Source organism: Castanea sativa, chromosome 4, assembly GCF_040712315.1.
Source record: "Castanea sativa cultivar Marrone di Chiusa Pesio chromosome 4, ASM4071231v1".
Taxonomy (NCBI): Eukaryota; Viridiplantae; Streptophyta; class Magnoliopsida; order Fagales; family Fagaceae; genus Castanea; species Castanea sativa.
This window is the reverse complement of record NC_134016.1, coordinates 34,427,310-34,493,285: the sequence shown is the minus strand read 5'-3', so window position 1 is coordinate 34,493,285 and position 65,976 is coordinate 34,427,310. Positions and strand designations below refer to the sequence as shown.

General features: G+C 33.9%; 4 protein-coding genes and 1 long non-coding RNA gene across 5 annotated transcripts in view; 2 read left to right on the top strand and 3 right to left on the bottom strand.

The window, feature by feature from the left end:
• Positions 1-16,419: 16,419 nt before the first annotated feature.
• LOC142630779 (homeobox-leucine zipper protein ATHB-40) lies at positions 16,420-18,674 on the bottom strand. Its single transcript, XM_075804830.1, has 3 exons — positions 18,437-18,674; positions 17,736-18,043; positions 16,420-16,827 (listed from the first exon to the last, which is right to left on the bottom strand). The coding sequence occupies exons 1-3, from the start codon at positions 18,510-18,512 to the stop codon at positions 16,603-16,605; spliced, it is 609 nt and encodes a 202-aa protein (XP_075660945.1). The 5' UTR covers positions 18,513-18,674; the 3' UTR covers positions 16,420-16,602.
• Positions 18,675-30,129: 11,455 nt separating this feature from the next.
• On the bottom strand, positions 30,130-34,956 carry LOC142632290 (uncharacterized). The gene is made up of 3 exons (XR_012843777.1): positions 34,828-34,956; positions 32,896-33,007; positions 30,130-30,193 (listed from the first exon to the last, which is right to left on the bottom strand). It is a non-coding gene; the product is annotated as an uncharacterized LOC142632290 (long non-coding RNA).
• Positions 34,957-36,363: 1,407 nt separating this feature from the next.
• On the top strand, positions 36,364-38,614 carry LOC142632771 (uncharacterized). The gene is made up of 2 exons (XM_075807115.1): positions 36,364-36,474; positions 37,251-38,614. The coding sequence occupies exon 2, from the start codon at positions 37,322-37,324 to the stop codon at positions 38,612-38,614; it is 1,293 nt and encodes a 430-aa protein (XP_075663230.1). The 5' UTR covers positions 36,364-36,474; positions 37,251-37,321.
• Positions 38,615-56,129: 17,515 nt separating this feature from the next.
• Positions 56,130-60,121, top strand: LOC142630666 (replication protein A 70 kDa DNA-binding subunit B). The gene is made up of 12 exons (XM_075804697.1): positions 56,130-56,382; positions 57,050-57,196; positions 57,304-57,522; positions 57,630-57,807; positions 57,902-58,172; positions 58,258-58,360; positions 58,445-58,569; positions 58,672-58,750; positions 58,831-58,975; positions 59,288-59,448; positions 59,551-59,671; positions 59,774-60,121. The coding sequence occupies exons 1-12, from the start codon at positions 56,246-56,248 to the stop codon at positions 59,972-59,974; spliced, it is 1,887 nt and encodes a 628-aa protein (XP_075660812.1). The 5' UTR covers positions 56,130-56,245; the 3' UTR covers positions 59,975-60,121.
• Positions 60,122-61,279: 1,158 nt separating this feature from the next.
• LOC142632090 (glycerophosphodiester phosphodiesterase GDPD6) overlaps positions 61,280-65,976 on the bottom strand; it is a 9,392-nt gene continuing 4,695 nt past the window's right edge. The window contains exons 5-8 of the mRNA XM_075806508.1: positions 65,338-65,447; positions 64,528-64,746; positions 62,726-62,881; positions 61,280-61,656 (exon numbers count right to left, since the gene is read on the bottom strand). Coding sequence (XP_075662623.1) covers positions 61,414-61,656; positions 62,726-62,881; positions 64,528-64,746; positions 65,338-65,447 — 728 coding nt within the window. The 3' untranslated portion in view covers positions 61,280-61,413. The remainder of the gene's footprint in view (positions 61,657-62,725; positions 62,882-64,527; positions 64,747-65,337; positions 65,448-65,976) is intronic.

Sequence of the window (65,976 nt, the reverse complement as noted above, 5' to 3'; positions counted from 1 at the left end):
CTTGCTCGACCCTAAGCACCTAAGTGTGCTATGTTGCTTTGTAATACTTTGTTTTCATTTTTTCCCTCTGGAACTTGACGTACTGACAGTTACTTACCATATACATACTTTGTATTACGTTGGGCTTCAGTCCTTTTACTTTAATATATTTCTATCTTCATAGTAAAAAAAAAAAAAAACCATGAATTGGCCAAAATAAATATAACAGGAATTCGTGGCCAATTTGGAATTATTATTCATGGCTCAAAAAAAAAAAGTCATGGCCAATTCATGGAACTTAACAGGAATTTGAATTTGAAATTCATTGCAAATTCATGGCTTCTTCCTCTGTAAATGGAATATGCGGTTAGGGAATATTCAGTTTAATTTCAGACATGTACATGAATTCAATTCAATTTCAAATTTTTTTTTTTTATATAAAAAAATGGAATATGCTGTTAGGGAATATGCTATTCATCTCCAATTCATGTTTTACTACCCAATACTATGTGAGAAAGCATGAATTGAGCTGTGAATTTGAGTGGGATTTTCAGTTTTTTTACTAAAAAAAAAAACCTGAATTGGATTGACGCAGAAGTTGGAATTCAAGATTATTTTGTTTTAATTTATTGAATAGAAGTGGAATTCAATCGATGCAAGAATTCTAAAAGGAGTGTAATTATTTGTTGACTGACTGAACATTGAATGAACTTTTCGTCAAAATATGAATTATTACGAGTAAAAAAATATTGAATTCAGTGATATATTGTTCAAAATAAATTCCTTTTTGACTTACAATTCAACTAATTCTATTTTAATAGTTTCTCAAAAAAAAAAAAAAAAAAAAACGTCGAGCTAGCAGCTCATTACCTAATGATCCTAGTTGACTATATAAAATAAGTAAGACCTTGTCCAAATCATTATGAATAATTTTTTTTTAATCCACCTCCTAACCTCTAATTATAATTTAAGAAATAGGGGGAATGAGGTATAGGAAAGTAGGCACTTGTGACTTGACTATCATCCATTTTCCTCCTTTACTGAAGGTTTCCTTTCGCTATCCAGGATTAGATCACGGAGATCATAAGCATGAAGTCCAAATTCAGTTCAAAATAGTAATATGCATCTTAAGGTAAATACATTTTTTTGGGGGGTGTTAAGTTAAAAAAGGGTATGAACTATGGAGTCATGGACTACAAACACATAAAATTTGAAAATCATCATTTCCTCCCTTTATACCTCTCTGATTCTACTTAATAGTATCTACCATTTTTTCCGTTTGGTTGGAGGGGTGAAAAAGTGGGAGGAAAGAAAATAGAGAAGGAATAGAAAAGTGGGAGGATAGAAAAAAATTTCATTTGTGTTTGGTTAGAGGTGAAAAAGTGGAGGGATGGAAAAAAATGAGTTTGTATAAATTTACTCATATGCTATTGTTAAAAGACAATGTCCACTTAAAACAAAAAAGTGGCAAACAAAAAAAATAAACAAAAAGTCAATTACCTAAATTTATTAAAAAGGAAAAATCATGCCTAGAAAAAAGAAGTACAAAAAAAGAAGAAGAAGAGCAAAACTAGTATCAGGCCAAGGAAAGAGGAAAAAGAAGAAGAAGAGGAACCAGCAACCCAGGCAAGAGGGGAAAAAAGAGAGGAACCAGCAGGTCCACGCCCATGAAAGCAAAATAATAAAAGAGGGGTAGTTTAGTCATTGACAGTAGGCTATAGCTATTTTTCTCCCCTTTTTTTTCTCTCCAAATTGGGAGAAATTATAATTTCTCCCAATTTGGAGAGATAGAATTTTGAATTTGGCTTACCTCCAGTACTTTTTAACAGGACATATTCCTTTATTTTAAATATACAATGGTAAGTGATGGTGAGTTTTAATCTTCACATTTTATTTAGTTAATGGATGATGTGGCCAGTGACGGAGCCATTTGAAGATCGAGGGGCCTTGGCTCTCCAAAATTTTTGAAAAAAATTAAAAAAATATTTTGTGAAACTATCCTAAATAATTTGAAAATTCTTAAATATCCTTATCATTTTGGTCCCTATACCTGAAAAAAAAAAATATATATATATATATATATATATATATATACATATTTTAAGAAAGTCTAAAAATAAACTCAATTTTAATTTTGGGGTAATTACACATAACCCACCTGTGGTTTGGGCGAAAATCACTTTGTCTACCTGTGGTTTGAAAAGTATCACTTAACCCACCTGTGGTATGTTCTGTTTGTTTTCCGTAATCCACCTCCGTTAAAATCAGGAGTAAATAGGTATTTTTGCTCAAATTTTATGTTTCTCTCCTCCCAAAACAAAAAATAGAGCAAAAATGCAAGAAAAACAAGATCAAAAAGCGGTATTTGTCTCTCTCTCCATTCACACCAATTTTGAATATGAAGATGGTTTTATTAGTTGCAGGTCTCCAGTTTTTGTATATAAGCAACAGAACTTCCATTTCTATTTCCCAAGACACAACTTCCAAGTTTTAGGCCAAACAAGTACTCACAAGAATAAGTTTACAATCCATAACTAGCCAATTGCAATAAATTCATTACTCTTAATGCAAAATTGCGATACAAAAAAACAACAACACAAAGTTATAATTGTTGTTGAACATCCACGCCGACAAAGGCCTGAACAAATCTTGAGCGTCGCCGCCGCACCAGTCCTGGATTGTCGACACGAATTGATTCGCCTTCTTATCATCGAGATCTAAGCCCCGAAGGGAAGCGAAGTCGAGAGTTGAGGGGTAGCCATAGAAGCCTTCGATTGGGCTCTGATTGTGTGAGGTGGACACAGACCAACTCCCGTGAGCGTCCAAATCACACTCCTGGCAAAGCACGAGGTTATCCATGGAGCACCGAACTGAAACCGATTCAGATCTATAGTTATCGCAGATCTGTGACCGGAGATGCTTCTGCAAAAGAAGATTCACCGAGTGAATGTGCTGGTCACAGAACAAGCAGAGCTTGGCTGAGTCGGCTCTACAATAGAGAACTGCGATTTGCTCACTGTAGAAATTGCAGGGCACGGTCTCTCTGATTCGTGGTGGGAAAATGAGGGCTATAAAAGAAGAGAAAAATGGGTATTTGGAGGGATGGGGTTTTTAGATTGTTTTGCAATGTGGGACATTGGGACTTTGAGAGCTGAAACTTAAGGAGGAGTGTAATTTGTTTTTTTTTTTGGTGTGTGGTTTGGTTTATTTAAGGCGTAAATGCACTTTTAGTCCCTATATTTTGACGTTTTTCTATTTTAGTCCCTACATTTTATTTTTACCACTTTTAATCCCTAAACTAATTTACGCGTGTTATTTTCGTCATTTCCGTCAGTCAGCCGACGGAAATTGCTGAGGTGGCAGCCGGAGGCAATAAAATATTATTAAAAATGCCACGTCAGCATCTTTTAAAAAAAATTTGTCAATTTTAATTAAATAAAAACAGAAATAAAATAAAAAAATCACGAAAATTAAGATTAAAAAAAAAAACTCTCTCTGGCATGTTCTCTTCCATTTCATTTTCTTAAAATAGTTTTTCTTCTCTCTCATCTGTGTCTCAAATTTTCTCATTCTCTTCTCTCTCTCTCTCTCTCCCTCTCATTTGTGTTTCTCACTCATGGTAACTGGTGGTGCAGTGGCTCATGGTGGCTGTGGTGGGTTGAGATCGGGGTGGGGTTGATGGGTTGAGATCGGGGTAGGGTGGCTGGGGTTGGGCTCGAGGTGGGATGAGTTGAGACCGATTGGGGTGGCTGGGGTTGAGGTTGGGTTGGGGTGGGTAGAAATCAGGGTGGCTGGGGTTGAGATCGAGTTGGGTTTGGTTGTGGCGATTGGGATGGTGGGTTGTGGCGGCTGTAATGGTTTCTGGGTATGTGTTTGTGTTTGGTCTCTGTTTCTTTTTTCTTTTTTTCTTTTTTCGTTTGTGTTGTTGTGTTCTGGGTATGTGTTTGTGCTTGGGTTGAGATCTGGGTTTCGTTTGCATTTGATCTCTATTTGTGATCTGGGTATGTGTTTGTGTTTGGTCTCTGTTTCTTTTTTCTTTTTCTTTTTTTTCGTTTGTGTTGTTGTGATCTGGGTATGTGTTTGTGCTTGGGTTGAGATCTAGGTTTCGTTTATGTTTGATCTCTATTTGTGATTTGGGTATGTGATTGTGTTTGGTCTCTGTTTCTTTTTTCTCTTTTTTTCGTTTGTGTTGTTGCGATCTAGGTTTGAGTTTTTGGTTGCTGGATTTGTGTTCTTGGTTGCTGGGTTTGATTTGGGATAAACACGAAGAACAGAAGAACAGGTTGTAATGTTCTTATGAAAAATAATAATGATAAGTAATAATGTTCTTTTGCTGGGTTTTGATTCTTTTGTTTGTTTGTTTTTTTTTAAATTAAAATTGAGTAATTAATTTTTTTAAAATTTTGGTATTTAAAAAATGCTAAATAATTTTTTTAATAATATTTTATTGCCTCTGGCTGCCACCTCAGCAATTTTCGTCGGCTGACTGACGGAAAGGACGAAAATAACACGCCTAAATTAGTTTAGGGACTGAAAGTGGTAAAAATAAAATGTAGGGACTAAAATGGAAAAGCGTCAAAATGTAGGAACTAAAAGTGCATTTACGCCTTTATTTAATTGCTGAGAAATGAAAAGAGTATGAAAATTAGTTTGTGAATTATTTGGATTCTGAGAAAATGGGAGTGAGAGAAGAACATAAATTAGAGATTAATTGGGGGAAGGTGTTTTTTAGATTGTCTTGCAATGTGGGACATTGGACTTTTAGAGCTAAAACTTAAGCTGGAAATTATTGGTCTATTAAGATTTGTATTGGTTCTTTTTCATTTTCTGTTTGTGATGGAGTTAGCCAAAGGGTTGAGAGAAGCAATGGGGCTTAGGCTTTTTATTTTTTTTGGGTATGTTCTTCATGTTCAAAATTTGTATGAATGGAGAAAGAGAGAGAGACAAATACCATTTTTTCATATTGTTTCTCTTGCATTTTTGCTCTATTTTTTGTTTTGAGAGGAGAGAGACATAAAATTTGAGCAAAAATATCTATTTACCCTTAATTTTAACAGAGGTGGGTTACGGAAAACAAACTAAACATACCACAGGTGAGTTAAGTGATACTTTTCAAACCATGGGTAGGCAAAGTGATTTTCACTTAAACCACAAGTGGGTTATGTGTAATTACCCCTTTAATTTAAATAAAATACAATCCACAAATACATGTCAACAAATTAAAATAATTACACATTTAACATCTTTAAAATGATCACATGGGTATTTTAACAATTACCTTAACAAATAAAAGGGAGAAAAAATTATAATTTTCATCCCAACACATTTAGGGCTTACTTGTACACAGTAAAAAAATTGAAAAGTTTGAAACTTCATCTCTCCCACACGGCCACACGGTTGCAATCTTGCAGAAACAATCTTTCTTACAAAGGTGACTCTCTCTCTCTCTCTCTCTCTCTCTCCCCGTTAAGGACTTGGCCTTTGCGTTCTTCTTCTTTTTCTTCTTTCAGACTTCAGTTCTTTCTCTTTGCCTTCTTCTCGCCACTGCCTTTGCCTTCTTCTTCTTCTTCTTCTTTTTTTAATCTTTTCAAATTTTAGTTCTTTTCTTTTGATACGTTTGTTTAAAAGTAAAAGTTTTGCCGTAGTGTATATGGGTTCAATTTAGACAAGAAAAGTGATTCAATTTTGTCCCTTTGTCTCTGTCATTGTCATTGTCATTGTTAGTGACTTACTACTGTAGGACCCTCAATTTGTAAAGCTTCCATGCTTGTGCTTGTGCTTGTGCTTGTGCTTGTGCTTGTGCAGTGTGCAGTGCTCTTTTTATGCCCCTAAGATCGGCTGATCCATAAGTTTTTAAAACTTTTCAGGTATTTGTATTTTCTTTGTTTTGTTTTTTTAAATTCCTTATAATATATTATTTATTATTGTAATAATCAATATATTATAAACAATATATACACATGTATTTAGTTGTTGTTTATTTTTTTTTTTTTATGTATTGATATTTGAATGATTGTTTAAGTTTAATTAAATATACTTTTGTTTATACATGTTTGATTATGGAGTAATGTATGTTACTACTTTACATTTCATACACACACATAAAAAAAAAAAAAAAAAATTATATATGGCCCCCCAAATATAAATTCCTAGCTCTGCCACTAGACATGACAATCTCTCATTTAAATAAAAAGAGATTCCAATTAAAAAAGTAGTAGAGGTAAACCACACCCTAGAATTTTGGTGGGTTAAGGAAGAAAACATATGAGCCCTACTAAATTTTCATCTTCCCCTTCTCTCCAACCAAATACCCATAAAATCAAATTTCTCTCCACTTTTCTCTTCCCTATTTTCTATTCTCCCTGTTTCACCCTAATTAAACAGACATGTCTTTACTCTTTCCGATCCCCCACCCCCATTCTTAAGTCTGTCTATTCAAACTTTATGACATTTCTTATTACGTTTGAGAGTAAAAACTTTGGATATTCATAAGCTTTTCCATTTTGCTATCATCGGCTATCTAGACAGTGCAAAAACAAGACGTACTTAGCATGTTATTAGATTGTGTGAAGATTTCTAGATTTCCACCAAATCCAGTAAAGATCTTGAGATCTCCATTTGATCACGATGACACTATTCATATTGACAATTTGGTCATGATGCTACCTAGATTTTCAAAATATCAAGACTACTTGCATGTTTGACCAATCTATTCCTCGATTTAAACTTAGGGTGCGTTTGGATACCACTTATTTTGCTGAAAATTAAAAAAAAAATTTCGATTACTGTTCATTTGCCTATTTGCACTGTTCATGTCCTATGAACAGTGCACCAGGCGCTGGTCCAAAAAAAAACTAAAACACAAAACGCGTGGACATGAACGTGATCCAAACGATCACTTACTGCATTGGTCAACAACTTGGATTTTCATAGTCAATAGCGGTTTGAAATTCTTCAAGCTTAAGTGATTGGATTAGTTAGCATGTTGACTCTAAATCTAAGCCCAACCAACCTTGATCACCCTTCATTTTATTCAATTCTATATCGACTTTTACTTGATTTTAAGTCTATTGACGGATTCCAACAGTTTTTTGGAGTAATATTATTCGGAAATTACCTGCTTCTATAGAGTTATCTATTTTTTCAAAAGCTCCTATCCAAGAGTGTGCTTGGGTCAGATTGGAGGGGGTTTTTTCTATCTCAACCCAACTCTGTCGAGTTAATAAATTCTCATCTCAACCCAACCAATCACATGTGTAAAAACCAACCAAACCCAACTCACATGGGTTGGACTGAAATATCTCCCCTTCATTTTATGTTGATTGCAACCCAAGGCTGGCCTTTTGGGATGATCATTCCCACAGCAAACCTGGATGTATTTGTTATACAGAATGCCAGCTACACTCAATATGAGGGATTTTTATTGAATTAGATCTTTTTCTTTGAGAAAAGCAAACTAGTGGGTTTGTTCCACATCGTTCATGTGCGTGTCTCCTAATAGGTTTAAAGCCTTCACACAGCAGTCAAGAGTTACCGGCTTTTGTATGTTGTGAGTTGTGTAATATTAAACTTGGATTCCTACTCCCTGTATGTGTGTGTGTTCAGTCCATGTCTTTCTCAAAAAAAAAAAAAAAGAAGATCTTTCGCTTTGACATCACATCTTATAAAAAATTAGGCTTTCATCAACTATTTAATCCCCCATTTTTTCAATTAATTATTACAAAACCATATCGTACCAAAATATATTTTAAAATTTCAAATTCATCAAAATTAATTTTAAAATATCAAAATTATTATAAAAAAAAAAAAAAAAACTTGAACCCGATCCAATCCAACCCAACCCAGGTCTCAAATAAATAAATAAATAAAATCACGATATCATTCATCTACATTGGTTCTATCTTCTATGACTATTTCAGCACCTCAAAGAGAAGAATCATAAGTTTATTATTTAGATTCCTTCAGCACAATAGTCAAGGGGTTCAAGTGAAAGAGACGCCCCCAGACAAGATCATTGAGCTGTCTTTTTTGATTAAGAAGCTCATTGTTCCATCATTATCAACCCAAAAAAAAAACTATAAATTGATTACTTCCAACTTCTCAAAAGACTTAATATAATGATTTTGACTTTGGATTACACAAATCATTAAAAGCCAGATTTTAAGTTTTCCTGTCAATCTTAACTAAATGCTTTTGTTTCTGAAAAGAAGCATAGATATTGACTGGCTAAATAATTCATATGCTCAGTAGTTGATATATCCTATAATTAAAAGAAAAAAAAATATTGTTATTCCATTTTTTATTTATTTATATTCAGCCAATATTATTCAGGGTTTTTTTTTTTTTTTTTGGTAAAAATATTGTTCAGGGTTTGAGATGTATGAGAGGACTATATTATATAGTACTCAGACATCTGAACAGAGATGAATGAATACTTTGGGCCCAAGGCTCTAGCCTAAGAGTATCTGAGAAAATCTTGGATGGGCCATGACAAATAAATGGCCCAATCACAATAACTTGTGTTGGCCTGTTGTTGTTTGTTTGTTTTTTTGGGTTTGTTTGATGAACGTGCTGGCCTGTTGTTATTAGAGTTACTCCTTGGCAAAGTAATAGCTTTGCGGCTTCTCAAATCTCAACAACAATGAGGATTGAAGTCCATGCTTTACACCAAAAATTGATTAGCGTTTTGATTTATCAGGAGCAGACGCTATAAATTAAAACTCTATAAAAAATTAAAAAAAAAAGATTCATGCTTAAAGTTTCCATAACAAGCTGCAAGCCCATGTTTTATCTTATCCATAATAGCAGTTCCACTCTCGCTAGAAGTATAACGGCTTAAAATCCTCTAGAATTCTTAAAAACTTGATTGCGTAATTTTTTTAATCTTGACTTTCCATTTTAAAATAAATTATTTAAATTATACTATGTTATTAATTCACTAACTGAAAAAAGTTAAAAACCTTAAAATACTAACTCAACCCGTTTATCAGGTATTCATTTTAGGCTTGTGATTGAATCACTATGAATCATATTTTATTTACTTGTGTTTCAAGCTATATGTTCTTTTCTTAGGAAAATTTTAACCATTATGCAGAATTGTTGGTGCTATTTTCTTAGGCTTCTTTAGATAGCCAGATTCGTCTAGCAAAATCTTAATTGGTTAATAGAAGATAGAATCAAGTATTGGTAATTGGGCAGGAATTTCTATTCACTAGCATTTCAGGAAAATTATAAAATTTAGCATTTCAGGAATTTCTCTTATATGAATAGAAGGTTTCATCATATATATAATTAGTGGATCCCAATATTACGAGAGAGGAAAGAATATACATTTATTAAACTCCTGAAATATTTTATAACTGCCATTTGGTTGCATTAGTAGATTTTATTCAAAGACAAAAATTTTCAACCAAGTTTATGATGTACATTCAAGACAACCAATTACAAAAAAATTATTTTATACAATAATTGTACTCCCGAAATAATCTATAATTGGCCTCATGTTGCATTAGTAGCTTTTATAAAACATAGAGATTAAATTTCAACCAATCACGGATTGCTTCATACCACTAAGTTTACGTAGTACATTTAAAACAATCAATTAGGAATAGTCACATGCTTCGTAGCAAGTCTTGTGGTTAATATTTAAATACCAATGAACATTTGCCAAACATCACATAATAAAAATAATAAAGAATACTCAATAACCAATCATAATTGTAGTGACCCAAAAGAGAAGTCTGCAATCCATGAATCTCACATCACTTGGGTGTGGTAAAGGAGAAGGCATTGTATATGGATTGAATATCCAAAATATTAACAACTTATTTTTTCCTAATCTGTACTTTGAAAGAACAAAGTCATGAGGGGTATGAGGCTCAAAGCAGACAATATTGTTGACATGAGGATTGAGGTGTTACATATGGCAATAACCAATCATACGTTGCTTTCACAACCTTCCAACATGAAGAATGTTATGGGTTGTTGCCATTGTTGAAAAAATGTTATGGGATGTTACATGTGGGGTTGCCATTGTTGAAAGAATGTCATGGAGTGTTACATATAGCAATTACCAATCATAAGAATGTTATGGGGTGTTACATATGACAATAACCAATCATACGTTGCTTTCACAACCTTCCAACACTGTTGGAAGAAGATTACGACATTTTACTTTAAAGTTTGTACAAATACAACCGTTAAGTTTATGGTCTTTTAAATTACGATTAAATCAAAGGGAATATTCTATTTTGAAAAAAGATTCTTACCCAAATTAGGAATGAAATGACATACCAATCCCTTAGGGTTTGTGAACAATACGGATGAAATGTTATGTCAATGGACTGTAACACTATTGTTCGTAAACAAGCTGAAGCACAGAAACTCAGAGAGTGGATATTAATGTCGCAGTCGATGTGCTAGATCAGCAACGAAAGAAACATTTTAAAGGGAGTGAACGGGACTTAACAGGAGTTGCATAAGTCATGTCAAAATGGTAGATAAATTGCCAGATTCAAAGAAAAAAAAAAGTCACTACATGCTATACAAGCAAAATAGAGACAAGTAGACAATAGACATTAGAAGGACTTGCCTGAAGAAGGTTTGAATTTGCATGTTCACACTTTTTTTTTTTTTTTACATAGATTAAATTACTAATTTGGTCCACTAATTATTGAGCAAAGTTTAATTTGGTTCTTCAACTATTAATTATGTAAATTTTAATTACTTAAATTTCAAAATCAAGTCAGTATCATTCTTGTGGGTTCTAGTTAACTTAAATGATAACGTTTCTTGTCATCGAATAAGATATCTGAAACTCATTCTCGTTTATACCAAAAAACTAATTAGTGTCTTAATCTGATGATAAAAAAACAATCATCATAAGTAAATATTATAAGTTGAAACTATCTCTTAAAAAAAAAAAAAAAGTCAATGTCATCCTTGAATTTCTTAAAATTAAATTAATATTCAAAATTCAATTGGTATTAATTTTTTTACACATTCCATAATGATCTTTTTTTTTTATATATATAGATACAATAAAATTTCAAACAATAACGTCTCCATAATGATTGCTCTTAGCGTCAAGCTAAGACGAAAAATTCTTAGGTACTCCCGGAGTATAGTGAAATAGTGTTCATTCCTCTCACATTTATGGTAGACCCCACTACGAATTTGATGAGTGGACCCACCATGAATGTGAGAGGAGGGATTACCATTTTTCGCACTCCGGGAGCACCTAAGAATTACTCAGCTAAGACATCAATCAGTTTTTAATATAAATGGAATTCAAATCCCTAATCTTTTATTCAATGACAATATACTTTATCAGTTGAGTTAACTGAAATCTACTTCCATAATGAGAAATTATTGTGTACTACCGAAGTATCATAAATGTGTACTCTCTCTTCTCACATGAATAGTGGGTCTCACTTATTAAATTCATGGTAGGACCTACTATTCATATGAAATGGGGGACTATGCATTTATGGTACTCCTGAAATACCTAATAATTATCCTTCCATAATAATCTTTTAAAATATTCTTCATTTACCACTTGAGTTAATTTTGATAAATTTAAATGAATATGATCTTCAAAAATAAAATTGACTCGATTTTAAAAGTTGAAGAATTGAACCAATATAATTAAAACAATTGTTACAATTAATGGTTGATGGATCAAATTCAACTGCATTCAATAATTGAAGCACCAAATTAGTAAAACTGGCTTGTATCTTATGCGATGCATGATATTATAAATGAAAATTTAGAATGCTAAATGATCGAATTAATTCGTTCTCTATCTTATTTCGTACAATAAGATCGAATTATGCTTGTTGTTATTTGTGTAACCAATGCAATGAATGAGCACTGTGATAGGTAGGGCACATTTTTTAAATTATCTACTAAATATTTAATTGATCATTTATATGAATTTTTGCACTAACATTTCAAAATGTTCCATCTCAAAAACATATTGTAAGGGCAGGTTTTGAATCCTAGGCCCAAAAAGCGATAGGACTAGGGCCTAGAGAGCCCAACATAATAAATTTGTAGAGAGTGGGCTTATAGGCTGTGCTTCAATGGAAAGACCAACACGCACAGTGGATTAAGGATAGTAGGAAAGTAAAGAAAATTAAGCTAGCGCAAAGAAAATCACTCCTCGGCCAAAATCCGAGGAGAGTAGTTCTTAAATATATGTTAGGTTCTAAGAAATTAGGAACTAATATATTAGAACTTCAATATATATGTTGATAAACCATGATCAAAACGTTTAGTCTAGATTTAGGTTGCTCAAAGTATGTGTTTATGTAAAGTTGGAATCGATTAATTGTAGGAAATTACTATTCAATTTCTGCAAGGCTCGATCGATCGAAAATTGTGCAGATTGTTTTTCTGCAGAATTTTCCAACTCAGCCCAAGTCCGTTTGACGTGTAGGGTTTTATGTTTTGCGTCTCATATAAATAGAAAAACCCTAACCATGTTTTAAAGGTTGTTGATATACTGTGTGTGTGAATCTCTTGTGAGATCTAGAGATATTTACCTTCATACATACTTAGGGTTATCAAGATCAAGATTGATGTCGAGAGCTTGGTGATCGCTTCAGTTGCTGTTTCAAGAGTTTAAAGAAAAACGCAAGTGGGTGTACTTGTGGATGCTGTGGATCTGAGAAAGAAATAGTCCGTAGACTCGGAGCTGTCACCTGGTCGTGGTAGTAAGTTTTTTACTCGTGGTAGTAAGTTTTTTACTCGAGGTAGCAAGTTTTCTACTCGAGGTAGCAATAGGATATTAGTGGTCTAAGTCGCTATTGTAAAATTTCAATTCTTTCATAGTGGATCTTGTTTTACCTTGAGGATAGCTATGTTAAATCTTCCCCAGGTTTTTTACCGGTTTGGTTTTCCTGGGTTATCATATCGTTGTGTTCTTTATTTTTCGCATTGTTTACTTGATATGATTTACTTGTGTTAACATAGATTTGAATAATTTACTTAAGTAATTAATTGGCTGAATAACTAGGTTAAACATCTGTTTTTTAAGGAGTCTAAAAATGTACAAGTGGTATCAGAGCGGGTTAGCTTTAGCGTTTAGATCTTTTGATTTAAGAGTTGATCCTTACCCCTGTTGTCATGGAACACGGTCACTCTCTTGTAATCTCACCGTCCCTTCACTCATGTTAGGGCTAACCCTTTCCTCAAAACTCTTTCTCTATAGTATGACCTTCTCTGGTAACGTGCCATTGACGTGTCCTCACCGCCCGAGGGTGTGACCTTCTCGGCTTGATAATGGCCCTCCTCAACCGTGGGCATGATATGTGGCGCAATTACCCTTTTTTAAATTCTTGTATCCCACATATATAATATAAATAAATAGACTCTTGCTTATCCACAACATATCTAATAGATATTGAGAAAAAAAAAATATTTAGACATTAAAATTGAGGACGTAGAGAGATTAAAACAAATGGTAAACAACGAAAACACAATTATTATTTTTTTGGCTGAATCAACACTTAAAACTCTAATAGATTAAACAAAAAATAATAATATAAGTAGAGAGCAGAATAACATTTAGAAAACAAAGCATATCTTTTTCTTTTTTTTTTTTATGAAAAAGCATATCCTTAATTATTTGGTCGTGAAGAAAATAGTGTAACAATTAAATAATAAAAACAAAAAATTTAAGTCAAATAAGTTAATAACCCCAATGCAAAAACCTAACATTCAAAATAGTCAAAACTTTAATTAATTTTCTTTGCTAATCAACCACAGCATGGAAAAAGAAAACTTAAAAAACCTAATTAAGTTTGTTTGCTTCTTCCAAACCTTTCTCAGCAACCAAACACAACCTAAACATTAATCATTTAAAAAAAATTGCTGAAAAATATGACTAAAAATAAAAGCATAGTATCAGAAACATGTAGGAAAACATTCTTGACCCTAGGAATAGAACTAATATACAGATTCCAGCCCAAATCAATCAAAAAAGAATAATAAAAATTTGAACTCACTTTATTTTGAATAAAGGAAGGAGGAGGTTTTTTTTTTTTTTTTTCTTTAATTATTTGAGAAACACACACACACACACACACATAAGGGAAGGGAGATGAAATAAGTGAATACACTCACACGCCAACGCCAAAACTGCATGCGGCAGTTAGTGTCGCAAAGCAAGTGATAAACTCATTCTCAATATCACACCTTACCGATATGGGATGATTCAACTATTTTTTTTTTTTTGAGAAACACACACACACACACACACACACACATATAAGGGAAGGGGGATGGGATAAAGGAATACACTCACACGCCAACACCAAAACTGCATGCGGCAGTTAGTGTCGCGGAGCAAATGATAAACTCTTTTTCAATATCACACCTTACTGATGTAGGATGACTCAATGACACTGATGCGTTATTCTTATTAATATAATTTCTTTTACAAAGACTTCTCATAAATATGAGAGAGAGAGAGAGAGAGAGAGAGAGAGAGGGGAAAGAAAAATAGGAATATCTATTATAAAGAGAGAAATTGTGTGTGTGTTTAAGAATAGTTTATTGGGAGAATAGTTTGAGTAATAAGTATTATTAAAACTATAAAGGTGATGATGAGGTGCTCTTAAGACTCTTAACAACAAAATTAAGAAAAATAAAATAAACACTTGAAATTAAGGCTACAGTTAAAAACTAATTTGGATTCTAATTATGCTTCTATTTTAATTTGTTATATATGATTTTTCTCAAGATGGTTGTGGAAATGGAGAGGAATTGCTTAGAATATTGATGCTAAATGTTGTGTGTGTAACGACATCAATAGTGTAATTTTTTTATCTTCCACTATGTATAATTTTAGAGTTTGAGAAATGATGTCAACTCATTTGCAACATGTCTCTTTGAGATCTCATCTTCTCAAGAGGCTCACCTTCATGTCATCTCATTAGGACATGCCTCTCTCTAAAATATCATCTTTTTGAGCAGCTCACCTCGAACAAAACACGTGCTCTAAGTGTTTAAATAGCACTCAATGGACATTTCACCAACAAAATAGTTCAATTCAAAATTTTAAATTTGAGGGGTTGTAAAATAAAAATGAACTCAAACTTTAATGGTGAAATTTCAAAATTTACAAATATATATATATATCGTTTGGTATTAAAATTTTATATTCCAAACTACTGTCAACGTGTGTCAAAATTGAACTGCTTTTGTAGTTTGCTAAAAACCCATGTAATTTATTACGTTGAGTCTGTGGTTGTTCTAATTAATGGCCTATAATTGGTAAACAATTTGAAAATTAAAATAAAGTAAAAATGGTTATAGTTTTAAATTAGGGATCATCTTCATTGTGATATGCGATGGTTTTCAAACTCTTTGTGTTGGGATTCATATATGAATAATGAATTCTAGACAAAGTGATACTGATTGAGATAGCATCTGAATTTAAAACCAGTTCATAAACTTTGACCTTGACCCCGCTTATAAGTGAGAGGAAGAGAGGTGAATGAGAAGTTTGTCAATGCTTCCGTTAATTGCGCTTGAGCTGGAGTTCAGTTAGTCATTTTAATTGATGTGATTTGTTGATCACGATTATTCTTCGATACTATAATAAATTACCGAATCTTAATAAATTATCAATTTTCTCAAAAAATTAAGAGGTTAAGAAACAGTAAAATTAATGATTTAATCTAATAATTAGGCCAGTTACGTGAAATTTGGAAACCATAGACTTTTGTGGCAGGTCATGATAAGTTAGCCACTGACCTATTTCATGTAGCCTTTTGCCGCAAATCAAAAAAATCTCAGCTCTTCAAAATGCAAAATGATCCTTTTTCTTTAGGATATTCTCACTGCACTTGCCAATTTGATTCCCATAACTCCGCTGGATTGGATGCGCCATAAAGAACTAGGCATTGTTTCAAGAAATTCTAAGTAACTGAGTCACTGACATCCACTAGTGGCCCACGATGATGCTTCTTCAATATCATCATTCTGCTCTTTGTCACCATCAACATCAAGAAGTCCAAGTGCATTGCATGCATCTAAACTAGGTTAAGTGATGTCCTTGTCACCAGTGCCCTTAGGTCCTTAAGTAGGGTCCCTTCAACAACATTAAGCAGCTTTTTCAGAAAAATCCTTAGCTTAAGGGGTGGCTATAATGTATCTTGTAGATTTTCTTGACTGACTCAGTTTCCATTAATTAACTTTTTTATGCCATACTTACAGTCATTTGAGTAGGCAGCATATGTACTCAACAGTATAACATATCCTCACATAGTTGATTAGTCTTCAACCACTACTCATTGAAAATTTATTAGTAGCATCAAACTCTCTCTACGCGTGTTAGAGATCATTTCACAGATTTGCTGACTCATGGGGCATGCAATGCACACATTTCTTTCATTCTCTATTCACATAACATTAAAGAAAGCACCATGGATGTGACAAACTCAACTAGTTTTCTAGTCAACCAAGCAAAGCTATATAATAATTAAGTTAATAACATTCCCAAACTCTAGTCAGATAATACACTGAAACACTAGAAAAGTTGAAAAAAAGATAACCCTATCCACATTAGAGAGATTGTCATTATCTACAAAACACTACTAAATTAATTGCATCAGCTTATATATATTGATTGAACCAATCCATGGCATGAGCATAACAGAATGCTGGAGTGTAGAAAGCTTCATTGTATCCTTCCATCTCAAATTCCCCAAGAAATGGTTCAGCCATGGTTTCCACAGAGGGTGATGAACTTGTACTATTAGTTGGAACTGTTTCAACATTTTGGGAGAGCCTTTGGATTTCTTTCTCAGCCTCTGAGAGTTGATCCTTAAGCTTCAATACCTGCACATTGGAATCAAATTGATTAAGAATACAAAAAGTATTATCAGTAAAAAGTGAAAATTTTGTACAATATAACATGTGCGATAACTATTGGCAATGTATTTAAATTTATATTCGATAAAAACATTGTCACATGCAAGTGGGCCTTGGGAAGGCCCAATACAGCCACCTTAAAAAACAGCGTACGGATGGTTGAGAAGTGGGACATTTTCAGTACTCTGCTGACTCATGAGGTGGCAGTTTGCTACTCCTTTATCCCTTTATTTTTATTTTTATTTTTTTACTTTTTTTTTAATTAATTTTCTTCAGCCCTAGCCAACCATGGTGGCATGGCTTTCTTCGAGCCCAGAGCTCATGCACGTTCTTATACCGTGCTTCACTTGTCCTTTTATTGAAGTGTCAAAATGGCAATTGGGTTAGTGAGTTTGATTCTTATTTTTTATTTTTCGTTTGCTTCCATTAGTAAAGAATTAAAATATTAAACTATGAACATCAAAGTCATTCATAAATATTAACTTTCTTAAACAATAAAAAGGAGTGCAAAAAAGTTTTTTAATAAATCTTGTCCAAAATTGGTGACACATCTCTCTTCTTAGCCTTTGTTTGGATAGAGCAAAGCCAAAGGGAAAAAAAGAGTAAAGCATATCGGATTTCAAAGTTTTCAAAGTTCAAACTCCATGGTTTCAAACTTGTTTTGAACCTAGGAGATTGATATAGAGTGAGAAATCCAAACTAGTCTAGTAAATGATTTGACCAAGAGGGGCAAGTTTTTCCATACTAAACTAACTCGAAAACTGAAAATAAATGACTTTGAATTCACTCTTTTTCCCTTCATTTCACAGAAACCAAACATGTTATCAAACTGTTTAATACTAATAAACGAAAAAGGATATGCACATGTACACTACCTCAGACTCAAGCTGGCATTTCTCGATAAGAACAGTTTCGTGTTCTCTCTTCAAGCCTGAGTACTGTTCCTCCAATTTCTGGTTCTTCCAACGAGCCCTTCGGTTTTGGAACCACACAGCAACTTGGCGTGGTTCAAGACCCAGTTCAGAAGCAAGTCTGTCTTTTCTTTGGGACTCCAGCTTATGTTCATTACAGAAGTAATACTCAAGAAGATTCACTTGCTCATTGCTAAGCTTCCTCTTCTTTGCTAGTTCACTTGCATCCCCTCCTTTGTTCTTCTTTCGACGCCTTCTTGGCTTTGACTCACCTATACATGACCACAATAAAAGTTCATGTCAATCACAAAAATCATGAAGGGTGCAGTCCCATACACTATGTTAAAAGTTTCGTATTTTATTCTTTTTTTTTTTTTTTTATTCGATATTTGAACCTGAATATCTCAGCAAGAAAAAAAATGAGTTTTTTTTTTTTGGTTGGAAATAAAGAGAAATATGAAGTGGCATGCAAATTAGCAATAAAAGAGTACAATTGAAAAAAAAAGAAAGATTTGGAAGGTTTTGATTATAGGTCTTCTTTTGAAAGCCTTTATTCTCATCCAAAAAATACATCCAAAAAAAGGTATTTCAAACCCCTTATACTTTTCAACCATCTCAAGATATAGTAGAGAGAATGATATATTTGTACTTTTTGGGATACAAACCTTGTTGGGTAACTATTTGGGTGTATGCATCAGGGTACAATTGAGAGAATTGGACCATTTGATCTTGACGATTCATGATGAATAGGTTCCCTTTGATCTTTCTTTCTTTCTTTCTTGCTCAATCTCTAGCTCACTAGCTCACTCTTCTCTCTTTGGCTCTCTATCTATCACTCAAACTCCAATAGTCCAATACTGTTCTCAGTTGAATGATGAATCCCTTAGGATAGATAACACGCCTAATTTATAAGGAAAGGTGTGCATCTTCCCACTTTTATGTTTGGATAAAGTTATTTTACCAAAGAGTCTTTCGTTTTCCTGCAGTACTACCAAATTGCCATTGTGTTTTAGTATTTAATATAGTGTTAAAATATATAAATTTTGAGGAAATAGTGACACATAGTGGTTGTCTTTTGTTTTTTATTTTGATGGAAACATATAGTATTGTCTTATTATACATAGGCAAGAGACTAAGCTAATATGGCATGACATATGATCATGTTATAGCGTGAATGGTGTCCTAATTAATAAAATGTAATAAACTAAAGAAAGAAAGAAAAAAAGCATAATTTAATAATGTACACATTGTGTTATCCTTTTGTTTTGATTCTTTAGTATTTCCATGCTAACTCATTTGTTGTGGAAGGAGGGGACACGGAGTTTTTTTCACCCAACTAGGCTTGAAATTTTTACCCATGGCTTATCTTATGGAGGGTGATGAGATAACGGTGAAAGTTTTAATGGCCATGCTTATTAGAAAAACATTAAAGCTATTGCATATTTATTAACATAAATTAAACATAGAAACTAATATAACAATAAATGTGATTGATAAATTTCAACCACCTATAAATTAACATTTAGAATTCTAAATATCATACTACTGCACATCTTTGGCATGGTGGTCACTTCACAAATATAAATACTTGTGGAATGTGAGGGGCAAGGGCCGGAGTTCAAATCTCTAGGAGGGAGCTTCACACACATATACATTTAGATTATGCTAAAGTAGAAATTATATCTTGTATAAATAAAAAAAAATTATGAATACCATAAAGTTTCAATATATAACATTTACTCTATAATGATTGTACTTATCACTAAACCAAAAAACTTTATCAATTAAGTTAATTTAAACCAAATCTCTTATTATATAGTAAAATTGGTAATATTCCTATTATTACTCATATTAAATCAAATCATGACTCTTGTTTGCTCTATGTTGGTTCTTGGAGGATTGGCCTAAGCTGGATAGCTAGGGGTCTAAGACTTTGTAAGTTGTAACCCACACCAAAAAAAGATTGGGTTAGGCTTTCCTAATCAAGTAATTAACAAAGAAAAAGAGGGTCATTGTGGTGGTAAGCAAAAGTGATCTAGAACTACAAGCAAATCACGCACAAATTAACTTGTAAATTTTTTAGATGGGGTGTGGATCCCAAACCTGACCACCTCGAAGTCAGTAAACAAAATGGTAGTTGGCCTGTGGATTTGGACATGTAAGTCACTTTTGTTGTCCAATTAGGTGGTATTTCCCATCTTTCTATGTTTGTTACCCAAGCTCCATACTCATTTAGCTTAGTTATTATGCCCTCTTTCACAATACACTCATGCGTGGCTCGAGATGGGTGAAATGGAAAAACTTTTACCTTGAAATATTATTACTTAATAACAAACAGAAACCCAAGCTTTACTTTTTTCTTTTTTTTTTACAAAATATTGAAGCAAGTGCGATTGTCGTCATTGTTGACGTTTTTTGTTTACGATTTCAGAGCTATAGCTTCTTTAGTAAAAAAAAAAAAAAAGGTGGAGTAATTGATACCCTAACCTTATGTGATATATTCTAATTTTCCAATTTTGCTATGTAGGATAATTATGTTGTGATGATCTTTGATATGATTGTGCTTGCCTTAAGTACACAATCTTATCAACTGACGTGTGTGATTGAATTTATGTGATATAAAGTTTGATGTATGGAATAAAGGTAGATTCAATATAAATGTACATTGATTCATGCATTCACATAAATGTCACCCCTGTACAAGTAGAATTTGGAGCTTGAAAATGGTGAGACAAATTTATAAGAATTGATAAGCAGCTATAGATTCCCTGATTACCAAAACAAAAAAAAAGATAAGCAGCTATAGAGCACAAGGGGTCAATTCTTTGATATCATCAATTGCAGAATGATGCAAAAAAATGACTAATTCGTATACCATCTTGTACAATTTATAATATAAATTGTTCTATGTAATTTTTATCTCTACCAAAGATTTAATTAATTTGTAGGAAGATACGAAATATAACTATTCTCTAATATAATTATTAAGTTATTAATGGGATTAATTACAAGTGCAATATATAGTCTATATAGTGCGGAGAACTTTCCTTATTTTCTGCTCATGATAAAACATGAAAACAACATGAGTCGCTTTCTAATCTATACACAAAGTAGGTGACATAGCTTGCCCAACTTTCCCGGAATATTCAAGTAAGTGGACAACAAAGGCATACGCACTTCTTTTGCTCTGAAAAAGGTTCTATATGTGGAAATGAACCAATGGGAGCTTAAAGGATATAAAAAATCATTGATATAAACCAGGAAAAAAAATAGAAAATTATTATTAATTTTTTCCTTCATGATTTCTTGTCATCCAATCACTTCTGAGATGTTTCTTTCGACTTGGGGCCGGCCAGGGTTAGCCTGTCAAGGTAGGGACCAGATTTTGTTATGCTAGCTTATGGTTCAATTAATTCATCTCAAAAACACAGCCTGCCACCACATTGTACAAAAGCTATCAATGGGACATAAACATTTTACCATTTGCTAGACATACCATTAAATATATATATATATATATATATATATATATATATATATATATATAGGTATAAAGATTAAAAATATCAAATATTAAAAAGATCAAGGACTTGAAATAAGTGAGAGATGCCCTCATTTTCTAATTGCTAATTACTTTCTTTAAAGGATTTATTGGAAGTGGAACCGTTCTTTTCGTAAAAGTATTTTGTTTATATATGTACATAAAGATTAAAAGAATATATCAAATATTAAAGAATGAGTGAGAATAAGCATGAGAAGAAATCTCAAAAGAATAAGTATGAAACATCCTTATTTTTCTATTGTTATTTATTTTTTTATAAAGGATTCATTGAAAGTTGAATGATTCTTTACGTAAAAGTATTCTGTTTATATAACATTATCTGTAACTTTTATAAGTATAGTCATGCATAAGATATATACAGAGATTCAAAACAGGGTTATTATCTGCAATTATATAATCACAAGTTTCAAGCCTCCCCAACCCACAACAAAATTGAACAAAAATTAGAAAACGAAGTAAAGTTAGAAGGATTTTTGGATGATTTCATTTATATCACATACTTTTTTATACATAGGATAGGAGTGCAATAAATGAATTAATTTCCTTAAACACATAGGATAGAACTCATATGCCTCATAAAAATTAATGATCTTGCAAAAGATAAGTAAAACAAATTTTGTCAATCGGGGGAAAACGAAAGGTGTTAAATTGATGGCTCAAACTTGGAGACAAGTCCAATGGAGTGGACAAGAAAAGTTTTTATAGAAAGTTTGACAAAGACAGCGTCCATGGAAAGGCAATGCACATGGGGTGCAAGCAAAAACATTGGACGCGTGTCATCACCCCTCATAACCTCAAAGGGACCAGATATTCTATCCATCCACGTGTAACACTGCCTTGCACGCCTGCCTACCAATAACAACTCTAGAGCTTCATCATCTTCACTAGTAACAAATATATTGGTCTTGTCTACAATTGCCATGCATTTCTAACCCTACTTTATCCACTCCCTCAAGAGTGTGACTTAATGGTCGTGACCCGTGAGTTTGTGAGTCGTGGTTTTGAATAGAAGCAAATTTTATTATTGTTTGAACGGTTTCACACCGTACAAGAGTGAGGTTTAAGTGAATAAGGAGATTGTGTACTTTCGTAATTTATTACACTTGCGAGTGAATGGTTAATTCAAGTAGTATCAAGTCTTATTATTGCTTGGTGGGTCACACACCATACAAGAGTGGGATTTAAGCTGACAAAGACAGTGACCACAGGCATGACCCCCCTCCCAAACCACATCTCATCTTTTTTAGCCCTCTATGGTCTAAGGTAACTTATGACTCTGTCACTAAAACTTATTATGGTACAAGTTTGTGTCACATAAATAGTTAAGCTGAAAAAAGAAATGGCAAAAGTCACAAAACTCCTTGACTTTGTTATAAGGGTTATGATCTTATTTTTCTTTATTTGTACAACTTTATCACGTTTAGCAAAAATGTACAACTTTATCTCAAAAGAAGCTATGTAGAACCTAATTTTGTTCTTGTTGGGGGAATATGGTCCCAATATGTTGTACGTTGCTTGGTGGTTTTCTTTTAGACCACATTCAGTGAATGTATCTGGATCTGACATGCATTATGAGTCCTTTATAGGAGTACTCTCATCTTCACTATCTGCCACACCCTACGCATTACAAGCTCATTAAAACTGGTAGGAATGAAAGAGAAATGCAACTCTTTGGCCAAATAGGTGTCGTCTATTGGCACATTGAAAAGGTTTTAGCAAGTCAGATATGGACCCGACAGGCAAAAGAGCCAGAGAGTTGTCATGAGAAATTGGAGGAGATGAGGCTGTCAGAGTAGTCAAGAGGAACATCGATATTTGTGTTGGGACTATGGAATTGATTGACCTTTTTCGTTTAGTTAGTTTTATTTAAAACTCAAGTTTTATTCCTCTAATCTTAATATATCATATCATCATATTATATATTATAAAATAAATACAATTACACAAAATTGATATTTTTAATATTTATCTAAAATCCAACTTAATTATGAGTCTAGTAAGATGTAATTATATGTGGTAAAATATATCAAATTTTAAGCAAAAAGTTAATGTGACACTCTCTTATTAAATGTTGTAAAATTCAGATTCTCAATGTACCTTCCGTATAAAAAAATTTCAATGGAGAAGTAACAACTTTGGGCTTTCTTAATTGCCTAATGTGAATATTGAATATAGGTTCTCTTCAAGGGTAAGTAAGTTCTAATTCAAGTTAGTGTTATTTTAAGTAAAAAATAAAAAAGCTAAGCATGTGGCATTCTTTAAGCTCCCTAAGGTAAACTTGGATTAAAGTAAAGACAATAGCAGCAAGGAAGGATAAGGATGAAACTGAGAGAGAGAGAGAGAGAGAGAGAGATTCTCCTAAGGTACTAAGCTGGTAGCTAAAGTTAATCCTGTCATAATCTTTGAGATTATTCTAATGAAGAAAAAGTAAACTAAAGGTTAGCTGAAGAAGATGCGCATGGCATGGAAGGGATTCTTTCTTATGCTTTTGAGTTGTTTTGTTTTGTTTTTATTTTTTTATTTTAATAAATTAGCATTAAATTACATAAATTAACATCAGAAGCTTTAATTAATGGGTGTCATCTTTATCCCGACACCTCCACTCTTTGTTTCCCATCATCCAACTAGATCTGCTTTAGATGCTTAACAGCTATTGGAGATTCAGATTTCACATTATGTTTAGCTAATCAAAGCTGTGCCTTTGATTGATGGAAAATTAAAAAATATCCTTAAGCATCTAATCACATTCAAAACCATCTAGCTTCCTTAACATGTCAACGGCATCTAGATAGATTTTCAGCCCCATTCAGATTTCAAAAAAACAAAGAGTATCATTTTCATTCCTTTTAGATAATGAATATAAAGCCACCCAACTCTTAATTTAAAAAATAAAAAATGTAGTGTTCTTTTTTTTCTTTTTTAAACACTAGTGTTCTATTTATATAAATTATAACCAATTTTTTTTTTTTTTGGGTTTTTTGGGAGGAATTTAAATGGTTTATACATAATATCCATAGCATCTGAAAATTTGTTCCGATAAACTTGTTATTTTATATAACTGATGAATATGACATTCCTCTCATATAAATGTGGCACTCATGTTAGAGATGCATACAATCGTTACCCAATATATCACCTATACCACTCCACTCAAGTTGTAATTGACAATCTTTTTCAGAGCCCCAAGATCCATATAATTATTTAACTCCACTAAAGAAGCTTACCATTATATTACTCATTGATTGCCATTCTCCAAAAGTAAATGTAAAGCATTGTGGTATGATAAAGACAACAAAAATTGTAAACTATCAAAATTGTATATGTTTCCGACAACTAATTGCACAAGGATTAATGATTTTGAGTCTTTGACAAAAATTTATTAAGGGACTACCCACCAATCAATTTACCATGATGCAGTCTACTAGGACCCTGTGCACCATAAGACTATGATGAAGCCCGATGTTGCTAGGCCCCTCTAGTGAGTGTGTGTTTATTCTTCATTTTATTTTACATTTCACTCACTAATAATCGAAGCACGAATAGGATAGAGACAGCCAAAGAAACAAGAAGTATAACTAAATAGGTCATAATAAGGACCATCAGTTCTTACAGAACCATAAAGCTGCATGGATGGGATGTCTGTAATCAATGTCAACAAGGTTTTTTTTTTTTTTTTTTTTTTTTAATACAAGATAAAAATTTCTACTTTAACTTAATCTAAGTGTATATGTGTGTAAAACTTCCTCCTGAAAACTTAAACCCCGACCCTTGCCCCTCACACCTCACAAACATTTATATTTGTGAAGTAATCACCACACCAAAGGTGTGCGGTAAGGTCTCTTCTTTTTTAAGTCAAGTTTGTTTGTGTTGTTAATAGCACACAGAAACACATTGTATTCTATATTCCTCCATGTTTCATTCCTCCGATTCTTAAATCCTTCACTCTCTCTTAAACCATAATTTTCTAACTCAACCATGGTTGTCATGTGTGACGTATACAACAAATCAAAAGCTTTTGTATTTCTTTTTGTACTTAGATTTCCACACCCCTTGAATTACGCCATAATTCGGGCCATTAGCAAAGATGAATCGTGACCAAATTGACCTATATATGTACCTCTAAATTCAAGGTTTAGGGTATGCTAGCCCCCACATATTATTTAGAAGGTATAAAAGAGTGTTTTTTTTTTTAACCTACCTACCCCACATATTACTCATTGATGAAAAATATGGTAGTCAAATACTTAAAAAGAAATCAACCAATAGGGGCTCTAAGCCAAAAAGGATAAGAGGATTGTGGGGACTCTTAATCTTTGGCAGTCACTTTCATTAAAGCTGAAACCCTCACCAACATATTCATATTCTTCCCATGGCCAAAAAATTAAAAATAAATAAAAAGTCCACACCAACAAACATACACAAACACATATAGAAAGTAAGCATTATTCTCCACACTTCAAAGCAAAAAATCTTTCCAACAGCTAACTCAGTATCTTTAATGGGTACTTAAATACAAGTGTAGGGTTAATTAAAGTGTTAAATTAATACATTAATTTATGATTAAAGAAGAAGAAATAGCACTATAAGTGTGTGGTGGACAAGTGGGGATGTGTCACTCCTTCCTCCCTTGGTTCCATTTCCTTTCACCTTGTTTATAAGGATTCCAATTAGCTGGCCCTGTTTTATTTTTCTCTCAGCTTTCATGAAGCTTCCTCTAGTCTAGTAATCTAGCTTTAGCACGTGCTAACCAATGTTGTTTTTACTCAGCCAAAAAAATTCAAAAATAATAATATGACCAGTGTTGTTTTTTTGTTAGAATCAGACAGAGCCCTTTCACTTGATATTGGGGGGGGGGCTCCAACCATGTGTCACACTATTGGAGTGGCCAAGTCACACGTTGCTTGCCACACATCAATTTTCATCCTCTAATCTAAAAGCAACCAAAGTTTTGAAGTAAAAAAACTCTAACACATAAAATTTTGGGTAATATTATCTCGCGCTCATAATTTCACAAAGAGTATGTGCGAATTGTACAATAAGAAATGTGTAACAAGATTTGACCAACATTTAGTAGTGGTAGAATTTAGAGTGAAACATCTACAATGGAACAGAATATACTTAACGAACTCAAAGGAGAAGTAACTAAGTATAGCAAATTGCGGTATCACAATCCACAGGTGGCTTTTACATCCTATGACAGTGGAACATAAATAAATAAAAACTTTTTTGTTTCGTTAAGTGAATGTACTGTAGAATCCACTTTGTTATGACATTCGTAATAAGTCAGAGGTGATTCACAGTCACCTTGCATTTTATGATGTCAATGACACTAGTGATAGAGTGGAACCCACCACAGCACCTCCTGATGTGCCTTTTTTTTTTTTACTGATGTACCTAGCTAGAGCATTTCATATATTTTGAAGAAGAATTATTTTATTTGAAACTGGAAAATTTTGATCATTAAATATATACAAACTTCCAAAACTACTCTCCTTAATTTAAACATCAGTAAAAATGAGTATTAACTTTAAAATAAATGGTAAGTAATGATCATACTTATCAAAAAAAAAAACATTATGTAATAATCAGTAATCAATATTAGTAATTATGTTCTTATTCTTTTTTGGATTTTTGTTGCAGTAATAATTTTCTTAGAAAGACTATTGTTTGTTCAAAGAAAGACTTGTGGCTTGTGCAGAATATTAATAGATGCACAATATTAAAATACTGATTTTTAAAGTAAGTTATTATTAATTTCCTAAATTTTAAGTAAATTTCTTTTTTCTTAGATTTATTTTGAAAGAAAAGATGTCCAAACCATCCATTGCATCCCAATTGTTGATCTCAAATTTATTGTGCCAATCTACTCTAACCTATAATTTTATTTGAACCTCACTAAGGCCCTTTAAACCCACCTCTAGAAAATAAATCGTGAATACACAACCCCACCCCCATGGTCAATTTTTTTTTACAACTACTGAGATGGCAAGTTTTGATTGATATACAATAAAAATGATACCGGTGGTGGTTTCATGTAAAAACAATATTACACTAATCATAACCATCACCTCAAATGTTGTGAAAAAAAAAATAGTGAAATTTTTTATGTATGTAACATTATTGATATGTAATATTAATATTGGATAGTAATATAATTTAGAATGCAATATTTATTACCTGGTGTGATATAATTAATTAATTTTTTCTGAATACCTAAAATGTGATATTCAATATTGAAATTCTCGACATCACATATGGAACCCATTTGTAATACAAATTAAAGATTCAAATCATTTATTTTTGTGAAAATGCTACGCTGAATAAAACCTATAAATTTCACCATTAATAAAAGAGTTACTAATTTTTCTATTTATGAAAGAATTATACAAATTATAATAGGACATATGATATATCCCAAATCAACATTATAAAAAATTCCAAAATATACACGATGCCTAGAAAAACAAGTTTAAAGAGTTTAGTGGATATGGGGTATCAAAAAAGTCCATCCAGAACAAAAGAGGCCAGATTTTAGGGAAGACAAAAACAAAGGATATATAAAATTAATCTAGTCAAATATATTTGTTTGTCTTCCTTGATGTACCTCATTTAGTTTCCAAAAATAAACGCCTTCCATTCTAAACTTGAAACTACATATTCAATTCCTGAATATCCTTTGTTTTGGGAGGTAAGGGAAAGAGATTGAATCTATGTCATGATTCTCCACAGATATCAAATCTGGATGCTCTTAGATAGCTAAGAAGCTTCTCATCAAAAGAAAGCTTGGAATTACTTTCAATGTTCTTGATGCCACCCTACCACCATTGGAGTAACAATGTAAGCATTTTGTATCTTGTTAAATACAATGAAAACTACAGGTTTTAGAGCTTTCTAAATATAATAAAGTTTTAGCCCAATGGGAGGGGGAAGCAGTTTAGAGATGTTTTATTATCTTTTCCAATGGTACTTATTAAAAAATGATCTTTTCCAATGGTATTCAACAAGCGATTGATTTCAAGATTAAAAACCTTAGCTTCATAGCTTAGTAGTCTCTAACATTTAGTCCAATTGTCTCATGCAACTCAACCTTGTGTCAAAAGCTATGGTCCAATTTTAACTCAAGGGATGCAACTTCCAAGAATTAAACTTTTTCACAATGTAAAGTGGGATGACCAGTCATGGTATTTTTACACAACAATAGCTGTGAGTAAGAGGCATTAACAAAGTTTGAATGGCTAGAACATTCTTGTTGTTTTCTCACATCACACTGAAGTTTGAAGAAAGGTGACGATAACACTAGAATCATTCTTAGATTCGCTCACTCACACAGAACAACAATGTTGGAGGTTTGGAGGTGGATGGAAAGTATTATGTTGAGGAGATCAGGTGGTGCAATTCTACAAGTCCTTATACCAAGAATCAAAGGACTGGAGACATTTGTTGATGGATTAGATTTAAATGTTATAGATGAGAATGATAATCAATTGAAAGAAAGTTTGAAAGGGAAAAGATTATTCCGGTGTTGAACGAATTGAAGGGAGACAGAGTCTCGAGTCCAAATGGTTTTACTATGGCGTTCTTTCAACAATGTTGGAAGGTTGTGGAAGCAGATGTCATGGCTGTGCTGATGAATGTCTGGACAGTGAGATTAAGAGCCATATTCCAAGGGTGATTTGTAGGCTGGATATCAAAAAAGCTTATGATCATATTAACTGGGATGTCTTACTCTACCCATTGGGAAGGATGGGGTTTAGAGAGAGATGGAAGGGTAGGATTTGAGCCTGCATATCTATTGCTCACTTCTCAATTTCAGTAAACAGTTCCCCTTCAGGCTTTTTTAATAGTTCCCTGGGCTACAACAAAGCAACCCATTATCACCATTGCTCTTTATTCTAGTTATGAAGTTATTAAGTAGGATGTTGAAGAGAATTGAGGAGAGCGGCGGCCGCGGGGGGGGGGTGGATGGTTGGCTGTGTTATATTACTAGTTTTGGGGTAAGGCAAGCTACAACAACAGGGCTTTATATATCTCATGTTTTATTTGTTGACTAGAGGCAAGCCCAAAGGGCTCTTCTTTAGAATGGTTTCCTACATTATCAAATATATGTGTCAAAGAATAGTGTTGACTTAATTTGAAGTTGTTACAGGGTTGAAAGAAAATCTAGGTAAGAGTGAAGTGGTCCCAATAGACAATGTAGTTATCGTGGCAGAGCTAGCAGACATTCTATGTTGTAAAATTGGGAGTTTGCTGATGATCTATATGGGGATACATTTTGGCGCTTCCTAGAAGGTAGAATCTGCGTGGAATCCTATTTTAGAGAAGATGGAGCGTCGATTGTTTAGTTGGAAGAAGCCTTATTTTTCTAGAGGTGGGAGGCTAACGCTGTTAAAAAATACGCTCTTGAGTTCACCAACATATTATTTCTCTCTAACCCATATGCAATTTAGTCACCTAACAAGTTTGTGAAGTAGACCGAGAACAAAAGCAAAGTCAAGTTAAAACATGCTTACTTTTACTTCTTTGTGCTTCAACTCCCCATTAAAAGCCTAGATAATTGATGATAGAGATTTCTCTCTAGGGGAACCTTTTTATCCTAAAAAAAAGTGTTCAACTTGATTCATTATCACTGATTTAATTTTCCTGTCTAAGAGCAAAGTAGAATGAGAAAAGGAGATAAGAGAGAGCACCGCAAAACATACACCATATAGTTTAGACTTAAATGAAGACATAATTTCATAATGCTTAATCTCCAAACTTGCAAGCATAGCAAGAAACAAGTCTCATATTATAAACTTACCAAAAAAATAAAAGATAGAAGCCATGCATCATCCTATTTCTCTTCTTTTCATCAGCGATTTTCCTAACAGTGATTATGAAATAGAAAATGAAACAAAAAGGAAAAAGAAGTAATCAAAGTTCAGAAGAAAGTAAACTAAGACAAGTCTATATCAAGTTGTTTGGACGTTTTGAAATGTGCATTTCCAGGTGATTTAGAACTACTTGTGCAACAAATCTAAGTTTAACTCAAGAAAACAAAAAAGGTTTTGCAACTTCAGTTTCTCTTTATGTTGGCTGTTGCTCTATTGCTACCAACAATTTGTGTATCTATGAGCCTATTTACCATCAGCTTTAGCTTTTAGCTTTTAACTTTTTATGTACAGTTTTTTAAAACCTCACTTTTTCCCACCTTTTATCACTTTTTCATATTTTTCAAGATATAAGTATACTTTAACACACTTTCAGCAAAAAGTTTTTAGCAAAAAACTATAAGTTATTTCCAAACGAACATATATATATATATATATATATTTCAACTATGCTCTGCCAAGTTTTAGACCCCGTCCGTTTGGAGTGAAAATAGGGGGGATGGAAAACAAATGGAGGAAAATAAGATGGAAATTAGTATTTTCTACTGTTCGTTTGGAGAGAAAAAATGGGAAGGATGGAAAACCTAGAAGGAAAATTTTCCTCCCGGGCCCACATATATTTTCCTCCCAAATTGGGAGGAAAACGTTGGGGAGAAAAGTGGTCCTCTCCCCAACGTTTTTTTTTTTTTCCCAACGTTGGACCTGAACGTTCTTCTTTTCTTTTCTTTTTTTCAACGTTCAGGACCTGAACGTTCTCTTTTTTTTTCAACGAACGTTCTCTCTTCTTCTTCTTTTTTTAACGTGACTTAATCTAATTTTTACATTATAATAATAAAAATAATAATATAAATTTATATATATGATGTGATAAATTTTATATTATGTAATGAGTACAAATAAATTTATTTCTTACATATTATGTAACAAGGGTATAATAGTCAATTTATATAAATTACATTTTCCATCCTTTCATTTTTTTCTCCAACCGAACAAAAGAGTTTTCCACCCTCCCACTTTTCCACCTCTCCAACCGAACACACAAGAGGGAAAACTAAAATATTTTTCATCCTCCCACAATTTTCCATCCTCCCACTTTTCCACTCCTCCAACCGAACGGGCCCTTACTCTGAACCATTTGGGTGGAGTAAACTTTTAGACTGAATTAAACTCTTTAACAATTTTAATGGAGGTATTTCATTGACCAGAAATAGCTGTTGAAAAAACACACAAAAGAAGGTGCAAAGGAAATGATACGAATAGAAATATATGACAAAGCCAGTAGCAAGTCAACATGCTATGAATCAGCAATATTAACAACACTCACATAGATCTACAAGGCCTTTCACACCAGATTAATGATCCAGAACCTCCACTATACCCACAAATAACACAAGCATCCTCAAACACATATCATCAAAGCAAACATTACTATTTTTATTTTTTTATCTAGTATAAGGATATCAACAGATTAGTTTAAAATCCAAATTCATTCCAATAAAATCATATCCAAAACATACTAAAATATTTGATGGTTAAGATCAATTACAAAACCCAAAACTAATTGTAAACCAAACAAACTCATTTTTTTAGTATAGGGGTGCCTAAAAGCATAATATACCTCTAAATAGCTCCTAAGTTGCATTCCAGACACTTGGTTCTCTTTCTCTTTAAAAGATATGCAAAGATGGGACAACTATGGATGTCAGCCAACGGTTCTACACAGTAACTACGGAACATACCATTGCTAATTAATACTGGACGCCAAGAATATTCATTTAGAATAAAATTTGAAACCCTAACGCTAGGTTCATACCAAGATATTACAACAAAATAACAACAATCCATCATATGAAAAACACCCAACAACACCATGAATCAGAATGACAATAACATCAGGATCAAATTCGTAGTAAATCATATAAGAAAAAAAAGCAAAGTAAGTGAAGAGGTACCAATTGCAAGAATTAGAACATCCCAGAAATTTTATTTTATTTTATTTACATCAATGTGATAATTTCACTTCTTTCTTGTTCTTTATTCATTTTTTTTTATATAAAAGTGTTTTCAAAGAGTGTTTTTATGTCTTTTTTTATTCTTTGCTGATTATTTTGATGAAGGAATATCAAACCTGTTAAATTTTAATTAAAATTTTCTATGACTAGACAATGACACAATCTTCAGAAATCTACCGTTGACAATAAAAAATCAATATAAATCATTGCTGTATGAGCGAAGTTATAATCTTCAAACAAGAAGAAAGCTTAAACTTCCATAACAATAGGAAAAGATATTTAACTATGAACTTCTTTCTTAGTTATTTTTTAAAATAAATAGGCTTTCAAAAAAGTAACCCAGCCCACATCCAGTTCTTTAAACTTTACAAAAAATGAGACCCATCAACCCAAAAAAAAAACTCATAATTAAAGTTTTGATTTTTATTTCTCCTTTTTTTATTATCCTGTTTTCCTTAGCAAGTAAACAGAGTAAAGATTAGACTAAGGGCTCTTTTTCAACAGAGAGAGTAAATGCAAAACTATTTGAATGAGAAATAACCCAAAAGAGACAAAAGCAACGCCATAAAAACAGAAAAGAATGAGGAAATAAAAGATAAAAAGATATTCTTATATATGTGTCCACGATAATCACTGGGAAATGATGAAAAGGACTTAGAACTCTAGAAATTATATTATTTAACCTGAAAAAAAGCATTCTGAACAAAAATATCCCAATATCTCCAGTTGCACATGCTTCATTCTTAAGCAACTGTTGATGAAGATACTTGGCACAATTTTACAACCACCCCTTACCTGAAAAGCTATTGGATTTACATGAGTACAAATAACTCAATAACAATTACTCCACAAAGATAAGATATAAGTTTCAACAAGATTGGAACAGGTCCATGCTTTGTGCGAGAGAAATTTAAAAGAATTACTCTTAGGATAAGAAAAACACCCTTGGCAAAAAACTAAGATGTAAGAGAGCTATCTTTCTTAAACATGAAATTCAGAATCCATTCTGCAAGCCCCTACAACAAAATGTTGATTAAAAGCATGCGCAAAGAAGAGAAATCCTAAGTTGGGTCTTCATTACGTTGGATCATAAATGATGTTCTTCTCCCCTTTTCAATTCAGAAGAGAGCATGAGTACATGCTGGTGGGGGGAGGGGGGGGGTGCATGTAGGATATGATGAGCCTCAACAAATCCTATCATCTACTTAACTATCTTCCAAAAATAAAGATGTAACTTACAATGTTCAATACTCAAAATTTTGGTTGAATTTTTAAGTACTCAAATGTGGACCTTGTTATTGCAACCCAATAGAAACTGAGACCATGCAATAGGTGCTTATCCTCACCATCCAAAAAGTATAGACTTCATAGCCATAGCACTTCCAGCATGACCATAAAGTTAACCAAAGACACAGAGTAGAGTTCACAATTAAGGTAGACCTTCAAAAAGGCACGATACAGAAGATGTATAGGCTGTCAAGACCCAATTATGATGTTGACCCACAAAAAGAGATATCACATCATCAAACATTTTTGGAAACAGTTATTATGAGTGGATAGAATGACATAACATGCACATGGTACTGTCATCCACTGGTAAGTCTAGATAAAGATTAGATTCTGAAATCAGTATCATTACCAGGAAGAAAATTAGAAGGATAAAAGGTGTATCAATTAGAAATGCCTAAGCACCCAACAAGACAAAAAGACAAAAGAGAATCTAAAGCTTGAATAATGATGGAACATGAGTTCTTTTTCTAAAAGCTAATCATTATGAGAAGGACAACAAGGAAGACCTTCATCCTTCATGATATAAAAATTATATTTAATATGCGTTAAGGCCTAAAATCCCGGTTATGTGTTAGAATCACGCCTTAAAGACATACGGGTATGGCAATGGGATGAGACTAAGCACCACACCTCTTTTCATTTACACCTATAGGCGCAAAAGGATGACATAAACTATCTATAGAAAATATTGATCTCTAGCTCAAATGGCACCTCCATCCTCTGTAAGAACACACTGAAGGGTGGGTTCAAGGCACACCGTGTATGTGCATGCGTGCGCTTCAACACACACCTCATGGTGTTTCCAATGGAGATGCTCAAGGTTCAAATCTTCCCTACCCATTGTTGTAAGTATCAAATTAATATAAACATATACACACACAGACAAACTACCAGGGTTGGATCCTAGGTTTTGCTGACCCAGATATGAAGTCCCAAACAGCTTTGAAAGTACATTTATAAAAGACAAAGCCTAAAGATTAACACTAAAAGAAATTTACAAACAAATGAGATACTAGAGTAACATCTATCGCTTGTCCTTCATTGCAGAAAATAGTGCACTTATATTCAAAGTTAATTACAAGTCTCAATTTCAGAGTTCTGGAATTCATTCCAGTTTTCAAAACTTTGGAGTTTGGAATGGAAACTTAAAACTACAAACAATGAATAACAACTAGCAATGGAACTGTTAGTTTTTTTTTTTTTTTTTTTGATAAGTAGAGAAATATTTTATTGAACAATCAACAGGTTTAATCATAGTAATTATCATAGTAACTGAATTCTTAAAAAACAAAAAACACAACTAATTGAAGAGGTGGGAGGCTAACCTTAAAGAAAGCAGAGAGCTATACTCCACCAATTCAAAATCAAAGAAAAAACCCATTTATGAACTGTTGTTTCCCTGTCTCTCTCTCGCACTCAATTTATTACCATACAAATGGTGGGTTTTTTAACCTGTGCTATAGTTCAGTATTTCTCCAAACGCTGAGTTTTAAACTTTTGTCCTGTATATGAAAACATATTATTTGGGCTTGCAATATTGGGCTTTTCATATCTGCCCAAAAAAAAAAAAAAAAAAAAAAAGGGGGTAAAATCTATAAAATGAGAGGATTCAAGTTACACTTATATAATTCTAAGTAATGTTACATCACTCAATATTTTTTAATTGGATACGAATTTTGACAAATACACCGTTAGATTACATTATTTTCGTATATTCTCTATGCTTGAAAATTTTCATGGTAATCAAAAATTAATAGTCATGTCATCAATCAATTATTTAAATTCAAATTCTTGTAATTTAAAATAATGCATAAAAGATGAGTTAATAAATTGAATAGTAAATAACATCCAATTGACATGAAAATTGGCAAGAATGTTAAAAACATATAAAAACATGTACTGTAACGGTGAGATTTTCAAAATATGAATTCTATAACAAATTATTGAGTGGTGTAATATTGCTTAGAGTTACATCAGGTGTAACTTAAACCCAACTCAAAATGAAAAATGACTGCACAAATTATTTGGTAATTTGGATTTCACTCATGACTCGCCCAATAGTTTTGCCTTCATTTCCCAACCAAATCCAATATTGGGATCCCAAATGAGTAGTACTCTACCAAACAAATAATGTTACAAAACAAATTATTTTACAACATTTTTACAAACTGTTATTATGACAAATTCTTAATAGTTCTCGTATGAGTCCACTATTGACATCACTTTTTCACTTTCTTATTTTGTAAAATAGTTTGTTGTTGTAGTATTTTCCTTAACAAATTTGCTCTTAACCCTCACTTACAACTATAGCACAACCTGTCACCGCATCAATCATATGGCTCAATACTGACATTGCTTTTTCACTTCTTATATTTGTAAAATAGTTTGTTGGTGTTGCATTTTCTTTACTGAATTTGCTCTTAGCCCTCACTTACAACTATAATACAACCTGTCACCACATAAACCATGCTAAGATTGAAAAAAGAGTAATGTTGCGTCTATAATATTTTCACAAGAAGTATTGAATGACAAGTTTTACAAGTTTTAATATTGATCATTACTTACATCACTTTTTTATCCACTAATTACGGCTACACCTCAGATTTGCTGCAAAAGTTAGTTAGAAAAGTTAGTTAAGTGGATGGGCGCCGCAAACATACAAACAGACAAACAAACCGTTATTTTAAGGAAACTACATAGACAAACAAACACCTATATCCATGCAACGCCATTCATTCCAATCTCTTTGTTTCATCTCCCTCCATCATCCCAAACTCTCTCTCTCTCTCTCTCTCTCTCTCTCTCTCTCTCTGCCATTTTCATTTTCTTAAGTTTCATCTCATACCCTTCAAAGATTAGCCAGAAGATTAACAACGGGGCTGCTGATTACCAAGCCATCTGGGCTAGTTGGCTGGAACCAGCAGTCTCTTTGGAACTTTGAGGCTTCTTGCTAAGTTCTTCCACTAAAACATGTGTGTAACTCTCTATTTCTATTCATTCTTTCTTTCCATGATACCTTACATGTCAATGAAGCATCATGTTGATTGTTTTTTTTTAATGTTTGGTTTCATTAATTTTACTTCAGACTTTTAATATTCTTGGAATACTCTTATTGTGAAATCTGTATATATAAGCCATAGCTTGAAGTTTATTCATATGTCAGTTTTAATACATCAAATAAACATGTGAATTCTTTCACTTTTATGAGATCAGAGAATTGTGTTTACTTCCAAAAATATGAATAAATTTATTCCTGAGACCCTACAATTTTTCAATTGTATGCAAAGTGAGAGACATTAGGCTAAGGCTTTAATGTGGACAGAGAGAACCTATAATCCATTATGATCAATTTTGGATAACACAGTAACTGTTTCATGGTTCCACACCCAAAAAAAAAAAATTCTGTTGACAACATGAAACATCGAGGTAATGCAAAACGTGAAACAAATTGTGGGGAAAATAAGAAGAATCCCACCATTTTATCTGCACATACGTATGTGAATGCAAGTGAGATAGGAATGTGTGCATCATGCATTTATGAATATGTATGGATGTATGTTTGTTATCTATGTGCCATGTGGAAGAATAATTTTATCTACATGCTTCTTGTTGGGTCTTTGTTGATTGCAAAAAATTTCGGGCAGTCCTTGGTTTATTAATCTGTAGTAGTTTACTCTATTAATCTGTATAAATTTGCATTGAAAATGTGCAACTTTTTCATCACCCCTTTTTCCTATTGCTTTCACAGCACGAGCTCCAGTGATTTTGGATGATTGAGGACCTTTGAAGCCTGAATCAATTAATCAGACATTTTATATCATGAAATCTGGAGATGAAGGTGGAACTATTAGAGATTTGGGGACGCAACCTACCTCCATTTTTCATGAAGGTGATCATTCTATCCCTGGCAAAGCATTAGTCTACTCATCATCATCATCTTTTGCTTCTGAAACTTCATTGGATGACCTCTTGGAACTAGATGCAAATACAGTCAGTATGTTACCTGCAGACACTACTCACACCCCCGAACTCATTCAGAACAATGGCATAGGACCTTCGGAGCTAGACTCTAAACAAACATTATTAGCTGTGGAACCTGGGCATTGGAGCAAAGTTGATAGTGATTTGATGCCATGTTCAGCTAGATCCCTTGGTAAAGCAGATTCCTTTCCTAGAAAAAGCTCAAGTCGCTCATCATCATCATCATCATCATCATCTGCATCTGAATCATCAAATCAGGCAATATTGGCTATGGAACCAGAAAATGGGAGTAGTACAAACAGTGATCTGGGGATGCATCCTGGTACCGCCATTGGTGAAGCTGATCTCTCTACCCCAACCAAACAGCTAGAGCCCTTATTATCATTATCATTATCAATGTCATCCTCATCCTCTGAATTATCAACTGAAGATCCCTTCGAAATTAGTGCAAAAGCAACTGGTGAGTCCCCTGCAGGCACTGTAGGTCCCCCGAGCCTTTCCAAGGACACTCAATTAGCTTCAAATCATAACGACAAGGATATTCCAGCTAGCTCTATGCCCAATCACGAACAATCTAGTCATGGATCAGCAGGGCAGCCAACTGCACAAGTAGTGTCTGGCCGAAGCACTGAATTGGGCTTAACCAATAAGTCATCAACACAATTTCTTCCAGTGCAGGTAATGGAGCGACCTAGTGATCATGCTTCCTCTCAATACAGGATTCCATCTTATGTGTTTGCTAGGACTAAATCTACAGCTCCACTAGAATGGAGTACCAATTCCAATGAATCTTTGTTCAGCATTCACACGGGGAACATGAGTTTCACAAAAGAACAATTCAACTGGCTTGTTAAATCTGGTGAATTAGTCATGACTGGTCCGTTAATGGATATCTCAAATAACCAGACTCCAACCAATAAATCAACTGAAAACAGCCCAAAAAAGGCTACTTTGGAAGAGGTTTCAGGAGTTACTGAAACAAAAGCTGCAAAAACAATGAGGGAGATTATAACGGAAAATGAGGCACATTCTCGTAAAGAAAGTCGGTCTCTTATTGAGGACGCATCTCATTCACCTAGACTCTCTCATCGTTCAGATGGGGGTGCAAAATCTTTTGCTTTTCCAATGTAAGCTACCTCACTCTCAATTCTCAGCCTAAATTAGCCACACACACAAAATCTAACAGTTTTATGCATAAATAATTACATGGGTGCTTTGCTTGTGTTAAAACTACCTGACATGTCACTTTTGGTAAATTTATAAGCTTTTTTGGGTCTTTAAGATTGTGAATCCAACTTGCTTCTTGAATTAATAGCTGAATTCCTCTTCTTGTATAAAGATTGTCAGGGGATGTGGATAAAGGTTGTTCTCCAAAGGTAGGCCTACATGGGAAATACCAAGAGTCAGGATCACAGCCACAAACTCCCAAAGAAACATCGAGTGCAGCTGAGACATCTAAAGCTCCCCCAAATGCTCAAAACAGATGGTTCCCATGCTTCTCTTGTTGCTCAATCTGATCTTAAGGACACTCAGTTATTTAACTCTGTCACAGGCTTGTATATCTGTTCAGTATAGTTGCATAGTTTCAAACACTATAAGTTGTGTTAAAAAATGCAGTTTTTTTTTTTTTGGAGTGGGGTGTAGCCTTACAATTGCTTTCTTCTTATTGATTAGTTTACATGGCGAATCAATAACTCCTATATGGGGATTCAGATACATTCTCTTAATGTGTCATACTTGAGGTCAGTTTGTCTAACTACTAGGTGAACCAGGAGGAATCAATTGAAGCAATGGTTAAGGAATCTCCAGCCAAATATTTGTCTAATGGTGGATTGGGATTTCTGAATACAGCTTCTGTTGTTGTTTGTTGTACTTTCTTTTCCATGATCTTCAGATCATTAGATAGATAATAGTGAAATTAGTGTCCATGGTTCATTTATGTCTTCTGTTTTCTCTTCTCTTTATCAGTTACATTGATGGGGTAAGGATAATTAGAAGATTTATGCATACTGAAACCTTGTTGAATATTGAGATCATTCATCAGATAAATTATAATTGTGTTCTCGTTTGATTAATTTTGTAATTAGAATTATATAATTAGATAATCGTGGATTATTTTCTTCCTACTTTCCATTTGTGTGCTTTTGTCTGAATTTGGCTTTGAAAGCTTTGTATTCAAGATTGTTAAGGATTTACCGTCCAATATTAACTTCTAGGGGGGAGTTGTGGCTAGATGTAAAATAGCAAAGCCTCATAGCCTTCTCAAGTTGACACAATTAAGGTGCTTTGCCATCCACTCATAATGATGACAACAATGACAACCACGGCCATTGCTTAAAATGAGTTATACATGTTCCCATAACCATTGTCCATCCTGAATTGTTGTTTCTAAAACTCAATGATGTCATCGAATTTTGAAACGAAAATTATAGTCTACGTAGCTAAGGCCTAAGGTTTTCATTCCACCGAGAAAAGGAAAACAACAACACATCAAAAGCACCAATAATATATAGAAAAATATGATTGAAACTAGCACAAATAAAGTTTGGTAATATTCAATAATTAAAATCATTAAGGTTTGTTCACAAATATTGCTAAGTGTCCATTACCAATCCAATTTTAGTACGCAATCACATAAGTAAACACATAAACTATCCAATTGGAAGCTTTAGAAAAAAGTTTGATTAATAAAACTCTCTTTAGACGATTATATTCATCAACTGTTCCAACGATTTAGTATAGAAAATAATAACTCTGCTAGAAAAAACTCAAGAACCTATTCTAACAATAAGAAAATTCATTCAAGAATAGACTTATGAAATAATTAGCAATTAAATATCAATCTAACAAAATGATTATGAAAAGAGATGAAATGGCTTCAATAATCAAAATGAGGAAAACATGTTTGGATTGGTAAGTGGACAACTTACAACATTGAGATTCATGCCTAACCCTAGCTTAAGTTTTTAGACTTCCATATAAAATAGAAACTCTCAAGAATTGACAAAAATAAGGTTTACCAACAGCAAAACACATGCGTCCAAAACCCTAAAACACATGCTTCCAAAAAAGGAAAATAAAAATGCCAATTCCCGCTTTTAACAGTGGGTTAACTTCCAAGTCGGTTTTGTCCTTGAAAACAGTAGGTTTTGGTAAACTACAAATTTTTAAATCTTCAAGTCCTCTTTCTGTGGCCGCAAGAATTGGATCAATCTAACATTAGAGTAAAAGTGATATGACCAAAATAATGAAATACCAAAATTGGTCAAAATATTTCCATATTAGTATTTTTTTCCCAACTTTGGTTTGAACAAATTTATCTCTTTCCTTTTATATTTCCATATATCTTAAATTGGAAATTGCTAGTTTATAGGTAGGTTGATTCAAACCTAACTGATTACTACTTGAAATGGAAACTGTAAGTTTCTTTAGATATGTCAAACCAAAGACTCAAATAAATAGTTTAGCAAATTTCAAATTGGAATCTGTGAAAGATTTTGGTTATTATTGGGGGTATGATGAAATTTTCCTTCTAAGAAATAATATGGCAAGCCATGCTGGCATTTGAAATAAGTAAAAAGAAAATCAAATTTATGCATCATATTTACACAAAAAATCAATTAATGTCTTTTAATGTCTTTGCTTAATGATAAAGATATATTCACCATTGATGTTGTCCAATTTTGTCACGAAAATTGTAGTGTAGAAAAGGTTGTCGTTCCACCGAGAAAAAGAAAACAAGAATACATCAAAAGCACCAATAATATATAGAAAAATATCATTGAAACCATGATAAAGAAAGTTTGGTAAAATTCTATAATTAAAATCACCATGGCATTAGGTTTTGTCCACTAATATTATTAAGCATCATCTACCAATTCAATTTAGTACACAATCAAGTAAGTAAACATATAAACTATCCAAATAGAAGATTTGAAATAAGCTTTATTAATAGAACTCTATTTGGTCGATTATATTTATCAATTATTCCAACAATTTAGTTTATAAAATAATAACTTTGCTAGAAAAACCCAAGAACATCGCATACCCTAGAGGCAATTTTATGGAAAAAGTAATATCTAACAAGATTACCACATTTTTCTAGAGAGTGTATAAAACTCTATTCTAACAATAAGAAAATTCCAAAATAGACTCATGAAAGAATTAGAAATTAAACACCAATCTAACAAAACAATTATGAAAAGAGAATAATTGATTTCGATAATCAAAACATGAAACACATGCTTGGATTGAATAGTAAACAACTTACAATACTGGAGATTCACCCCTTACCCTAACTTAGGTTCTTAAGCTTCTATAGAAAATAAAAACTCTCAAAAAGTTGATAAAAATAAGGTTTTCCAGTAGCTAAAAATGTGGTTGCCCTTGTATCCCTTTAATATTTATAACATTCAAAACCCTAAATCCCCATTTTTCAACAGTGGGTTAACTTTCAGGTCAATTTTGGCATTGAATACGGTAGATTCTGAAGTTTTGGTAAACTACAAAGTTTTAGATATTTAAGTCATCTTTTCGTGGCAGCAATAATCCAAGTCAATCTAATATTGGAGTAAGAAGATATGGCCAAAATACCAAAATTGGTCAGAATATTTCCATACCAGGATTCTTCCATCTTTGGCTCAAACGAATTTCTCTCTTTCCTTTTTTGTTTCAACACGTCTTTGACTCATTAAATTCTTCAAAAAAACCTTCTCAATTGATCTTCACCCTTGGATTCTCTTGGCTTCATGCCTGCATGCTTGGCTCATAGTTTTAATTTCCTACAATAGAAAAATACATGTAATGAGTATATTTTAGAGAAACTTGCAAACTCTTATATTTACATGTAAGTGTGGGATAAACACAAAATAAATGTGATAATGCCCACCAAAATTAAAATAATATTGTACTTTCAAGCTATTATCAACCATGAATCGAATGCTATATGTTTATTTTATAGGTAAGTTGATTTATACGTATAGCATTCGTTTTATTGTGAATATATCTTTATCGTCAAGCAAAGACATTGATTTTTTGTGTAAATATGATGTATAAATTTTATTTTATTTTTACTTATTTCAAATGCTAGCATGGTTTGATATTTAGTGATTATAGTGGGGTACACTGTATCTAAATAAAGTTATGTTCCACAATATTTAATGTGTGTGTGTTTGTATATGGTGGTGATATCATTAGTGAACTATGGATTGTGTAAATTAGGAATTTATGTATTATTAAATTTATATTTTAATTCTTCTAACAAAATAAATTATATTTTTGAGTATTTTGTTATTTGGTATCTTATCTATAATCTATAAAATATATAAAACTGAAAATGTTTGACTATTTGTTAACCTCGTGATATATTGTCATAAACTTTTAAGGCCTCACAATTTTACACGTCAATATTCATATATATATATATATATATATATATATATATATATATATATATATATAATTGAGTTTAAATTATATTTCCACACATCTTTGACTTGTTAAATTCATCAAATGCCACTTCTCAATTGATATTGACCCTTAGATTCTCTTGGAGACATGTATGCATGTTTAATTAATTAGTTTTAATCTCCTACAACAGAAAAATTCATGTAATGAAAATATTGTAAAAAAACTTACAAACTCTCGTATTTACGCGTAATGTGGAAATAAACACAAAATAGATGTGATAATGCTTACCAAAATAGCTGTGTACTTTTAAGCAATTATCACTGGGCAACCATATATGAAAAATCACATTTGCATTTACTTGTTTGTATCAAAGTTCAAAGATCCCATAATTTTTATTTGACATAAAAGGATGACACGCACAATGTTTAATTTGCTCTCGGTGGTGCGGTGTGGCAAAATTCCAAAAGCAAGAACAAATAATGATTTAGTTTAATTTCCAAGCTAATGGTCACCTCTTGGGTAGACACATTATAAACTGCACAATATCCCTTGGGCATATAACTGATTACTACTTGCGATGAAAATTGTTAGTTTTTTAGATATGTTAAACCCAACACTCAAATGAATGGTTTAGCAAATTTAAAATTGGAATTTCTGAAAGAGTTGGGTTAATATTGGGGGTATGATGAAATTTTCCTTCTATGCAATGATATATGGATATGGCAAGCCATATGGGCATTTGGAATGAGTAAAAAGAAAATCAAATTTATGCATCATATTTACACAAAAAATCAATTAATGTCTTTGCTTGATGATAAAGATATATTAACAATGAATGAATGCTATATGTTTAAATCAACTAACCTATAAAATAAAATGAAAAGGTCTTGGCAAGTATTTGTGCATAAAATTTTCACAACAAACTATAGTAAAATTCACCACAATTATTCTTGTTGTTGATTTGTAACTTGGCAAAATTGGACTAGAATCGTTAACTTGACTTGACATGGAGAAAAATTAGGTCAATCTATACTTGATCAATTGAAATGTCAGGTCAACCCATACCCAACTGGCTTCGTTTTAAAGAAGACATTTATTAAAAAAAAATTGTTGGTTTTTTAAAATTATTTTTATCTGAAGGTGAAATGCAAAGTTGGATATTCTCTCTTGGTGGAAAGAGAATTATAAATGGTATTTTTATCTCTCTTAATGGTGTGCTATCTCTTAGTTGCTACTTGTGGGGACCCGAGAACCAAGGAAGAATAGAACCGTTGTGACCATCATTCGTTCTTCAGATGGAAGCACTTTAAGCCCAAGGAGTAGGCTCGCCCGAGGATAGGATGGGAAGAGACAAAATACGTCCCAGAAGTCCGAGTGGAGAGAATGGCGTTGAGAAAGAGAGTCAATGTAGTTGAAAGAAGTTTCCTGTGAAAGCTCACCTACTGCCTCCGCATTAAATGATTGGCAACAGCTTTATCAGTTGCATTGATGAGGAAATGACCCCTGAACAGTAGATTCATAGCTAAGCAACTCTTTCTACCACCTTCAACAGAAATCTAACGGGACAAGTGTCCTATGGAAGGCCTAGAAGATCGCAGATGGAAGGCTAGGATGCAAGAAGCTAAGGAGTATATAAAGGAAGAGAACTTCCAAATGCGAGGATCCAAAAAAAATGAAGGAAAAGATATTAGAACAAGAACAGTGAATGAAAGAAAGAGAGAGAACAGTGTATATCCTAGCATAAGAACATCGTCCTCGGGAGAACTTGTAAAGAACCACCAATATACTTAATTTTAACTTCGGTTCATTCCCTTCGTGTCTGAATCTTTGAACTAAGCTCAACTTGTTTTATCCACTCTCTATTAACAAATATTTATTAGTTTGGAGCTAGTGGAGTGGTACGAACTTCACTATTCTAAGTGGGTTTGGGCCGTCAAATTTAGTGTCCTTACACTGCTGAATCAACTTTTAGGATTACTTCATGATAGTTAGTGATTATAGTGACGATATACTATATCTAATTAAAATTATGTTCCACGACATTTAATATATATATATATATATATTTTTTTTTTCATTCGTTTATGGTGATGATATCATTAGGAATTTATATATTAATTAAATTGTATTTTTTATTCTTATAAAAAAAAGAAATTATATTTTTCAGTTTTGTTATTTGGTCTATTATCTATAAATTATAAAATATATAAAATTGAAAACGTTTTACTTTTAGTTAACCTTGTGATATTTTGTCATATAAGCTTTTAAGATCTCACAGTTTTACATGTTAATATTCTATTATATATTTTCAATTGAGTTTAAATTATATTATATATTTAAACATTTTTTTTTTGTTACAAATGAGGGTGTCTAGATATCTTCGAGGATCTGACTATTCTCTCAGGTGTATGCGGTCTCCCTGTCCTACACGCACCAGGGTATTATATTTTCTTTAAATAAGTATAATAAATTTCATATACAAACACAACCATAATAAATACCTATTAGTAATGATCATAATTATATATTTAATAGTTCCATATAAAATACAGTCATCATAAATACTCATTAATATCTATCATAATAATCAAATTCCATATTTATTATATACAAATACAATTATAATAAAGAGAGGAAATTATACTTTGTCCATCTGTAGTTTGCTTAAAAAACACTTCACCTACCTGTGGTTTAAAACTGACATTTTACCTATCTGAGGTTAGCTCCGTTTGTCTCCCATTACCCACCTCATTTAAATATAAAGATAAATTTATATTTTTGTTACATTTTTATGTTTCTCTCTTCTTAAAACATAAAATAAAAAACTAAAAAATCAAGGGAAAAGAAGATCCAAAAGCTAGGTTTTGTAAAAATTAAAACCTAACTTTTAGATCTTCTTTTCATGTTTAAACTTTTAGACCTTCTGTTTTAACACATTAAAAAAAAAAAATTGTCATACAATGAGATATTATTAATTAAGGAGTGAAGAAAGTAGAATTCCAATATCACCATAAAAAAGTCAGAAATAAGAAGAACTGGTTAGTTTCAAGCAGCATCTACACTGTGTACTTTGTACCAACTTAGGCATAATACAGTGTATTTAACCACCTCATGTCCAATATGGATTTTTAATGTATGCATTTTTTTAGTGATATCTATAAAAATTTTGGAGGGGACCTTATGGTGCTGTGCATTTGATCAGCATTTACAGAACTAGGCACAGACACATAGTATTTGCAAAAGTTTCCACTCATCATTTGATTCATTTAAATAGCTTCATACATGAGAGAGAGAGAGAGAGAGAGAGAGAGAGAGAGAAGGGTGGGGGAAACTGTAACATACAAAAGTGACAAGATTACTGTGACCAAATAGTAACTTGGTGGAGTTGATGTCATTTACCCCAATAGGTTTGGTCATAAATTAACCTACATGATATATGACAGTGGATATATAAAAAGCAATCTTACTTCAGTTTTGCAACATCTAATAACACTGGCAGGAAGATCTCTTTGAACTTACAATGAACGAATACAGTCAAACCTCAGCATACCTTGTGACGTAGGACAACCACACTATTTCAATGGAACAAATAAACAACAAAACAAACCTTAGAAGTCAGCACCTAAGGGCCGCTTGGAGTCGGCACCAGTGTAAAAGAAACACACATTTCTTTTTATTATTCTCAAAACTATCTTACAATAATCATAAAAAGTGCTTAAATAGCTAACAATAAAATGTATAAAGAAACTCTAATTATGAAATGCTCGGGCTTGCTTAATTTCAAGCCTAATAACTAACAGGCTCCATCCATAAGGCCACAAGTTGGGTCGTCTTCTTTTTACTTTTCCTCTCATACATGTGTAGAATTGGGGGCTTATACTTGTGTTCGCACCAACTCCCCCGGGTGAGATTGTGTTCGCACTATCTCCCCCGAGTGAGAAGAACTCGACCTCGTCGAGAGGAAATTTGAAGAGGTATGATAGTACTCCAGCAAGTCAGGATTCAGTCGATGTAGCTCATCTCGAGTAATCCATGTGCAATCAGAATCTAGTCGCCCTCGCCACCGAACTAGGAAACGGCGAACTCCTCCATCCTTACTAGAAACAATCTGCTAATCTAAAATAGCATCAATAGATTCTTTATGTGCATAGGGCAGATTTAAGAATAAAGAGGTAGGAATAGGGGCATCAATAGGATCAAGCAAAGGCTCATCAAAAGGGGTATCAAGAATAGCTGTGGGGCTTTTATAAGCAATTAGATCCTCAAAATTAAAGGAGAAGCTAATACCATAATCATGAGGAAGGTCAATGACATATGCATTTAGGCCTATTTGTTTCGATACCTTGAATGGTCTGGCACTACGAGCCTGCAATTTCTTAACGGTCCTAGAGGAAAACCGTTTAGGTTGAATTTGAACCATGACATAATCCCCTACCTGAAACTCTACATGAAGCCGATGAGAGTCAGCATGAATTTTATATTGAGAATTACTTACCTGAATTTTTTTGCGAATCTCATTTGCAGATCATGAATATGTCGTGCAAATGCCTTAGCAGATTCGGAAATCCTAACATGTGGGGACATGGGCAAAAGATCTAAGGGCTTCCTAGATATATATCCATGCACAACCTCAAAAGGATTGGTGCCTATAGACCTATTGACAGAGCTATTATATGTAAGTTGGGTTGTAGGAAGAATTGAATCCCAATTCCGATTTACTTCACCCACTAGACACCGAAGGAGGTTGCCTAGACTACGATTAACCACCTCAGTTTGACCATCAGTTTCAGGATGAAATGTCATGGAAAATTTCAATTTGGTGCCTACTAAATGCCACAAGGTCTTCCAAAAATAACTCATGAAACGAACATCCCTATCAGACACTATAGTTTTGGGAAGACCATAAAGTTTGATAATCTCATCAAAGTAGAGCTTTGCAATCTTAGAAGCATTAGAGGTCTTAGAAAATGGTAGGAAACGAGCCATCTTAGAGAAGCAATCAACAACTACTAGAATAGAATCATGCTTCCTAAAGGTGCGGGGCAAACCTAACACAAAGTCCATACTCACATCCTGCCAAGGGCGATCTGGCACAGGTAGAAGCGTGCACAAGCCAGTGTTTTGCTTACGATATTTGGCTAGTTGACATATACGACACTGACCAACTATCTTGGCAACACCCCTCTTAAGACCAGGCTAATAGAATTGACATTCCACTTCCTCAATTGTTTTATCTTGGCCAAAATGACTGAGGGATACATAACTTGTTGGCCTTGAACAAGTAACCATCTTGAAGTGTATAATCATCTAGGATTAGCCGTGAGGCATTACTTAGGCTAGTGTAGAGCTCCCTAAAATCTGGGCATAACTCATAGTCATCCTTGAGTCATTCAAACCTAGTAACCTTAACACTCATGATTGATAGCAAAGACACCCTTCGACTTAGTGCGTCAGCAGCCTTATTCTCAACTCCCGCCCTATGTTTCACCACAAAGGAGTAGCATTGCAAAAATTCAACCCAACTTCCATGCCTAAAATTCAACTTCTTTTGGGAATGGAGATAGTGCAAAGCTTCATGATCAGAGTAGATAATAGATTCTCGAGACAACAGGTAATGGCGCCAATGCTAAAGAGCTCGAATAATGACATAAAATTCTTTGTCATATGTGGAGTACTTTTGTTTAGCATCATTCAATTTCTCACTAAAATAAGTAATTGGGTGGCGCTCTTGGCTAAGTACTCCCCCTATACCATTACTCGAGGCATCACATTCCACTTCAAAAGGCTTGGTAAAATCATGGAAACACATGATAGGTACCCTAGTCATCTTTTGTTTTACCTCATTGAAAGCCTTACCAGAAGCTTTAGTCCAAACAAACTCCCCTTGTTTCATGCAGTCAGTGATGGGGGACATAATGGTACAAATCCCTTGATGAATCGGCGATAAAAGGAAGTGAGCCCATGAAAGCTCCGAATTTCATGGATATTTTTGGGCTTGGGCCAAGCCACAATCGCTTAAACCTTTTGGGGGTCGATAGAAACTCCCTTAGAGGATACTATGAAACCTAGGAAGATGACTTTATCAATAAAGAAAGAGCACTTCTTGAGGTTGCCATATAAACTCTCCTTCCTAAGGGTAGTACAAACTTAAGTTAAGTGGTCTAAGTGTTGCTCCCTAGACTTATTATAGATGAGGATGTCATCAAAGTACATAACCAAGAATCTCCCCATAAAAGGCTTGAGCACTTGAGTCATCACTCTCATAAAGGTACTAGGAGCATTAGACAATCCAAAAGGCATGACCATCCACTCATATAAACCATCCTTCGTCTTGAAGGTAGCTTTCCACTCATCATCAGAACGAACCCTAATTTGATGATAGGCGCTTTTCAAGTCTATCTTGGAGAAGATCTTTGCTCCAGCCATCATATCCAACATGTCATCCAACCAAGGGATAGGAAAACGATATTTCACAGTGATCTTATTGATGGCACGACTATCAACACACATCCTCCAAGTTCCATCTTTCTTTGGAGTTAAGAGTGCAGAGACTACACAAGGACTCATGCTTTCACGAAAAAAAACCCTTTCTATGTAGTTCTTCTACTTGCCTTTGCAACTTAGCATGCTCTGCAGGGCTCGTCCTATAGTGAGGAAAGTTAGGTAAGGCCGCTCCGGGCACAAAATCTATGTCGTGTTGTATGTCACGCATGAGCGGTAAATGATCGTGGAGTTCCTCAGGGAAAACATCCTTAAATTCCTAGAGCACTGACTTCACTTCTTCAGGTTGCTCCTTACGGGTCTTTCCATGAAGTTCCCTGGCAACTAAGACAAACACAATGGATTCTTGAACTGCTACCCTTTCAAATGCCTTTGGGCTTATGATGTTTAGGCCTTTCGCCTTTGGTACTTCTGTCTTCTTGCTTATGTCGATTGGCTTAGGTTTCAAAGCATTAAGCACAATCTTCTTACCTTCAAACACAAACGAGCAAGAATTGGATTGCCCATAAAGGGTGACATCCAAATCATAAAGCCAAGGTCTACCTAAGATAAGATGCCCTACATCCATTGGAATTACATCACACCATATTTCAGCCTTGTAGGTGAGGAATTGAAGTGGGACAACACATCTTTCTTTTATGGCTATGGAGGAAATCTCCACCCAAGAAACTTTATATGGGTTAAGGTGTGTGGTCAATTTCAAGCCTAGGCGGGAAACAACGTTAGAGGACACTGCATTAATGCAACTCCGACTATCTATAATAACCTTGCAAGTTTTGTCTCCACACTTAGTGTAAGTTTGGAAGATGACACTCCTTCGCCAATCATCAGTGCCCCTCTATTCTGCTAAAGCACACCTTACCACATTCATTCTAGGGATACTAAAGACGCTTTTGGAATCATTAACTTGGGGAGAGATGGTTCTAATGCACACAAGGTAGCTAGGATCATCTTCCCATTCTGCCTCAACATCTTGGATTTCTTTAACATTTGGATCATACACCAGCTCCTCAACATCTTCTACCTTTTCATTATCCTCTTGAATGACAAGGGTCCTAAAGGGACATCTAGCTGCGATATGTCCTACCCCATTGCACTTGAAGCATTGGAGGCGAAAGCCTAATCTTGAAGGCTCAAGCCTAATCTTGAAGGCTCATTGATCACACCTTTTCCCTTGTCTTATTTTTCTATCGGGATGCTATTAGGGTTGACCTTAAGGGGTAAGGCAAGTCTAGATTTGCTACCAAAAGGTTGAGGGCTAGTAGGAATACTTCGAGCTTAGAACGCCGCCAAAAGATGGATGTGGATGCTAATTCACAATTCCTAGCAAGGTCATATGCTTCTCCTAAGGTAGTGACTCCTCGGGTGATAATCAGTAGATTAGCATTTAAACCTTTCTTGAACCTATTAAGTGTGACAACCTCTTCCTCAACAATTCAAATTCGCCTCTTGAATTCCTTGAATTTCTCTATATATTCAACCACAGGAGCAGTGCCTTATTTTAGGCGATCCCATTTCTCAAGGAGGAAGCTCCTATAAGTTGGAGGAAGATAATTCCTCAAGAGTGCATCCTTCATCTCAAGCCAATCAGTAATGGAGGGCTCACGTCGTCGCCTAAGGATTTCCTCAAGGTCCTCCCAAAAAAGGTCGGCTCTTCCAATTAACTTCATCCTGGCATACCTCACTTTCTTATTCTCAGCCCAATTGTAATAGTCAAAGAATTTCTCCATCTGACGTAACCCATTGGTGAAAACCTATGGGTTTAGGCAGCCATCAAAGGTGGGTGCTTCTATCTTTTCCTTGGACATCCTATCATCATAATCCCTAGGGCCATTGTGATTATAACGATCATGTTCAAAGTTTAGAGCCCTATTAAAGTAACCGTGGTTATTTGGCCTAAGCATGTTATCTCCTTCATGGTTAATAGTCTCTATTTGATATGCTTTAACTTGCTCTACCCTATCCAGTAAAGCATGGACACTTATTGCTAGGTTTTCTATGGTTTGCTCTAAGGAGGGCCTAGGCTCGAAAGTGGATTGATGTTCAGGGTTTGACATGATGCGACCACTACGTAGATGCATGCAACATTATATTTATGAATGTAGTTGAGATTCCCAAAAAAATTCAATTAACCAATTCTCAATATAAAATCAAGGTTAAGCAAGAGTACGTGTAGAGACTAGATCAAAGAATCAAAGGAATAAATTGCAGTTAAGTAATGACAGTGTTCACAATATTGAGAGATGGCCTAAATAAAAGTTAAATTCCAATATGCTCCACAATTAATAATGAGAATCAAATATTTCAAAGAAATTGGGTTATGTCTTTTTTTTTTTTTTTTAAATTTTAGAGTGAGCACTAAAAGAAAGCACAAATAATGAAACAGCTAACTTGAGAACAAAATGGGTAGGCCAATGGAGTATGGTGAGATATGCATATAAAAAATATAAAGATAATATTTTTCAATGAGACAAAATTAAACCCACCAAAAGAGAGTAAGAGTTGTACCCTCGTTAGTGGCCAACTTATTGCACTAGACAGTCACGGGCAAGGCTCCTCAAGTGAGTGGATCTTACTTGGACAAAGTGGACCTATGGAGAACAATTTAAGGGCCCAATACATGCAATGGCCTATCACAACAACAATAATTTCTTTATTCTCCTTTTTTTTTATAATGAAAATAGCAAAATACAAGAGTCAAACACGATAACCTAAAGAACAATAGAAACTCAAAGCAAACAAAACTCAAAAGAATTTAAAGGGTTGTCTTTGCGATGAGAGTCATTGGCCGGCATGGGGAACCAACGCCTGACGGCAGCATGAAGGAGGCACAGACAATGGTGGTGTGAAACATGGAGGACCAGTGGCGGCTTGTCTCGAGTCATAGCAGCGGTGGTGGTTCTGCAATCTCAGCTTCGTCAACCTTAGCGGTGGTGGGTCAAGGTTGACAATGGGTCTTGGCGTGGGTCTTGGCAGCAGCAGTGGCTCGTCAATCTTAGCGGCAGTGGGTCGAGGTTGATGATGGGTCTCGACGTGGGTCTCTTCTTTTTCTCCCTTTTTTTGTTTTTTTGTTTTTGTGGGTTGTGGTTTGTGGGTTCTGGAATCAGAGACGGGCATGGATGGTGGTCACCGGCTTGGGAAGGGTCACTGGCTTCTCTATTGGCTCTGGGATGAAGAATTCGTGTGGCCAAAGGGGGTATATGGTACGGATTGGTTCAGGTTCTGGTTTGCAAATCTCGTGAGGTAAGAAATTGGGTTGCTGTGGTTTGCAAATCTCGTGGGATAAGTATTTGAGTAATGGCATGTCTGGCGGTTGATTTGTTTTTTGATGGTGAGTATGGTTGTGAATTTGGGTTGCTTGCAAAAAGGGGTGATCGAGTTGGGCTCTGATACCAAATTGATGTAGGACAACTACACTATTTCAATGGAACAAATAAACAACAAAACAAAACTTAGGAGTCAGCATCAAGTAAAAACTGGAGTCAGTACCAGTGTAAAAGAAACACACGTTTTTATTATTATTCTCAAAACTGTCTTACAATAATAAGAAAAAGTGCTTAAATAGCTAACAATAAAATGCATAGAGAAACCCTAATTATTAAATGCTCGGGCTTGCTTAATCTCAAGCCCAATAACTAATAGGCTCCATCCATAAGGTCACAAGTTGGGCCGTCTTTTTTTTGCTCTTCCTCCCATATATGCGTATAATTGGGGGCTTGTACCTTGTGTCCGCACCACTTTGACAACTTGAACCTGCAAAAGATAAATGAGCAAATATTAATGTAATTCAACCAAAAAAATCAAAGTAACATACCAGGAAGCAACCAATGCCCCTGGTATTAACTGCATGTTGTTATCATATTGAAAAGGTTTTATTTGCACCTATGAATTGTGTCATTTGTGTTTAGATTTCCTCACCTGGGATTTGGAGGTTTCCCACTTTATGGACAAAACAATAACGCTATGTTTGTTTTAGCATTAACGTTTTCTATAAAATAGTTCATTTTTCAAAGAGTATTTTCTAAAAAACTATCTCATTTTCCAGTGTTTGGTAACAACCTTAAAAAAGAGCTTATGAATGTTTTCTAATGTTTGGTATGCAATTCTTTTTTAATATTTCTTATATAATTTAAAAGATGTGTATTATGTAAATCAACTAATGTAATCAATATAAATAAAAAATCAAAAATGAATTTGGTTTTCATATTAAAATTTTGACAATAGATACAATCAAAATTAATTAGTTATCAAGTTTTCATGAATTTTACCAATCATCTTGCACATATATATAGACACTAATGTACATATATATGTGCCCCCCCCCCCCCCCCACACATATATATATATCAACTATTTGTCTATATATATAAAATTGATAAAGGAATACATCTTCAATAAGTACAAATAACAATAACTTTTAATTGTCTACTCTTTTTGCTAGTACACTAATTGTTTACTGTGGTCAACTACAAGACTTCAATATTATTCTAAATTATGTATTTACATAATATATCATCACTGCATAGCATCTGCCAACAAATGCAATTCTTCTCAATAATTATCATTCATTATATAACAATATTATTAGTCCATGGTAAAGCTTGTCCGATGTAAAAGCAATTTAGAGCCTATAGGCATTATGTTTAAATTTTTCATCTTTTTTGTTGTTGTTTTTACACATTTATGTACGAAAAAGAAGTAACTTCTGCCTAGAATCCATCAAACCGAAAATTTATTAGAGAAAAAATAAAATCAAGCTTGAAATTCAAAGCAAAGAATTAAGATTTTGGTAGAGGAATGAAATAATTACTGCTACAAATTTGTTCTCCTTTGCAAGTTGAATATGTATTATTTCACTAAACTCAAAGGCATTACTTAACCCAAAATTTCACTACAAAATAGCCTATGATCAATAACAATATTTTACTTTTTATTATTATTTAGGATGACCACTTATTAGTTTGTATTAAAAGGAAGACAAAAACAATATTTTCAAATTATTATTGTTTTTATTTGGTTAAGTAAAAAGGCTATAACCGAATCAACCCAATCCATCCCAACTTGCTCGCACTCTATTTAAGTGGCCGTTTGGTTGGGCTTTTAGGGGCTGAAACGCAACTTTATGTAAAAGCTGGGTTGCTTTGGGCATTTGGTGAAGCAAAAACGCAACTTTTGGGTAAAAGTTGCATTTTGAGCCAAGGCAAAAACGCCCAATCCGTTTATGGAGGTCTGAAGGTCCATAAACAAAAAGTTCAGCAGCGTTTTCAGCTATTCGTTGGGCGAGTCCGAAAATTACCAAATTACCCTGACCCTCATTCCTCTCATCTCATCTCTCTGCTTCGCTGGGTGAATCTTCTTCCTCTTCTTCTGTTTTCTTTGTCTTCTTTTGCGTATTCTCTGCTTCTTCCTCTTCTTCTTCGTCTTCTTCTGCTTTCTTCGTCTTCTTCTTCGTTCGTCTTCTCTGATTTGTATGTGTGTGGGTGGGTGGGTGTGTGTGTGTGGAGGAACTGAAGATAAGAAAGTGAAGGAAAAAAAAAAGAAGTGAAAGAAAAGGACGAACTAAACATGTGGAGGAGAAAAAAGTGAAAGAAAAAAAAAGGAAAAAAAGAAGAAGAGTTTTTGGGTTTGGTTATGCAACGTGGAAGAAAATATAATGAGTAAGAAGACAAATTATTTTACATTTTTTTTTTTTATAGTTGTGATGTTATAGTATGTAGTGGAGAAAAAATTGTGGGTACTAGAACAACTCATTTAAAAGATAAGTGTTAATAAAATTTTATTTTACAAAGATTAATTTTAAATTAGTATTGTAAAAATATTGTGACATTTTATTATATCTCTAAACTTCTTAAGTTAGTGCTATTTTTTTTTAGAAAAAAAATAGTACTATTGACAGAATATTTTTATAACAATTTCATAATAAAGTTTATATAGTAAGTTATTATTAGTTCTCATCTAGACCTACTAGTGACATTTTTTTTTCCTACTATTAGCAACTTGTTATATATACTTTTTTGTGAAATTTTTGTGAAAATATTGTGTCCATAGCTTGCATTAAAAGAGATAATTAAAACAAAAAATTATTTTTATATAGACATTGTCCTTTTTAGTAATTTATCCCTCAAACTGCCACTTCTATAAATGGTAGCGAAACACTCAGCTTTTTCAAAAAGCACTTTTTAACAGTTTTTACCAAACACTCAGTTTTTTGAAAAATTAATTTTTCATTATGCACTTTTTAAAAACTCAACTTTTTCAAAAAGCCTAACCAAACTCACCCTAAGACTACTTGTAAGTTTGTAACCGAACTAACCCAACTCGTTTTCCATGCCCAAGATTCAAAATTGTTAATTGAAACATAGGCCCAACCAACCAAAAAAAAAAAAAAAAATCCATTTTAAATATCCCATATGCTGACGTGGACGGCCCACAAAAACACAAAGCCAATAAAGAAAGAAAGAAAGGATAAAACTGGAAATTCGAACCCCCTTCTTTTCCAGCGAAAAAAATACAATTGGCGCCAGCTTTAAAACTTCAAAAAACCCCCAAAATCCGAAAAAACCTTTGGCGCGTAAAAAAAAAAGTAGAAAAATGAAAAGTGAAAATACAGCGGCGGGACAAGAGAAGAGAAGTGAAAAAAAAAAGAGTAAAAAACAAATTGAATATATATATATATTTTCCCGCCAAAAATGACAGCTACAAAAACTTCATTACCTCCCTCTCTTTTTTCTCTCTCCCTATCTGACCATCTCTATTCTTCTCCTCTCTCTTATTCTTCTTCTTCTTCTTCTTCTTCTTCAGATCAAACAAAGAAAGAGAAAAAAAAAGAAACACCAAAATCATCAGATCAGAATGGCGAAGTGTGTGAGTCCAGATGCGATCTCGACTATACTGGCGAACCCATCGCCGGAATCTTCCTCCGATGTCCCTGATATCGTCGTTCAGGTCATCGATCTCAAGGCCACCGGTGCTTCCGGTAACCGTTTTATGTAAGACTCTTTTAAAACTCTTTCTTCTTTTTTTTTTTCTCCATATTTTCTATCATTTTGGTAATGGAAACAAATACATAAAAGAAAAAATTGTTATCAGATTTAACCAACCTCTTTTAATTAATTAGTATTAGTATTACCAGTTTGACAACGAATGTTCTTGTCTGGTTTTTTCTTACTCAATAAGCTTGCCTTACAAAGCAAATTGAGCTTCAAATTTAGGTTTGAACATTTGGGTTTTTTTTTTGTTGGGTCAATATGTTAAACAGTAGTGTGATAATTTAGATTGATTGGATTTGGGTCAAGCTAAGTCATGGTTTAATTGATAGGTGGTAGCAAAAAATTTACTATGAATACAAAGCAAATTGAGCATCAAACTTAGGTTTGAGCATTTGGGTCAAGCCAAGTTATGGTTTAATTGGTAGGTGGTAGCAAAAGATTTACTATGAATACTAAGCAAATTGAGCATCAAACTTAGGTTAGAACATTTGGGCTTTTTTTTTGGGGGTCAATAAATTGAACAATAATTTGAATTGATTGGATTTAGATCAAGCCAAGTCATGGTTCAATAGGAAGAGGTGGTAGCAAAAGATTTACTATTGAATATATATATGAATTGTAATTTACTTGGAGCTTAAGAAATTTTTTTTTTTTTTTTTGCTTCTAGGTTTACGGCTAACGATGGAAAGATGAAGCTAAGGGGAATTCTCCCAACAAACATGAGTTCTGAGGTCATGTCTGGAAATATTCAGAACCTGGGTCTGATTCGCATTCTTGATTATACTCTCAATGACATTCCGAATAAGCCCGAGAAGTAAGCATAGATTCTGACAAGAATTGCCTTGTTTTAAGTTATTGGTCTTTGCAAAGCCTAATTGCTAATTTAATGTGTGGATTTTGAAACTGTTTTTGCTGTCTCAGGTATCTAATTGTCACGAAATGTGAGGTGGTTTCTCCACCGCTTGAAATGGAGGTCAAATCCGAGGTCAAGAGTGAGGAAACTGGTATTGTATTGAAGCCAAAGCAAGAAAATGGGATTAAGAGTGAGGTAAAAAGTGAAGTGCCTGGGATTTTTTTGAAGCCAAAGCAGGAAATGGTTGCTAAATCAGCTGCTCAGATAGTACATGAACAGCGCCAAAAGTATGTGATCTTGTTTTGTGATATAATCTAATAGCATGTGCTATTTGATTCTTCTAGTTTTGTGAAGTATGTGCACTAATAATCTCTTTTCTCTTTTGGAAATTTAGTATGGCCCCAGCTGCACGGATGTCAATGACGCGAAGAGTTTTCCCTCTGGTGTCATTGAACCCTTACCAAGGTAGTTGGACCATAAAGGTTCGTGTCACGAGCAAAGGAATTATGCGTACCTATAAGAATGCGAGGGGAGAAGGTTGTGTCTTCAATGTAGAGTTAACAGATGAAGATGTAAGCCTAAAACAAAAATCTTTGTTTAAAATGTTACATTTCCCATTTAAATAAATCATATTAGTTATACTTTGCTATTGGAATTTTGTTTCAGGGCACACAAATACAAGCAACAATGTTCAATGAAGCTGCAAAGAAATTCTATGACAGGTTTCAATTGGGGAAGGTTTATTTCATTTCAAAGGGGAGTCTAAAACTTGCTAATAAGCAGTTTAAGACGGTGAAAAATGATTATGAAATGACCTTGAATGAGAATTCTGAAGTAGAAGAGGCTAGCAATGAAGAAACTTTTGTTCCTGAAACAACATTCAATTTTGTCCCAATTGATAGTTTAGGTCCTTATGTCAATGGGACGGAGCTTGTGGGTAAGATCACACTCTTACCATTTGTGTTGAATGGTTTTGTATTTTCTTTTCATGCATAATGAATGTTTATGGCTACGTATTTCAGATGTCATTGGTGTTGTTCAAAATGTCTCCTCTACAATGAGCATTCGGAGGAAGAGCAACAATGATACTATCCCAAAGCGTGATATTACTATTGCTGATGAGACGTGAGTTTATACTGGGTGCTGACTGCTATTTTTTATGTTCTTGTCTTGTGTGTTATATTGAAACTATGAACACCTGAATTGCAGGAAAAAGACAGTTGTGGTCTCCTTGTGGAATGACCTTGCAACAAGTGTGGGGCAGGAATTGCTGGATATTGCAGATAAATCACCTATAGTTGCAATTAAATCCCTTAAAGTTGGGGAATTTCAAGGTAAAACTGGTTTTAAGCTCAATTCAGTTGCAACTATTGGTATTCTCTAGAAAGAAAGGAAAATGGGGTTCAACTCATTATGTATGCTCTACATGTTTTTAGGTGTATCTTTGTCAACACTGAGCAGAAGTGTTGTGCTTATAAATCCAGATTTACCTGAAGCAAAGAAGTTGAGATCCTGGTATGTAATTGCCAGAAGGCTATCGCTCTCTTATTTTGCCTTTTAGCTGTGATTTTTAACTATAGTTTTTTTATGGACAGGTATGATTCTGAGGGTAAAGAAAGTTCAATGGCATCTGTTGGTTCTGGTATGAGCCCATCGTCAAAGAGTGGTTCAAGGTCAATGTACTCTGACCGGGTCTCTCTTTCTCACATACTGAAGAACCCATCCTTGGGTGAGGAAAAGGTATTATATCAGGAGCTCTTCACTGTTAAGAAATTTCCTTAAAAGAATTTGATATGTGATGGTTTCATTAAAAAATAAGTGTATACAAGTCCCTGTTGAAATAGTATTTTTCTTTTTTATAATTGTTTAGTATGATTAGAGTGGTGATGATAATGTTTTTCAAAAGGGAATGTCTCCATCTATGGAAATTTTGCAATGTTTTAAAAAGTTCACATATTGTCGCAGTTTAAAATTAAACAACTTAAGGTTGATTTTGTCTTGACATTAAACATTCAGTTTTAGTGATCTGAACTTTGTGTTCGCATTGGCTAGCCTGTATTTTTCAGCGTTAGAGGATACATAAGCTTCATCAAGCCTGATCAGGCAATGTGGTACCGGGCTTGCAAAACTTGCAACAAGAAAGTGACAGAGGCTTTGGGGTCTGGGTATTGGTGTGAAGCATGCCAGAAAAATGATGTAGAGTGCAATTTAAGGTGAGAGTTGGGAAATTTGACAACTAGAATCAGTATAAAGTTCAATTTGCTTAGGGCTTCTAGCCTTCTAACTTTAATTTTGTTCTTTCTTTTTTCTTTTAGATACATAATGGCAGTCAAAGTTTCTGATGCAAGTGGTGAAGCCTTTATATCTGTCTTTAATGAGGAAGCAGAGAAAATTGTTGGGTGCTCTGCTGATGAGCTTGATAAGTTGAAATCAGAGGTAAACCACCAATAAAATAATTGACTCCATAAATTTAGTATGTAAACAAAAAAATATTTGGGAACTACTTTCTAATTCTTTTCACCATTTTGATATTTTCAGGAGGGGGAGGAGAATCCATATCAACTAAAATTGAAACAAGCCACTTGGAATTCTCATCTTTTCAGAGTTAGTGTTGCTCAGAGTGAGTACAATAATGAGAAGAGGCAAAGGATCACAGTCAGGGCTGTTGCTCCTGTTGATTTTGCTGCTGAATCAAGATTTTTGCTTGAAGAGATCACAAAGATGAGAGCTTCTAAATAGGGTAGTTTCGTCTATTTAGTACTATTATGATGCTGTTTAGGCAATATTCCTCTAGATCACCTTGAATCTTAAGATGAATTTTCCTTCAAACCGTTCCATGTAATATATGTTTCTCAAGATGATTAATACAGGTGCTTTTGTTAGATACTTAGGATGCACTTGAAATGTTTCTATTACTAATTTCTCATATAATGGTTGGATGCTGCTGATATATCAATCTGGACAATGCATAGTGCTCACCTATACAAAGAGTCTGATATTAAGCACTGAAGAGCTGTAGTCATCTTGTTTTCTAGGGGAGAATTGTGAAAATCAAGTTTTACCAAAGAGCAGGTGATGGTCATGATTTGCTTTCGTTGCTCTTAAATGGTGGCATACTTGGTTTTGAGAAATTGTGAGTACTTGGTTGCTAGTTACAAAGTTAGCGGTGTCTCAGTCATGAATTAATGGGATTGAAACCCAGTTATTTGACTTGTAACCGCATCATATGGTTGCTTTACAAATGCAATATCATGCTTTTGTTTTAACAAATTAAATCTTTAGCCCATGTTAAACCCCTAAATATAATGTTATTCCCCTTATGAAAATCCCTTTATTTATTTATTACTTTGAAATTATAGTGACCAAACTTCACTCAAACTGATAATGATTTCAAAATTAGATCAAGATCCTCTAGAGTTTTCTAACACATAAGAGTTCTCTTAATCTTGATCTTTCATTTATAATAAGAGGTCCAAATTATGCCATGTCATTGAGGCAAGTGGCTGTTATTGCTTTAAGGGTTTTGTTAATAAATCAATGACATGCCTTATCACCACATTTACTCTACTCTTCTTCAACTCCTCTCCTTACCTTTACATCTTTCTCTTATCACTTCCTCTCCTCCCACCCGAAACTTTTAAATATGGTAGTCATGTCCCCTAATGGATCAAAGAAGTGGTGGTTTTACATTGCCACTCCTGATTGAAACTACAAGGGATATGCTATTTTTTAGAAAGCAGTCCTTTTTTTTATGGGTGACAAAAACTGAATTATGAGGCCCATTTGCTTAAGTCCCAAGTCCATCTCAGAAAGAGTATTCTATAGAAACCAATCATGGAAACATGGGGCACCATAAGCTTCACAATTCCATTGTCAAGGCTTCAAGAATAAGTCTGAACAACCCCAAAAAATCAAAGATTATATAAAGAAAAACCTTCATTTTACTAGATTGATAAACAAACTGCTTTTTCACAACCAACGTGCAACTGGAGCACTGGCCAATTACAAAACTGTGTATTGATTATCCCAGCAGCTAACACTAACTTTTCTTAGCAAGGAAAACCACCACTCATAAATTTCCTTTATTGAACAGATTCAATAATGTTATCGTACAAAGTAATTGCTACGAAAAATTATGATAAAAATATAGTGATACATTATACATACGATTTGTATCCTCATACCCTTTCATAGGAATTGACCAACAATGCAATTTTATGCAATAGTTTAGATGCACTGCTATCACTATCATTTGAAGATTGAGAAGTCCATTCCTGATAATTATTGAGGCTTCCTGTGAAGTCTGTAAAGATTCCATCAACTCCTATCTCATGAATCCAGTAAGCATATTCCTGATATGGATCTTGATGAAAGTTGAAGTGTAAGAACTGATTCTCATTGCGGAAAGTGTATGGGTGAACCTGCATTTAAATCAACATGACAAATTGCCATTCAGCTCAAGACATCCGTAATAAATTATTAATTATGCAATTAAAGAAAGTAAAGAATTTCCAGCCAAACAAATCTGAAAGAAGAAAATGAAATTAATTAACACGTTTGGACGGTGATCTGATCCATACAAGTAAAGCCATGCAAAATGAGTATGCCTTGTTTCTGAAGAAAAGAATTGAGAGAATTTGATATGAAATGCTTCCTGTTAATTTGCCACTGTCACAAAATCTCACTGGCTTTTTGGAAAAAAATTATAAATTAAGCTATCCAGCCAATTTATGAATCCAAACGTTGCAAATTATAATCGTCAACCTTATTTACCATCTCAATTTTTTTTTTTGGAGATATGTAGATAGAGGAGGAAGGGAGAGGTGAGATTCAAACCACAAACATAGAGCATCACAAAGGACACCATTTATCTTCTCAACTTGTCATTTGAGAAATAAAGTTAGTAGAAGTTTTATGCCCATTCCTAAAGTTATGTAAGAACTTTATAAATATTTTGATGAGGCATAATTATTGCAAGATTTATTTCCTTAAAAAGATTTACATGTACAACCCATATAGCCGTTCCTTAGCCCAACTCATACAAGTACAACTCTCTCAATTTTGTTATTCCCTTTGATTGCGCCCATGACAAAAATTGGATCCCTGGACCCATTCTTCTCTCCCAGTATGATACTTGCACTGTGGTGCTACAAGGCGCTAGAGCCCATAGCACAGTGATTGAAATGAAAACTATTGCAGTGACCACTGAGTGCCACAGATCAGTGCAAAGAAAAGGCATATTCTATTCACCCCCATACAAGCTTTATTCAACATTTGGGAAGAAAGGTAAAACACGGGCTTTGTTTTTTGTGCTACACCATATGCTCTGATCAAAGATGAGGAAACTTTTAAACCAAAAATAAAGTTGAGCAGACATGTACAAAATAACAATGTGACATAGAAGAAAAAGGTAACAATGACAACCCTGAATCATTTATAATTATATTACCACCGTCACCCAGATAAGCTTTGGACAGAAGAAGTGTGTACCTGTAGGTTATGGGCGTGTGCTCTGGCAACAAGATCAGTAGGTGTTAGCTCATAATTATCTTTTACAGGAACCACTGTATCCTTCCAAGGTCCAATGCCCTCCACATATTGCTTAATGTACTGAAAGTAACTATCCGAAGTAATTTCCCAATACGACTGCATGTCATCAAAGTCATCTTATTCCATTAGAAATCTAGGCATTGAACATTCAAAAAGGAAATAAAAATCATACTGCATAAACCAGTAACTGGTGAGGGTAAGCGTGAACAAGAAACACCATGTATATTTTGGTACTAGAAGACCATGGTTTATGACCAAACAATGAGTTCTGCAAACAGTCAAATGTCTTTCAACTATTGGCTCATTACAAAATTATCTATTTTAGGGATTTTTTTTTAAGAGAGTTTCAAGTTATGGCGTCCGCTCCTGATGATAACCTTTTATCGTCAGACCAAGACACCAATCAGTTTTTGGTGTAAGCGAGGATTGAACCCCAGATCTCTTATACAACCATCAGAGACTTTACCAGCTGAGCTAACTGAAACCCACTATTTTAGGGAGTTAATGGTCAATTGTCAACCAAGTAAATAATTAAGTTATGCTATAGGAGATATATTGTTTCTTGGGTAATGCTTTACTTGATGATGGAGCTTCTATCATGTTGGAAGGGGCACTTTGGTAAGAGAGATAATTTGGAAAGCAGCACCTTTGTGCTTAATGTGGAGTCTTTGGAAGGAAAGAACAAAACTTGATTAAATTGAAGTACTTATTTTTGAAGACCCTTTATGGCTGGACATTGACCTCCACCCTTTTCTACTATGGACTTTCTAGAGTTCTTGGATCCCTTGAACTTTTGTTAGTCATCTTTGTATTTGTTTTTATATTTTCTGCTAGTTTTTGTTTTGGCTTTTCCTTTTTATACTTCCTGTGTACTAATATTGTACCCCTTTTTGCAATTTTTTATTGAATGCGGCACCTTTGTGCTTAATGTGGAGTCTTTAGAGGGAAAGAACAAAACTTGATTAAATTGAAGTTCTTATTGTTGAAGACCCTTTATGACTGGACATTGACCTCCACCCTTTTCTACTATGGACTTTCTAGAGTTATTGGATCCCTTGAACTTTTGTTAGTCATCTTTGTATTTGTTTTTATATTTTCTGCTAGTTTTTGTTTGAGCTTTTCCCTTGTATACTTCCTGTGTACTAGGATTGTACCCCTTTTTGCAGTTTTTAATTGAATTTTTATACTCATAAGAATATGGTTTTAATTAACATTCTTTTTAAGGGGAAAAAAAGTTTAATTAATTAGGAACAGTAGGAGGTTTCAGAAATCAGGGGGTTGGTGGATTCTGTTCAAAACAAGCAGTTTCTTTGGTGATTTGAAAAACATTATCTGCTTCTTTTGTATATGTGGTACGAAGCCTCAAAGCATCACAACTGCACTGAGATTGCATGTTGTTGCCTGTTTCTAACATTGTCATCATCTTCACATTTATGCAGTCTAAAACATTATTAGCTAAATGTGAGACATGTGACATTATTTGATTTTTAAATGCCACATGTTTTACATCTAAATAAAAATTGAAGGGAATTGGAGAATTCAAAGGGAGGGGATCTTTGCAAGGGACCTAAGTATGAATGCGATGTTCCCAGACCATAAGCTCACCTAGTACAATTTAATCCAAAAACTTGTAGTGCACAATAGTGTAAAAGTAATCTAATAAATTAAGTAGGTCATCCATAGGAGGGGGCTTTAGTTTGAGTAACTATTCCTGGGGAGGTTACACTAGAGAGAACACAAACCTGATTAGTGTCTTGAGTTGGCACAGTAACATCATCAATTAAGAAGATCTTGGGCAAGTCTGTCTGATTTGAAACATATATTAGTGAGGTTGGAGCAAACGACTGGATAAAGGCAGGTTGTGCCATCCACTCTTTTGACAAATATGAACCCTTGTATCCATACTTCTTAAGTGTCTCCACAAAATTATCCTCAAATCTCTTACCACCCGGCCACTTCACCTGTTGAAGGTATCAACTGATATGTTAGGGGAAATAGAATTGCTGTCTAAAAGAATGAATTAGCAATAAAAAACCAATTTCTTAACCATGATCATCTGTTATCAAGATGCTCTGGTAAACCACACCTCATGTCTTTCTTACGGAAAACATAGAAATAATAAGTGTTGTGCTTGTTTTCCATTAGCAAATATACTAGCCTCATCGTTTAAAGTTTCCAACAATGTTACAGTTTCTGCTCTCTTAAGTTAAAGTCATACGCAAAGTCTAAATCAGCGGGGAATGTTTTTGTGTTTATCCTAAGTTATTCTAGTGCAACCATGCAACCACACCCAAGGTGTATCAGCATTCAGTATGAAACCTAAAGGGTGGCCTGCAATCTTGGCCCAATATTTCAAGACAGAAAGAAAAACAAAGTCACTTTATTCAAGCTTAACCATTTTCTTTCTTTCAGTCTTTTTTTTTTTTTGGGGGGGGGGGGGGGTGTGGGGGCTTTGGTTTGAGTCATGGGTCTAATGTCAGTAAGTTTTAAAGCAACCAATAATTTCCTGCACAATCGTTCTTTGTCGTAGATTTTAGAGAGAAATAACTCACATGCTCATTGATAAAGACTGGATTTTTAATCTCCGGGTATATTCCAACAACTCTGGGTGCATCCAATGCAATTGCAATGTACTCTTCAAAGGTAATAATAGTAAACTTTCCTGATGAATACACCACAAAGAGAATATATTTAAGTATATTAATATCTAACCAGACCAAAAGATAAAGCTTGTCCTTTACAACAAAAAATAAGCACAGAAATTAAAAAACTAGATATTCCTAACATGTAGCGTATTGTATACAAGTTCTATATAATGATCTAGACCAATATGGCCAAGGTACTAGATATTCACTTAAATTTTAAACAATGAATTTGTCTTTGTGGAGGGCATGAGCCCAAAGATTTTAGTTTCACCATGGCAGGCAGAGAAAAACAGAAAGATTGAAAATAAGAGAAGGGACAAGTGATCAATAGTGAGTGCAATGAATCAAGTTTCATTGAATGAGCAAGTGGACTCAATTTAAGACTAAGTGACTCAAAACTATGTTTTGAAGGGGAATTCATCTGCTTCAATACATTATTGATAGTTAATATGCCAAACTCCCAGATAAATGAATTATTTACTAGTGCATATTAATAGTTTATTGCTAAAGAAGCAACCCAAATGGGCAAATTTTAATGCATAAATA

Coding starts and splice junctions, on each gene's coding strand:
- LOC142630779 (XM_075804830.1), bottom strand. CDS start 18,512: ATGAATCGTCAAGATCAAATGGTCCAATTCTCTCAATTGTACCCTGAT. Junction 18,044..18,436: donor CCAAATAGTTACCCAACAAG/GTTTGTATCCCA, acceptor GGTCATGTATAG/GTGAGTCAAAGCCAAGAAGG. Junction 16,828..17,735: donor AATGCCAGCTTGAGTCTGAG/GTAGTGTACATG, acceptor TCCAATGTGCAG/GTATTGAAGCTTAAGGATCA.
- LOC142632771 (XM_075807115.1), top strand. CDS start 37,322: ATGAAATCTGGAGATGAAGGTGGAACTATTAGAGATTTGGGGACGCAA.
- LOC142630666 (XM_075804697.1), top strand. CDS start 56,246: ATGGCGAAGTGTGTGAGTCCAGATGCGATCTCGACTATACTGGCGAAC. Junction 58,751..58,830: donor GCAAAGAAGTTGAGATCCTG/GTATGTAATTGC, acceptor TTTTATGGACAG/GTATGATTCTGAGGGTAAAG. Junction 59,449..59,550: donor GATGTAGAGTGCAATTTAAG/GTGAGAGTTGGG, acceptor TTTTTCTTTTAG/ATACATAATGGCAGTCAAAG.